Source organism: Lepisosteus oculatus, chromosome 14 (genome assembly GCF_040954835.1).
Source record: "Lepisosteus oculatus isolate fLepOcu1 chromosome 14, fLepOcu1.hap2, whole genome shotgun sequence".
Lineage (NCBI taxonomy): Eukaryota > Metazoa > Chordata > Actinopteri > Semionotiformes > Lepisosteidae > Lepisosteus > Lepisosteus oculatus.
Genome location: NC_090709.1, coordinates 58,916,073 through 58,977,020, shown reverse-complemented (window position 1 = coordinate 58,977,020; position 60,948 = coordinate 58,916,073). Strand labels below are relative to the sequence as shown.

General features: G+C 43.0%; 3 protein-coding genes and 7 non-coding genes across 10 annotated transcripts; 5 read left to right on the top strand and 5 right to left on the bottom strand.

Annotated features, from left to right (window-relative positions):
- The first annotated feature begins 7,574 nt into the window (after nucleotides 1–7,574).
- Nucleotides 7,575–7,630, top strand: LOC138243808 (U7 small nuclear RNA). The gene has a single exon (XR_011192426.1). It is a non-coding gene; the product is annotated as a U7 small nuclear RNA (small nuclear RNA).
- Nucleotides 7,631–7,669: 39 nt separating this feature from the next.
- On the bottom strand, nucleotides 7,670–7,975 carry LOC138242971 (histone H4-like). Its single transcript, XM_069198446.1, has one exon. It carries the CDS (start codon nucleotides 7,973–7,975, stop codon nucleotides 7,670–7,672), a length of 306 nt encoding a protein of 101 aa, XP_069054547.1.
- Nucleotides 7,976–8,730: 755 nt separating this feature from the next.
- Nucleotides 8,731–8,819, top strand: trnay-gua (transfer RNA tyrosine (anticodon GUA)). The gene is given in 2 exon segments: nucleotides 8,731–8,767; nucleotides 8,783–8,819. It is a non-coding gene; the product is annotated as a tRNA-Tyr (tRNA).
- A 3,799-nt stretch (nucleotides 8,820–12,618) lies between these two features.
- On the top strand, nucleotides 12,619–12,700 carry trnal-uag (transfer RNA leucine (anticodon UAG)). Its single transcript has one exon. It is a non-coding gene; the product is annotated as a tRNA-Leu (tRNA).
- Nucleotides 12,701–18,372: 5,672 nt separating this feature from the next.
- trnay-gua (transfer RNA tyrosine (anticodon GUA)) lies at nucleotides 18,373–18,446 on the top strand. The gene has a single exon. It is a non-coding gene; the product is annotated as a tRNA-Tyr (tRNA).
- A 12,205-nt stretch (nucleotides 18,447–30,651) lies between these two features.
- On the top strand, nucleotides 30,652–30,723 carry trnaa-cgc (transfer RNA alanine (anticodon CGC)). The gene has a single exon. It is a non-coding gene; the product is annotated as a tRNA-Ala (tRNA).
- A 6,625-nt stretch (nucleotides 30,724–37,348) lies between these two features.
- On the bottom strand, nucleotides 37,349–37,430 carry trnas-gcu (transfer RNA serine (anticodon GCU)). Its single transcript has one exon. It is a non-coding gene; the product is annotated as a tRNA-Ser (tRNA).
- Nucleotides 37,431–39,993: 2,563 nt separating this feature from the next.
- On the bottom strand, nucleotides 39,994–40,104 carry trnal-caa (transfer RNA leucine (anticodon CAA)). The gene is made up of 2 exons: nucleotides 40,067–40,104; nucleotides 39,994–40,039 (listed from the first exon to the last, which is right to left on the bottom strand). It is a non-coding gene; the product is annotated as a tRNA-Leu (tRNA).
- A 6,970-nt stretch (nucleotides 40,105–47,074) lies between these two features.
- Nucleotides 47,075–48,629, bottom strand: LOC138242970 (zona pellucida sperm-binding protein 3-like). Its single transcript, XM_069198445.1, has 7 exons — nucleotides 48,501–48,629; nucleotides 48,219–48,393; nucleotides 48,024–48,141; nucleotides 47,726–47,826; nucleotides 47,575–47,648; nucleotides 47,242–47,403; nucleotides 47,075–47,166 (listed from the first exon to the last, which is right to left on the bottom strand). Exons 2-7 carry the CDS (start codon nucleotides 48,341–48,343, stop codon nucleotides 47,159–47,161), a joined length of 588 nt encoding a protein of 195 aa, XP_069054546.1. The 5' UTR covers nucleotides 48,344–48,393; nucleotides 48,501–48,629; the 3' UTR covers nucleotides 47,075–47,158.
- Nucleotides 48,630–48,675: 46 nt separating this feature from the next.
- Nucleotides 48,676–49,543, bottom strand: LOC138242972 (zona pellucida sperm-binding protein 3-like). The gene is made up of 2 exons (XM_069198447.1): nucleotides 48,897–49,543; nucleotides 48,676–48,795 (listed from the first exon to the last, which is right to left on the bottom strand). Exons 1-2 carry the CDS (start codon nucleotides 49,038–49,040, stop codon nucleotides 48,676–48,678), a joined length of 264 nt encoding a protein of 87 aa, XP_069054548.1. The 5' UTR covers nucleotides 49,041–49,543.
- Between the last annotated feature and the right edge of the window lie 11,405 nt (nucleotides 49,544–60,948).

Sequence of the window (60,948 nt, the reverse complement as noted above, 5' to 3'; positions counted from 1 at the left end):
GGGTTCCCGAGGAGGATTCCCACTCCGGAAGAGTGGACCCCTCCTACGCTCCAGCATGATTCTCCCTTCGTCCATTCCCTGGTGAATGTCAGCTTGTCGCTTTCACCCTTCAGGTGGACCTCCTGTAAGAAACAAACTGAGAAAGACTTTGAGGCCAGATCATGAAAGACTCCCCGTCTTTTCACTGGGTCTCTCAGCCCTCTCACGTTAGTTGTTAAGAAGGTTAGTTTCACAGTCATGGTTAAACTAGTGAAAGGTAAACCTCCTCTCTGTACTTACAGTAGAAACTTGGGAGTCTACATCTGGGCACTGTTTAGCCTAGATGTAACTCCTCTCGTTCGGGTCCTGGGGGGAATATACTGGGCTCCCTCCAGGTTTAGCTGGGGACTGAAAAGAAAACATGCTGGACAGGTCCAGCCCTACCATCAGTCCGGGCTCCAGGGCGGCTTCAAAATAATCCTCGTCGTCCTCGAGGATACTCTCAGCCACCGCTTTGGGGAGGCTCCTTTCTTCCCTCTCTCGGGGAGTTTCGGGGGCCTCCAGTTTCTCCTGGGCTCCTCGGATGCAGCGGGTACACAGCTTTGCACGGACCTACCTGACACAGGCGGGGGTCCGGCAGAAGCGGCACTACGACCTGCGCTGCAGGGGGCCTGCCTTCCAGCCCAGGGACTCGGTTTGGGTGTACAACCCGCGCCGCCGCAAAGGCCTCAGCCCTAAGCTGGTGCCATCGTGGGAGGGGCCCGCTGAGGTACTCGGGGTGGTGGGCAAGGTCTGCTACCGTGTCCGGTTGCGAACACGGGGGAGAGTGGTGGTCCTGCACCGAGACCGCCTGGCCCCCTACCGGGCCCGGGAGGAGGAGTCGTGTGGGGAGGCTCTAGAGGAGCAGCCGGGGCCGGAGCCGGCTGATAGTGGGGCATCCGTGGGTCGCCAGCCGTCACCGCGGCGCAGTGGCCGCTCACGCAGGGTTCCGCAGCAGTTGGCCGAGTACGAGTACAGCCTGAGGGGGGTTTTCGACGTCGGCGAGATGCCAGACGCTTCAGGTGGGGGCAGTGTAATGCCCTCGCCTGGTGGTAAGGAGGAAGAACCCCCAGGCGCTCGTAGTACCGCTGGGCATGCTGGGAGTGGTAGCCGGGGAGAGTCTGAGGGTCAGCACGATGACCAGCGGCTGACCCTACCTGTGTAAATAATGTCCTAATAGTTCGAGTGCCCTGTGTAGTCTTGTAAAAGTATAGTGTGTTGTTAGGTAATTACCACCCTAACGAAGTGTACGTGTTCCGTCAGTCTCCTCATGTGCGTGTAGATCCTGTGTTTGGTTTTGTGTGGTTGTTAACGAATAAAGCTAATGCTTGTTTGTTAATCGTGTCTCCACTCGTCCTTTGTTCTGAAAAGAACCTATAAATGCTTCAATAATCTTTACTCAGCAGCTTATTAAAAACAGCTCCCGTGATGTTCAAACTGATTTTTTACACAGAACACTGACACAGCTTTGCGTTCTGAATTTCTTTTTCTCTTGTGTTAAATTTAATGTGGCACAATGCACTGGGATAGGGGTATTCTGTTCACAAACCAATAGCATTTAAACCACAGCACCCACAATGCTGCAAGTAAGTGTTTTGTACACTAAGCAGAGAGCGATGTCTTCCTCGTTAGTATAGTGGCGAGTATCCCCACCTGTCACGCGGGAGACCGGGGTACATCAGGACGGCCACAACGCAAAGTACTGACCCCTCTGCGATCACGGCGAGTTACTGATACACACGTGGCAGGGCGGAAAAGGCTGTGCTCTCTTCGTGTGACATAATTCGGGAAAGTCCTGACGTTGCATTTCAACTGAGCCCCAGTATACATCGACCCTTTGACACTGAGTGACAACTCTCTTGCGTGTTTTCTCATATTTATGTAGTTTGCTTGCACGATGCCCGGTTGTGTGCTCCGGTCTAGCGGTTAGGATTCCTGGTTTTCACCCAGGCGGTCCGAGTTCGATTCCCAGTATGGCGACATGTCAGTTTTGCCTCCTGCTTTCCAAAAGATCAGCACCGTGTACGAAGGAGCCGCATTAAAACTACTCGAACGTGCAAAACGTGCGAGAAGAGGGGGCGCTTGTTTCCAGCCGAAACTTCTTGCGCGTGAGACGAGCTGATCACCGCTGCAGGAGGTGGGAGGGTTACTCTGGTAGACAGGGCTGACCTTCGGCAATAGGATTTATAGTCTCCAAGATGATATTTGCACTTTCTGGAGAGGCGTTTTTTTCCAATTCAGTAGCCCGATTTCATTGATTGCATGGAGAGGGCTGCAGAATGTGGCGCCACCTTTCCTGCTCTGTCCATGACAGGCGTGCTGGTCTCTGGAGAGAGAGCACGGTCCATCAGCGCACTCCAATAAAGGCACTGAAAGCAGCTGAATCACGCTTGGCTGCTGGACACATCTTACCACCTTTCCGTAGTGTAGTGGTTTTCACATTCGCCTCACACGTGAAAGGTTCCCGGTTCAAAACCGGGCGGGAACAGGATTCTTTTGTCGCCACGCACAAAAGGGGATTGGGGATTCGCCTAGCGCTGTGATCGAGCAGACCCACTCACCTCTTTGTGTGGCGGGATCTGCACAGTGCATGTCGCAGCGCATCCTGCTTTCAAATGACCAGCTCGGAATGACTTGCCTTTGACGCTTATCAAAGCGTTCTTTGTGCATCGAACAGACCCACTCACCTCTTAGTGTGGTGGGATCTGCACAGTGCATGTCGCAGCGCTCCCTGCTTTCACTTCAATGTGCTTCCTGATGTCGAGTCGTGTGCCGTGCGGAGGCTCTGAAAGCGAGAGCAATGAAAAGGTGCACGACGCTGTGAAAGAAAACAGAGAAGTGAAAGGCAGTCCTTTCTCTAAGGAGGTAAAAGAAAAGCAACTACCCGCCAGGGAATCGAACCCCGGTTTCTCTCCGACCCCCGGCATCATGTCCCGACCCAGCGTGCTGGAAGGCGACGCGTGCTGTGATTCCTTTACGAAGCAGAAATGACAACCGAGGAACCGAGAGATCATTTCAGCATTTCGCGTCTGAACGGAAAACAGAAACGACCAACTCGGAATGACTTGCTTTTGACGCTTTTCAAAGCGTTCTTTGTGCACGACGACTGCGCCGCCTAGCAGATACAAATGGGTTGGACAACTTTGAACTAGCAAATGGAAGAGGGCTAAGCCCCCTCTCTTTTAGCCCAGGTTCGATCTGTCTCCCAGAATCACCAGGGCGCACGCACACACACACACCCGTGCCGTTGAAGTGCTCTGCTTCATTTCTAAGGGCAACTTAACATTCACTCCTACCCCGTGAAAAGAAAAGACAGCGTCCTCAGCAACAACAGCTCAGGTCTCTGCACAGGAGCTAAGCTGCCCCCATCTCCTCTGCTCTGCGGCTCCTGCGGAGCGGAGTCCTGCCTGGAGCCGTGTTTGCAGGCGGCGGCTCCCCGCGCCCTGTCTGTGCGTCGTGTCCAAGAGCTCCTGGGAGCTCCTGCGCAGGTCGTTTGCGCAGGTGGTGGAAGCCGGCTGGCAGAAACCGGTCTCAAGACAAAGGGAGAGAGGTGAGAACAAAGAACCCGCACCTCCCCCGCAGAGAACCTAAACTGCCGAGGCCACACCCCCAGCTGCACCAGTGCCACAAGATGGCCGCCAGGACGACGGACAAAATGGCTGACCGGAGGAAGGGCCCTAGTAACTCCCAGCAAGAAGGGAAAGAGAAAGCGGGAGAAGAGATGGAGGGCGGATCCACCTTCGGAAGGACAAAAGAAAAGAGTGTTAAGGGAGAACCACTTCCTTGTCCTAGAGGAAACGGAACTTTCTTCCCCCGAGGCCCAGGAACAACCGGAGGAGGCAGCCCAGGAAGTGGAGCCCCCCTCCCCCGAGGCCCAGGAACAACAGGAAGAGGCAGCCCAGGAAGTGGAGCCCCCCTCCCCCAAGGCCCAGGAGCAACTGGAGGTCCCCGAAACTCCTGGAGAAAGGGAAGAAAAAAGCCTTCCCGAAGCGGAGGAGGAAGACGAGGATTACTTTGAAGCCGCCCTGGAGCCGGGACTGATGGTAGGGCTGGACCTGTCCAGCATGTTTACCTTTCAGTCCCCAGCGAGACCTGGAGGGAGCCCAGCATATTCCCCCCAGGACCCGAACGAGAGGAGTTACATCTAGGCTAAACAGTGCCCAGATGTAGACTCCCAAGTTTTCCACTGTAAGCACAAAGAGAGGAGGTTCAACTTTCACTTGTTTAATCATGACTGTGAAACTTACCTTTCTAACAACTAACGTGAGAGGGCTAAGAGACCCGGTGAAAAGACGGGGAGTCTTTCATGATCTGGCCTCAAAGTCTTTCTCAGTTTGTTTCTTACAGGAGGTCCACCTGAAGGATGAAAGCGACAAGCTGACATTCACCAGGGAATGGACGAAGGAAGAATCATGCTGGAGCGTAGGAGGGGTCCACTCTTCCAGAAGGAAGTGTTTGCTGACCTGGCCAGCTGCTGCACCACCAACAGACAGGTGGTGCTTGGCGGGGACTTCAACGTCGACCGGGAGAAGGGGAGCGATGCTAGCTCGGCAGAGCTGGAGTCGCTACTCAAGCAGTTCTCCCTGGTAGACGGTTTCAGACGGTGCCGCCCTAACGACGTCAGAACGACATGAAAAAACTCCCGGGGAGTGTGCAGCCGCCTGGACTACATCTTTCTGCACACGACCTGCTCCCTGGAGTCGGCGACGGTGTCCCCGGAGTGGTATTCCAGCCACGAGCGCTTGACGGTGATGGCTAACACCAACCTGCCGGCATTAGGTCGTGGGTACTGGAAGCTGAACCGGGAGATACTGGAGGAAGACGACTTCAAGGCACTGTTCCGTAAAGACTACGCAAGCTGGGTCGATCTGAGAGACGGCTACAGCTCCATGGTGGAATGGTGGGAGTCGGTGAAGGACAGGACCCGAACCCTGGCGCAGATGTACTGCAGACGGAAGGCAGCCAGGGAGAGGAAGGAAGCTGCACGACTCCAGAGACAACTAGAGGAGGAGTACAGCTCGGCTAACGGGGGAGGAGCCTTCAATTCAGCCCAGGCACGGGACCTGAAGGAGAGGCTCCGCAAACTCAATCAGGTCCGAGGAGCCCAGAAAAAGAGGGTGATCCACGGCCTGAGACGAGGAGATGGAGAGGAAGTGCTGGACGAGAGCGACAAGGTAGAAGCGGCCACCGCTTTCTACACGGAGCTCTTTTCAGAAAAGCAGACGGAGGTGGAGGCAGGCGATGCTTTTCTGGAGGAGCTGAAGGCACGAGTACCGGAGGAGGTGAGGGAGGACTTGGAGGGTCCGATCGCGGCCGTGGAGCTGAAGGCGGCGCTCTTGTCCATGGAGAATGGCAAGGTGCCGGGGCCGGACGGACTCCCAAAGGAACTTTACACCTGCTTCTGGGACACACTGGCGGCAGATCTGGTGGAAGTGGCGCAGGAGATCTTCCGCCGGGGGAAACTCGGAGACACCATGAGGGAGGGCATCATCTACCTGCTCTTCAAGAGCCCTTAGCAGAGACGGTGAGATGGGACCCTGTCATCGACGGCCTGGAGATACCGGGAGGCGCGGGGGAAACCCTGAAGATCTCCCAGTACGCCGACGACACGACGCTGTTCCTGAGGTTGGATAGGGGGTTGAGGAGGGCCCTGCAGGTCATGGAGAAATACTTCAGAGCCTCGGGGTCGAAGCTCAACCGCCAAAGAGCAAACTGAAGTTCTTTAAGCCCTGGAAGCACAGGACGACGGCGCCGGAGGGTCTTGAGTTCTGCACGGAGCCCCTCAAAATACTGGGGGTTTCCTTCCAGAGCCAGGACAACGAGACCAACAACTGGACCAAGAGGATCGCCAAGGTGAACGCGAAGCTGGGTCTGTGGAAAACGCAGTCGCTGTCCTACACAGGGAAAGTGATGGTGTTGAAAGCAGACATCCTGCCGGCTTTGGTTTACCTGGCGGTGGTGTACCCGCTGCCGGTCAGACTCAGACGAGCGCTGCAAGGGATGATCTTCGGCTTCGTCTGGGGGGGCAAGTACGAGTACATCACGAGAAACCGGATGTGTCAGCCAGTCGAGGAAGGGGTTCGAGATGTCCCACATTTCCCCCTGAAACTCGACTGCATCTTCTACTGCAACCTCTGTCGGGCGCTGCAGGAGCCCATTGGCCACAAGTACCAGTACTTTGTCAGGCTGTGGCTCTCCATCCCGATGAGGCACTTGGTCCAGTGGTCAAACACTGGGCCCAAGGCAGAGAGGCGACCGAAGTTCTACACCCACGCTGTCAAGTGGAGCAGGAGGTACGAGGCCACGAGACAGCCAGAGCTCTGCACCAACCACAGAGCCCTGTACAAAGAGGTGAGGGGGCATTTGGTCGCTGACGAAAGGCTGCAGGTTCCCAGACAAGTCTGGGAAAGGACACAGCCCAAAGAACTTGACAACCAACTGAAGGACCTCAACTGGATGGCTGTGCACAAGAGACTGGCTACCAGAGAGGTCCTCTACAGACACTCGCTAACCAGGAATCCGCATTGCCCCCGGGACACGTGTTTTGTCGAGGAGACTCAGGGGCACGTGTTCTGGAGCTGCCTCTTCGCCAAGGTGGTGTGGGGCAGAATGGACAACATTATGCAACTCCTGGGAAAGGATGCAGTGCTCAGTTACCAGTACATTCTGCTGGGGGCTGGCACCCACCAGACTGGACAAGGGGACACAGGACCTGTGGGGGCTGCTACTGTCCCTCACAAAACAAGGACTGTGGAAGGCGAGGAACACTCTCATCCGGCACAACATAAAGTGGGGGGCGAGGGAGCTGGAGGAGAGGATCCTGGCAGACCTTAGGAGGAGGACGAAGCACCACGTCGCCAAATGGGGTTTCCCCACGGCGAGGGAGCGCTGGAATGGACTTTGGGCCCTATACAGAGATTAAAGGACAATAGCAAGTGGTAGATTTGGAGGGACTCTCTTAATTGCGCAAATCCGCCCCCACTTGCAAAGATTGATAACGGACAATCAATCTCCGTTCCGCCGTTGTTTTTTATTACATGGAGTGTTAATATGTGTGAGATGTTCCTTTTGAGATGTATTTTTTGCAGAATAAAGTATATTTTGTAGAACAAAAAACATCTTAAGACAAGGTTTACAAGTTATCTGTTGAACTACATTCTCATAGGTGTGGTCACATTCCAGATCATTTGTTTACGTTTTTGTTTCTGGAGCAACTGTAAGATGAAATGTGCTAATATGTAACCTAACTCCAGTGTGAATAACTAGAAGAGGGGAGCAGCTCCATTCCATACCATGGGAGCTTTGAGATTGGCTGGGCCAGATCTCTCATTTGCATATCTGATTTGGAAATATAACACTAAACCCCTTCTTGCATGGATTTAACTTGCACCCAAGAGTCCCATACTGTGTATTGCTACTTATTTTTTTTATGATAAGTGGTGATTAGCAGTTGACAGGTTTTATTTGTTGAATTATAAATGGTTTTGTATTATCACCCTGAATGGCCTGTACTCAAGGTTTGGTAGGGTATGTGTTTTCATTTCATTTACCAAATTGAATTTTTGCTCTTTTAGTATTTGTCTAGAAGGCTTTCTGAAGTCAGGAAGCCCATTTATTTGGTCGGGGTCCGGTAGTGAAGCTCCGCTCCTGTTTAGCCCCCGAAGCCGTACAGGGTGCGGCCCTGGCGCTTCAGCACGTACACCACGTCCATGGCGGTGACGGTCTTCCTCTTGGCGTGCTTGGCGTGCTCGGTGTAGGTGACGTTCTCCAGGAACACCTTCAGCACCCCGCGGGTCTCCTCGTAGTTCAGCCTGGAGATCCGCTTCACTCCCCCACGGCGAGCCAGGCGGCGGATGGCGGGCTTGGTGATTCCCTGGATGTTGTCGCGGAGAACCTTACGGTGACGCTTAGCACCTCCTTTCCCGAGTCCCTTTCCGCCTTTGCCTCTTCCAGACATCTTCTAGTTATCAGCTGTGAACACGACACACACTGCTCATCTTTGATGTATAATAGACATCTTTCTTTGATGTCTATTATACAGTACATCAAAGAAAGATTGTTATAGGTGTAGAAACTAGTAAATAAAGCCAATGATTTGTTTTAGAAATGTATTCTTAAAATATACAATTATTCACACCTGAACAATATGTAGTTCAAATTATACATTATATACAATATTGTATTCAAATGTCTAATCATCATAAAAAACACAACTAGTAAACTTCAGTTACAAATTCTAGTAACATGGCAATATATATAGTAATGACAAACACAAACTAATTAAATGAACACGCTAATACTTAACTCAAAACCACATTTCGATTCAAATATAAATTTTTAAAATTTACAACTTCTTTATTTCCACGAAAATATTATTAATGTAGCACAAACGCTAATTTCTAATAAAGACAGAAAGAAACTGTATGTTTTGTGTCTACTGGTGATCCTCCTCTCGATACTAATGAAATGTTTAATATGATCCCTCGAGAAAAAAAAGGAATCAATTTCCGCCTGGAATGATTGATGCCCCATCAAACATTTTGTAATATCCCTGGAAGTTTATACAGTAGAATCCTGGTTCGTGGCTTAAATTCAAGGTAAATGAGACTAAGGAAACGAGTTGGAAACTTGATGTCGAAGTGGGATTTAAATCACTCATTTCACATTTTACTTCATTGGGCAGTATGTGCCAGAGAGCAATGCTACAGCATCTCTTCGATAGCTCAGTTGGTAGAGCGGAGGACTGTAGTGGAGTCAACAGGGAATCCTTAAGTCGCTGGTTTGATTCCGGCTCGAAGGAAGGTGCTTTTCATGTAATTTAATCAAAGAGTTAAAAAAGCGACTCTGTTTTATTCAGACATTGATCAAAAGCTCAATAATCAACTAAGCAAAGGCTCCTGTTCCGAATTCAGCCCACGTCTGGTTGTCTTTTTTTTGCCAAGATCTGATCTTTGAATTAAGGGACTACACTGTCTGCTTTGTAATTCAAAAATACATACAAATGTCAAGTTTTTTGTAGATATAAAGGTGTTCTCTGTTTTCAAAGGATAGTTACTTAATTGGCATAATGATTTGGTATTGATTTTGTATCGTTGTATTATAAAGTTTGTGCTTTCTGTGTTTTTATCGTATTGTGAACTTATTTTTTAAACAAATGCTTACAAAGGCAAACACGGCACACATCTGTTTATACCAGCGGTGAATTGTACATTTTTATTAAGTAGAAGCTACTGCGCACTTCTGGGAGTATAACAGGTTCGATATAAAGTGGCAAAAATATAAAAGGGGAAAATACCCCAGACTGCGTGTAAAGCCCTCGTTGTGACTGTTTTAGATAAAAATGGCGTACTGTGCACGAAATTTTGCAGAAACACAGTCTGATATTTTGATAATTATTATTTTAATAATTTTATAAGTATGAGGCCCCGGATCCAAATCTTCAGTTCTGATTTTTTTAAGTGATATCTTTCCTTCCTGTCGTGGAAGTCACACGATGTGAGCAATTGTTTTTTTTACGTTACGATCCAAAGAGCCTCAGACTCACTGTAACCAAACCAGGATGGATTCTGCTGGGAGCCGGACTGAGCTCATTCTCACTCCCTGTGCTGAAAACAGAATTAGCTCTTCCCCGAACATCGTCTACAGCTGCTGGATTGTGCTCTGCATCTTACTGCTCCGGCAGTTACTTTGACGAAAGACAAATCACTTGTGCGCTTTTAACCTTCTCGCAGCTACGGGCGAGACTGACGCTCATGATATGAAGGCACCCGCTGGTATACCTTCTCTAACTTTCAGTCGCGACAGACTTCGCTTTTTTAAAAAAAAAGTAGATATAGCCCTGAAAAAAGCATTAGCTTTATCAGTTTTATATTAATCTATTTTGAATCAAAGTTTGATATTTTGTTTTATTTTTTATTGCATTTTACATAATAATAATAATCATTATTGCTTACACTTATATAGCGCTGTTCTGGATACTCCACTCAATGCGCTTTACAGGTAATGGGGACTCCCCGCCACCACCACCATTCTCCTGAATGATCACAGAGAGTCAGGACCTTGGTTTTACGTCTCAGCCAAAGGACGGCACCTGTTTACAGTTTAGCGTCCCCGTCATTGTACTGGGGTATCAGGACCCGCATGGACCGCAGGGTATGCGCCCAGCGACAGAAACCAGACGTGTGTCGGGCTCGGCTGCGAGCAGGACAATGATGTCACGGGGACAAAGTAGAGGAAATCAAAACGGTTCTATAAAAGACCTGTGTCAGCTGTTGGTTTGCAGTCTGGACTCTAAATCCTCCGATCCAATTTTAAATCTCTCTAATACCTGAGCTGCGGCTTCTTCCGAGTATTTATTCGTATACTTATTATGTGTAAGTGTATAGATGAAACCTTTCATAGTGTAACGCTTACGGCCGACAGGCACTGTGTAAGAGCCGGTGTACCAGAGCAGGTGACGTCACTGCCCTTCCCTGTGATAGCAGGACCACAGCCCGTGGGTTGTGGGGAGATCTCTCTTTAGCTCACTGGGCTGGGTTGCTGCAGAGAGACATGGGAGTCCCGGGTTCGAGCCCCCGACGGTGGGGGGCCGACCTAATGCGGCGACGGCGCCCGCCTGAGCCCTTGTTGCGTTACAATATATTGTTCAGTTTAAATCAAAATGCTTTACTAATACAAGAGAGAAGTATAGTATGAAGGATGTGACAAATGTATGATTTCACGGAACAAAACGGTTTTTATTTGCATTCGAAATGAAGCGGAATTTTAGCGCAACATACAAGCCCTTTGTCTTTTTTAGTGATTTTTAAACAGACGTAGAAAACGCGTTTTTTTAACACTATAATAGCAGGGTCAGTGGCGTAATGAATAACGCGTTAGGCCTCGTGTCAGAAAATTATAGGTTCGACTGCCATCTGGCTTGTTGAGTTTATACCACTTACATTCTTTTATATAAATGAACTGCACCTGAAAGCTATAGAAAACACTTTGGGTAAGTTGTCTGCAGCCTCCTGCGTCGACAATTTACCCAAAACACTGTACTGTCTGGAGATCAGCTCCAGCTCTGAACTCAATTGCAATGAAAAACCATGCGTAACAAAACTGGAGAACAGCTGAACTTGTGCTCAGTTCGGTGATGAGGGTTCAGAACTGTCGTTGTTGTAATTAGCACGAACTGCACAGGCTCTGAATCAGACCATGTCAATTAGTCTGATCAGTGTAGGACACGTTAATGTAGAATTATTAATAGGTTTATTAGTTAGTTAGTTCAGGTTTACCCACCTGAACTAATGTAGAATTATTACTTGGTCTGTCTCTTGTTTGTATATAAATGAATGTCTCTGACAACTTAATGTTAGTTTTACGATGTAGGTCAGGCGTTGACATATGCACGAGTATACGAAATGTCTCACTCCTGATTCAACTCATGTTCTATAGGAGATTGGCGATTCCTCCTGTTTCTCATACAACCATATCAGAACAGAAGCCCGTGTCACCCAGCTGTGATTCCAGATTGACTCGCATCTTTATCCCTTTTTTGTTCATGATCATTATTTTCTTTAGTTATGATCAATATTGAACTTTTTTTAAATGAAATGACAATAATCAAACATGCAGGCAGATTTTTGAAAAGTATTCGGAATTCACAGGGTGCCCCTTTGGAACAGTCGTCAGAAAATGTGAGAAAATGAAAGTTATGTAAGCTCTCACACAAAGCATTGAAGATTGGAATCTGAGTGTAAAAAAGCTACCTGTCTCCCAATGATAGGCAGGGATACACACCATGACTCGAATAGACTCAGCGAACTTTAACACCTATGATATTACGAGTGCTTTGCACGTGTCGAATTTCAAGAAGGAACTACTACAACAGTTTGGACATAATTCAATACCACCGGCAAAGTCCAATGCCGGCAACTTCTGAGAAAATAATGTTCACTCATGGAATTTGGTCTTTGAATGGCTGGCGGGAAAATTCATTTATACTCCTTTTGCACCCTCAGCTGAAACATGTTAAAATAACAACGCAGATTTGTTGGAGAACCTGACAAGAATTATTGGGTTAGTACTGTATGTATTCTTGTATATTTACTTTAATTTGAATATAAATGTAAACATGCATGCTGTATAAGCTATTGTAATTTTAAAATATGTTAGCTGAGGATGCGAGGGGGGCTATTATACCTTGTGAAACACGCAAGGAACCGTAAAAAAGGCTGATATTTGAATAAAATTGGCGATCACAAGAAAACCACAATTTATGTGGTATTATCATCAATATCCTTCAAAATCGACGTTCAAATGAAGGATTTGAAGAAACTATGAAAAAAGCAATAATAGTAGGAGAGGATTTTGATTTTTGCTCTTCAAGTCAGTAGATCGACGTAGAGTTGCGCCCCTACAAACAGCACAAAGGATGAAACCCACCTCCTTCGTTATTGCTATGTTTGTGCCGGTGAAAGTAGCGTTTGTGCTATTGAAAGCATCTCGGAAGATGAAGGTGCAGTCACTTCCACATATCATGATATCATTAGATCCGACGACAAGAGCTGAAGCCCCCCAGTCCAAGCCAGCAATGTGAGGAAGACAGACATGGAGGAAGGTAGCGTGGCCGAGCGGTCTAAGGCACTGGATTTAGGCTCCAGTCTCTCTGGGGGCGTGGGTTCGAATCCCACCACTGCCAAATGTTAATGTTTTAAGACCTGCAATACGATCCGTAAAAGTGCTTTTTGTTAGGCTGCAGGAGGTGTTAAGAGATAGACTTTCTAAAAGACAGGCTTAACATCAAGGCAGAAAAAAAATTTTGTTTTCTCAACAGAAATTCTCTTTGGCACGTTCAGCTTTATGTAGGGAACAACATCTGCCAAGATCACTTTTGAGGCAGTGCACATGATAGTGTACCGGCAAGTACAGTACATTCAATATTGGCTGTGGTGGTGAGCTGCTTTTGTCTGTGAAACTTTTAATTCTTCACGCCGAATCGTTGGCAGGGGTAAAGCTTATTAAATCTTTGAACATAGCGCTCCATCAGAAGTACTTTGTTCGTGATCAAAAGAGATCAGAGGATTAACTTCATGAATTCACATAGCATACCTTACAGGAAAGATTTAAAAGGGGAATTGATTGTGCTTCCTGATGTTGTTCCTGTGGTTTCTTTGGATACAAAGGTGAATGTTCTTTGACGTTCTGCTAGAGTATCCACTGGGTGAGCTTTATCAATTAGCTCGGATAGGTCATCAGTGCTCCGTCTCCGGAAAATAATCAGCACTGTCGATCAAGAGTTTACAGATTTCTCCAAATAACAACTATACATTTTAACCCAGCGGTTAGCATTCCTTCAATCCAATAGTTTTACTCTGGGTAAAAAGCAGCGCAATCTACAGAGAGATGATATTCAAATATTTCAACGTTCTTATTGGATTACCTGTATGGAGATATCGCTCAGAATTCCTAATATGATTTTGAGTTCAGTTTTGCTTTACTACTTTCAGAGTCTTTTATTGACCTTGCTGAAGCAGAGAAGTGACATAATCACAAATGCGACCTACCTGTGCTGCTGTTTCTGGTTAATAATTATTATTGCGAGGAAAAAAAAACAGCTCCTTGCATTAAGAGCAAGAGCAACCAACGCGCTCTCTTGTTGAGTTGGGTTTTTTCCGTGGTGCTCTTCCACAGATGCAAAGTTATTTGGCGAGCAAGGACCTCTGAGAAGGAGCCTGAATCCGTCAAGAACTCTGAAATTCTAATATCGCACTACCGTCTTGTGTACAGAGATCTGCTTATTCCTTTTTGAGTGTTTTGGTGTTTAAGAGCACACTTCCTACCTCGAATGTTAGTTTCAGGAGATGTGTTACCAGATCAAAGATCATCTTGAAAAGATTTGGGATGCACTGGCTCAGTTATTTGAAGGAACCTATACCACCAACGCACTTCTGAGAAGCACCAGCACATTTTCGCAATCCTCTCTCTCACCTACAAAGTTATGAAGACACAGACGACCAACAAAAACTAATTTGATTCACTCAATTATTTGTCCATCTCTAAAGCCTGTGTGTATTGACAAGGCAATTCAAAAGCACATATTAAATAAGAACACGATCCTTCTTGTTACCATTCACGTGGTTGGAGCGTTGTTTCGCCCTTTAACATTCTTCTACAATATTTACAAAAGGGCTTTATCACTGGAGTTGTGTGCATCAGTCCATGAACATCAACTGTACTGCTGTTTTTCTATGCGTAATTTAATCGCAAGCACTTAAAAGATGCAAAAAGGTTTCAAAGAAAACATAATTGAAAGACAGTCGAGTAAGGAGGTAGAAAAACGCACTCCCCCATTGAAGAATCAACCACCGTCGCCCATGTGACTGGATATAAAAATAAATTATTCATTTCAATTATTCATGAAGGGTGGATTGTGGTCAGTAAACATATGCACATCTTTAAGGCAGTTCCACCATCTGTGCCATAGGGGATGTAGCTCAGTGGTAGAGTGCATGCTTTTCATGTATGAAGTCCTGAGTTCAATCTCTGGCGTCTCCAGATGTCTTATATTATTGTGCTCACATCGCAATCTTCTGTTGAGTAAGAACTCTTTGCTCGTGTTCATAGAGAGCCAGGTTTACACAATTAAATTCAGTCACACACGAAGTGCTACAGTCTTGCTCTGCTGTTTTAAATGTACCTCCAAAGCATTTCGTTTGGTTAACTACCAAATGATTTGAACTAATTTTACGTCATATTCAGGAAATCCAGAGAAGGTCATCAGACTTTTAGTGGCTGTTGAAGAAAACACCTGTTGAATCTCACCAGGGATTTCTTGAGAGATCATTCAGCGAGCAAGTCCTCCCTCTGGACTCCAAATATTTTGGGTTAAACTGTTATTCACATACTCTAACGAAGAGAAATGTTAGTGTCTTCCGGTGTGTGAGCCCATTTCTAAAAAAAAAAGTTATATAAATTGAATTGTTCAACTTTTTAGGCTTGCATAGTCTTATTAATATTTCAGTTAAATCTTTTTTTCTGTAGTAACATCAGTTGATATTAATATTAGTCCTGATTTATAATTTTTTTGTCATGGTTGATCTTAAATAATTTTGTAATTAGTTTCAGTTTTAAAAAATCATGCAGAGAAGCTACCAAAACTGGTAATGTTCATATAATGTGTAATGCAATAGCAGCATTGTGGGTTGAAAACAAAAAGTATATCATGGTATGAATCCTAACACTTCATAGACAGCGTTCTAGGACTTCTCGCTTCAGATAAAGTTGTCAATACATCATAGATTTCTACTCAATCAATATCAGCAGTGTTATCGCTACCGAACGCTAAATATAGATCCTGGCAATACTTCGTGAGATCTTCGTAAGAAAATCCAAAATACTACGGAAGGAATCAAATTTATATGTTTCTTTGGATCGAGAAGATGATCATTATGAGACTCAAAACATGCCTGTCTTTTCTTTTTTCGAGGACAAATGGATTATTGAGGTGTAAAGATGGGTTCAAAACCAAAATCACCTGCTATCGCTGCTGTTTCTTCAAATCCTTCAACTGATCATCGATATCGAGGAATAATATATAGTTTCTTCAAATCCTTCAACTGATCATCGACATAGAGAAATAATATTATACAATTGTGGTTTTCTGTTAATTGCCAATTTGACTAATTACATCTTCGTTTACAGATGTCTTGCATGTATCACAAGGTATAATAGTCGTCGTGCGTCCTCAGTTAAAATGTACGACAAAAGTACAACATTTATGGTTACATCCATATTAAAATGAAGGTAAATATACCAAGATATTAAAATACAATTGTACAGTCCTAACTTAATAATGCCTGTGAAGTTTTCCAAGAAATCCGAATTGTAATTTTGAAATATTATAGCTGAGAATGAAAAGAGAGTACAAAGATCAAATTCAATGAGTGAAAATGCACCAGTAGTTCTCTAAGCTGAGTTTCTTCCCTGAAATGACTTGCTTGCGAATCACCAAGCAGCCTTGAACGGATCGCGGAAATCAAATATACAGTACAGATGGATTCAGAGTGTGCTTTCCAACTTTTGTGCAACATTTTCCTTTGATAGGGTGGAGTTGTCTTCACAATCTGGGTTAAATAAAAAGGAGTGACGTCAGTGTTAAACAGCTTTCCTTCTTGGAGAACAATGGTTGTGTTCCATATTTCTAATTATTTTGGTTTCAAGATCGCAATTTAGTGTTAAACATAAAAGCCAGCTGGATAAGCTTTATTAATTTCCCTCATGGGATCAATAAAGTATCTACAGCAGTGGTTCTCAATCTTTTTGGACCAAGTACCACCCCTAATCCAACCAAAGCATCCAAGTACCACCTACAAGTCATCATCTCATAGGAACCCCAGAAATTCTCAATGACCAACATGAGTGTACGTGCACATACATATAATAAATATTATAATAATGAACTTTATTTGATATAGCGCCTTTAAAGGTGGCTTCTCAAAGTATTTTACAGAAAAAAAACATTAACAACAACTAATAAAAAAGCACCATTTCAGTGAGAGGGGTGAGCCTATTTAGTTGAGCAAAGGAGATGTGAATTAATTTTTCGAGCCATGATACAATTCACAACAGAGTCTAACAGATATTAAATCGTCAGGCATTTTCTTGACGGCAAAGGTCTCGCGGTGGATGTTGTAATGCGTACATTAATTTCTGGAGCAACCTCTCTAATTCGTGCAACTGCACCGTTATGTCGGCTTGTCATTGCTCTAGCACCGTCTGTACAAACTCAGACACATTTTATCAAGTCGAGGTCATTCTCTTCGATAAATTCATTCAGAAGCTGAAATATGTGCTCTCCTGTAGATCCTGTTGGTAGTGGTTTACAGAACAGAAAGTCTTCATGGGACATACCCTCAAACTCGTATCTAACGTAAACAAGCAAATTGGCCAAATCGACTACAGACTCATCTAATTGCAGTGAAAAACATCTGCTCATCTTAACGCGCTCTATCAGTGTACTTTTGATATAATCCTAAGTACATATAAGATGGATGCAGCCAAATACAGGACCATTCTGGATGAAAACCTGTTGGAGTCTGCAAAAGACCTGAAACTGGGACGGAGATTTATCTTCCAAAAAGACAATGATCCCAAACATACAGCAAAATCTACAAAGGAATGTTTCACAAATAAACGTATCCAGGTGTTTCAATGGCCAAGTCAAAGTCCAGACCTGAATCCAATCGAGAATCTGTGGAAAGAGCTGAAAACTGCTGTTCACAAACGCTCTCCATCCAACCTCACTGAGCTCGAGCTGTTTTGCAAGGAAGAATGGGCAAGAATTTCAGTCTCTCGATGTGCAAAACTGATAGAGACATACCCCAAGCGACTTGCAGCTGTAATCGCAGCAAAAGGTGGCTCTACAAAGTATTAACGCAAGGGGGCCGAATAATTTTGCATGCCCCACTTTTCATTTTTTTATTAGTTAAAAAAGTTTCAAAAGTCCAATAGATTTCGTTCCACTTCACAATTGTGTCCCACTTGTTGGTGATTCTTCACATAAAATAAAAAATTTATATCTTTATGTTTGAAGCCTGAAATGTGGCAAAAGGTTGAAAAGTTCAAGGGGGCCGAATACTTTCGCAAGGCACTGTATCACATCCACCAGACTCTCCAACCTCTCCAGACCTTGCTGGGTGAGCAATTGCTCCGATAAATTAGGTCACGTATCATGTTAAATCATTTCTTCTCAACACATTTCCTGGTGCACGTTTTCTCTATGAAAAAAAGTACATTTTTCCCTTGCACGATTTCTAGTTTTTATCAAAGCGTACAGAAAGAAAAAGAAGAAGAAATAGTGTCGCAAAAGAACTCTGTCGCCCTTGGGAGATGTCAAACGCATTGGACATTAAAAATGCCAGATTAAAGCCAGTTCTCTTCATTTCTCAGTGTCGGGGCTGCTATGTAAAAGAGGCACTTTGCTCCGAGAGCAGGTTCAGTGCTTACTGAACGCAGATGTCTCAGAACGGTGTGTCCAAGTGGCTGTAAAAGGTGGTGGTTGTCCTGTCACCGTAGCTTAAAGCGCCTCTTTATTAAACACAGAAACCGAAATTCAAATCCCAGCTGTGTCTTTCTTCCTTTCTTGTAGTACAGAACGTACCATTTTGGGCAATCACAAAAGGCTTGATTTCGTTAAATGCATGTGTTCATTTCCTTTCTGGAAAACTTATTTTTGATGAAATTCACACAGCTTGCGGAAAATGAAATCTAATTCTTGGTTATCAGTGCAGAAGAAATATTACCGGCTGGCAAAATAAACGGTAAGAGATTTTTTTTTTACCGGAAATTTGTGATTCGAGAGAAGACACGTCAGTGTCTGTGGTGCAATCGGTTAGAACGTTCGGCTGTAAACCGAAAGGTTGGTGGTTCGAATCCACCCAGGGACGGATTTCTTTTGCGATATAAACATTGTCTTCAGTCGATTGGATTTCTCAGCGAAACCATAGCCATTTTAATATTTGCAAGAAATGCGAGTGTTTAACACCTGTCAGGATAACCAGGAAATGTCCAATAATGCCCAACATCGTAACTCTCCAGAAAACCATATTCACCCAAGAAAAATGATCGTCGAATCGTCATTTGTACTCCAGTTGAATCCTCTGCTGAAATATTTTAAAAATACAATGCAGGTTTGTTTGAGAAATTGTTACGATAGCACTGTGCAGTTGGATTTTTTGATATTTTGACATATTTACCTTAATTTTAAGCATAAATACTATTGTAGTTTTAAAATATGTTAGCTGAGGATGCAAAGGGGTGAAAGGGAAAGGTCAGAGGGTATAGTAACAACAAGGTTAGGATTGGTGGAGGTGGTAGGGGTGTTGATGGTGATACACACAAGGAAATTAATGTACATCCCCCCCCCCCAATCAACCAATTTAAAATCAAATACCTCCCTCCTCATCTGCAGGTGCAGAGATTAATGTCAGAAGAAATACAGGTTTAAAAGTCAGGAGCACTGATAGTCCTATTTTAAAATTATGCTAAAATGCTCACAATATATTTAAAAAGTTCTGTAAAATGCAAAAATAATTAAAAAATATTAAAAGAAGGTTAAAAGAAATGATACACAGTTATAAAGCTCAGGAATGATCAATTTGAAGTTACAATCCACTTACAATATGCCAAAATATTGTAAGTGGAAATACAAAAATATGTAAAACAGGTGTATAAAATTAAAAAAGAAGTTAAAAATAAATACTAAATACTTTGAAAATTCAGGAATGTGATTGGTCAGATGCTTACGATGAGTGTTGTTGGTGTTTCGTGTGATTTAGCGAAATTAAAAAAATATTCAATTTAAAAACGGCAAGAGCTCGTATGAAAAAAAAGTTCGTAATGTATCTTTGTTGTAACAGCTGCGCCAGAACTAGTGTATTCATATACATCAGAAAAGTACCTGAACTTGACTGGTTTATATTCAGTTATATGCATTGGGGACGAAAAGGAGACTTACATGGATTTTATTAGGTTTTAGGAATCAGAAAATTTATTTTTATATGTTTATGTCTACGAGCAGAAATAACTTCCTGCTTTCAGCGCTTTTATTGTTTCTGCTTGTAACCTCGAACAGAGAAACCCAGTACTGACTCACAGAAACGCCCCAGAGTTTCTGTGTTTCTGGGATTTAAGAGGGATGTACTGTATGATGACAGTAAAGGGAGTTTTTTTTCCCGCTGTAGAGTATGAAGGCGGTTTGATGAGTCTGGAGGGAGGAGACGCGCATTCCGCACGGGGAGCACAGAACAACGAATTCACCTGCAGCTCGCCGAGTCCTGTCCTATATAACTGCTGAGCCTGGGACACACTGAGTCTCTAACCAGTGTTGGAGATGTAAAGGGTTAAACCCAGAATTCGGGAATGGAGTTTTTGTATAAGTGTAAGATTAAAGGAATAGGGTTTTGGGGGGTTTGGTGCACAGCAGAGGTTTCGGTTTAGGTTTAGTTTGCTTTTGATACATTTGTAACGGCCATGGCGACCTGTAGAGTCGGCATGCGCCGTTACTTTTGCTCACGTTTGGTGTATAAGGGTGGTGAGGGTTGGCTCACTCAGGTGATATTTCACAGTTGGGCTTTTCAAGGAAGGTGTTACAGAAAGGATTAAGGCATTAGATGTCAAATGCTTAATCACTTTGCTGAAGGGAATTGGTTTTGAAATTAGTTTCACTTGGTGAAGTTACTGGAAGAATTTTGGATGAAAATAGAGGAGAAAAAAAGATGTGGGCCTGATTAGAATGTTTGAATGGCAGAAGCTGATGGATCTTTCTAATGTGGTGTGAGCCTGGTCAGTACCTGGATGGGAGACCTCCTGGGAAAAAACAAGGTTGCTGCTGGAAGAGGTGTTAGTTGGGCCAGCAGGGGGCCCTCAACCTGTGGTCTGTGTGGGTCCTAATGCCCCAGTATAGTGACGGTGACACTATACTGTAAACAGGTGCCGTCCTTCGGATGAGATGTAAAACCGAGGTCCTGACTCTCTGTGGTCATTAAAAATCCCAGGGTGTTTCTCGAAAAGAGTAGGGGTGTAACCCCAGCATCCTGACCAAATTTCCCATTGGCCCTTACCAATCATGGCCTCCTAATAATCCCCCTCTATGAATTGGCTACATTACTCTGCTCTCCTCCCCACTGATAGCTGATGTGTGGTGAGCGTTCTGGTGCACTATGGCTGCCGTCGCATCATCCAGGTGGATGCTGCACATTGTTGGTGGTGGTGGAGGGGAGTCCCCATTACCTGTAAAGCACTTTGAGTGGAGTGTCCAGAAAAGTGCTATATATGTGTAAGCAATTATTATTAATTAATAGAACTGTGACTGTTTGCATGTTTAATGAGATGGTGATGAAGGAAGATGTTGTGACATGGTTGTCTAAGTATTGTTTAGTGAAAGGTGAGCTTCAGAAAGTCTTGGATGATGATGGCATCTGGAACTGTGCATGGAGAGTACCTGTTTCATTGCATGAAGACAAAAAATGGTTATGGTGGATTTAAACGCATTCCTTCTTTGATTGAATTAGGTGAAAATAGAGGCCTTGTGTTCTACCAAGGGCAGCCAAAACCGTACAGGAGATGTGGGGAGATGGGTCACTTTGTGGATGCCTGTACAAAGGTGGTGTGTGGTAAGTGCAAGGAAATTGGACATGCATATACTGAATGTACAAGCGCGAGGAAATGTAATCTCTGTGAGTGTGAAGGTCATGTGTTTAAAGACTGTCCAAATTCCTTTGCAAATAGAACAAAACTGGGAAGACCATTGCTCTTCCAATAGCCTGCCACCTGTGGAGACTGAAAGTGCTCAAATGAAATGTACAGAACAGAGGGTGCAGTCTAAAAGAGACATTGGATTTAGAAAATGATTGAACTCCGAGTAGAAGAGTGAGAGAAGATCATTTTCCGAGTCCTCAGGTAGGTTCTCCCATGGGTTTAGATGTCTCCAATATATGTGATCTTACTGACCAAGCTTTAGAACCAAAGACTCAAGGAGGGCAGGTGGTGAAATATCCTATGGATTGTGGGGGTGGTGGAGGAGGAGACAATTAAAGCAAAAGGGGGGGGGAGGCCTGTTGGGTAGGTGTCACCTACTGAATGATTGTAGCCAGAGCTTTTAGTCTCCCCTGGTCCTACTTTAAGTATGGCTCTTAATATTGTGTCAATAAATGTGAGAAGCATTCGCTCCAAGTTAAGGGCAAGGACTATACTATCATTTGTGAGGAAGGTAAATGCTGATATTGTGTTGTTACAGGAGTGTGGGTTACCCTTTAAAAACTGCTATGAGGATATGGAAGAACTGTGGACATTGGGCCCATCAATCTGGAGTGGGTCCAAAGAAAATAAATCTGACGGTATAGCTGTTCTAATTAAAAATAAGATGGTAGAGGTACGTCAGCACCCTGTAATGAAACCAGGGAGAGCACTGGTGGTGTATCTGGGTTTCATGAATGTCTAATTTAAACTCTTAAATATATATTGTCTGAGTTGCTCACATGACAGATATGTCCTAATTCAGGAACTGAGTATATTTATTGGGATGGGAACCAGTGGTTTTAGCTGGGGATTTTAATTCTCTTTTAGAAAGAGAAGGCAGAATGAGGGGCGAGAGACGGGTCCAATTTGATAAATCATCAATATTATTGCAAACATTATGTAAAGATTTTAAACTGAAAGATGGCTTCAAACTTCATAGTCAGGGGAGGGCAGGTTTCACATGGCACTAGTCTAATGGGACCCAAGCCTCACGCATTTTGTTTTGATACGTGATTTTACTTGTAAGACCACAGGCCTAACCCCTGTTTTTTTTCTCTGACCACTGTCTGCTGTCATGTATAATTTTTATTCCAACGGCTGTTACTGTGGGGAAGGGTGTGTGGAAGCTCGATATTTTGCTTCTGGAAGGTGAGGAAGTGACACACAGGTTCAGGGAAAGATATAAGGAATGGCAGTCTTTGTATGACCTGTTTGGCACAAGAGCACAGTGGCCGACCCTGCGCTCTGACCCCCAGCTTCTCTCCCTGTCTGTGTGTCTCATGGAGTTAGAAAGACTACAAGCTGTGCAAACTTCCAAATCTGTAACATCATTTCAAGGGTGTATGATAGATCATTCACAAGATCAAATGGCTGTTTATTATTGTAAGAACTGTAGTTCACTACTGTTCTTTTGACTCTTGAGCTTGCATTATACAGCCGTTGAGTGCATTTTGAACCTAAGAGATATCCAACTGATTCAACCTGTCTGATGAATGTTAAATGGGTTGTGACTTTTGGCAAAGTTTTTTGCAACATTATTTGTTTCATGAATACCATTCATCTCTATAACAACTTTCCTGTACCCTGAACATATGTTTTAAATTGCTTGATCCCATTTGGTGCAACCTTTCCGTTGTACTCGTAATGTGTTGTTTGCATTAGGAGTGTGTTAAATAAGCAGAAAAGAAGCCCGTTTCTTCTACTGCTTCTGATCTTATACAGTGGTCAGAATCTCTCATCCAAAAGCTGATGAGTGGGAGGGGGGGAAATTAGTGCGTAAAAAAACATTAAAGAGCATAAGGGTTTTCATCACATGGACTTGTTTGACTGTTTAGGATTAATGTTTCGGTGCCAGATCAATTAAAGGACAACAACCAGAAACACTGGTTCTCAGAATGAACGCATTCTCCTTCAATAATCTTTTTTACCAACAGGTGAGTGGAGTTGCCATGGGCACCAGAATGGGACCCAGCTATGCCAATATCTTTGTTGGCTGGGTAGAAGAACGCTTCTTCGCTTCCTACACTGGCTATGTCCCTGACCTCTACAAGCGATATATTGATGACTGCGTCAGTGCCGCCACATGCTCCAACGATCAGCTTAAGTGCTTCCTGCACCATTTCACCAACTTCCACCTGTCCCTCAAATATATGGTTAACATATCTTCCACTACTCTTCCGTTTCTGGACATCAACTTCTCCATCAACTACCCCAGACTCTCCACTTCTGTTTATTACAAACCCACGGATTCACACAGCTATCTCTTGTTTTCACCCCAAACATACTAAAAATTCTCTCCCTTTTTCACAGTTCCTTCGGCTACAACAAATATGCAGCAACGACATCGACTTCCAGAATCAAACCCTCAAAATCTACTCCTTTTTCATCAACAGAGGATACCCCAGCAGTGTTATTGACAGGGCCTTTGCCCGAGCCAAAAACACCCCTCGGACCATCAACCCAATCAGGAACTCCCACCATAACAACCGCATTCCTTTGGTGCTTCCCTAACACACTTCCTATCCCCAGGACTGTTAACGACAACTTTTCCATCCTACAGGATGATTCCTCCATTGGGGCCCTCTTTTCTGACCGCCCCATCATCTCATATCGCCAATCACCTAATCTGCGCAACCTTCGTTTTCACAGCTCCCTTGACCGCTCTCAGCAACCATCCACACCAGGTACTTTCCCCTGCAACAGAGCTCGCTGTATCGCCTGCAAGTACACATCCAACACCACACTCATTCAAGGCCCCTCAGGACAATTCTGGATCACCCAGATGGCATCTTGTACCTCCAGCAACCTTATTTACTGTATCTCTTGCAGTAAATGCCCAGTTTCTCTCTATATTGGAGAAACAGGAAGGAGACTTGGAGACCGCTTCAGAGAACATGTCAGGGCTGTGAAGATTGAAGATCTCTCCAAAAACCATTGTTTCTCATTTCACCTCTGATGGCCATGACCACTCTAATCTCTCCGTCTGTGTTCTCAAAGATGGTTTTCTGAACTCATACATTAGAAAGACTACCGAAACCAAACTTATCCTGCAGCTAGGATCACACCTTCCCCCTTCTCTAAACAACAGACTACTATTCTACTAAATTTTCTCCATTCATTGGAAGTTGTATTTCACACCTCTCAACACCTATTCTGACTTCACACCTCTTGATTGCCCTCTCTTTCTGTCCCCTGCTCCCATCTCTCACTCCTCCTCCCTCCCAGCCTTTGTTCTCCCACTACATTACCTTTGCCTACTGCCTTCTCTTTCTCACACCTGAAGAAGGCTCCACAGCCGAAACATTGTTTTCTCTCTTCTTTTTTTTTCAGCATGGAATAAACCTATTACTTGTTCCTAAACAACCAGAAACAATATCTTCGGACTTTCCAGAGCTGTAAGTAGTCATTCCAAGTTTATTAACTTGTCTCTGTGCTTGTATGTACTCTTCAATAGCCACCGATGTTATTTACAGCAACTATTTTTAAAAATAAATTAGCATTTTTTTGGACTTCCTTTAAAGAATTGGCACATTTGGCAGAGCGGTGGCTCTGTGGCTAAGGATCTGCACCTGTGGCTGGAAGGTTGCTGGTTTACATCCCACAGTCGGCAGAGGAATCCTACTGTCACGGACGTCCAAAGGGACTCACCGTGGGGAGCAGGAGAGCGGAAAAAGACCCATATGCGTAGTGGCAAGACGGGAAAAAGGCCCGGGCTCATTAGTGCAAAGAGTTCAGGAATGCCATATAGAAACCTATGCCCTCAGGGAGCGGACGTGGGGCGCCCTGGTGCTAGGCGGGTCTCAGGACATCCGAACGTCAATGCTGAGTGAGGACAGAGTGCAAGACCCAGAATATATAGCCCAAGGGAAAGAGAAAGACCAGAAGGACAGCAGACCGGAAACTAGGGACGGGACAGGGCTGACACCTACTCCGTTGGGCTCCTGAACAAGGCCCTTAACCCCAACTGCTCCAGGGGTGCCGTATAGATGGCTGACCCTGTGCTCTGACCCCCAGCTTCTCTCCCTGTATGTGTGTCTCAAGGAGAGCAAGCTGGGGTATGCAAAATAGGAATTCCTAATGCAAGAAATTGTATATGGTCAATACAGTGATCATATCTTATTGGCACATGGTAATCTCCAAGGAACAAGTAATAGGTTTATTCCATGCTGAAAAGAGAAGAAGAAAACACAATGTTTTGACCATGGAGCTTTCTTCAGTTATGATTTGATTTTTTACAATCATACCCACACAAACTTTGCAATTTTTAAAAATCTTGCAAACACAACCCAGATATGTTGACTTTAAAAAAAACAAAAACAATTTGGGGGGTATTTTTTTTTAAGAAACACATACTTCCTTTCTAGTTTTTTATATGGCTGTGACTGTCAGAAATCCTCAGTGAAAAGGTATGCAGATCCTGTGCTGATGTAAGTAGTTATTGAGACAGGCGAACAATCCAGAACGTCAGGCGAGGTCCAAGGTCGAGAGGCAAAAGAGAGTCCATAACCAGTAAGCGAGATTCAGAGTAAACGCGAGGTAGAGCTCTCAAAGAGAAGACTCAATACCGAGTAGCGGGAAGCGGGTTTGAATGGTTAAAACAGTGCTGCTTGCCGCACAGTAGAGAATGTCCTGGTGGATTAACACATGTTGATCTCCACCAGTTGGCTGGTGGTCTTGACATTGACAGAATGCTGTTTTGTGATTGATGCTATATCAAAATATAGGGTCCCTCAAAAATTAAACACAGAAATAAAAACATTGAATGGATTTGTACATCTGTTGCACTCCTACACTATTAACATCCATTGGGAGTTGAATTTCAATTATGTTTCCACTTCATTCAGATGTGTTCCCTATTTTTCAGATTTTTGGCAATGCCACATGTTAAAGGAGGACAGAGAAGTAGGAGGCCAGACCTGTGGCTTGTGGAGTAGGGATGAGATCAAAGAATTTCTGAAGTTTTTTAAGCTAGAAAAAAAAATTAGGTGGCATGACAATATGTGGTCAACACTGTCAAACAGAGTCCTTGGAGAGGATTGCTCCAGCAACAGGAAATGGTTATCAGTGATTTGGCATGAAGATAGAAAAAAAGTAAGAATCCAAGTGCTTAGGGCTCAGAAGGAGGTGAGTATTGGTAAGGATTCAAAACCAGATGACAGTATACAATCTATAGTCCATATTTCAAGTCAAAGTGAGAGACATAGTTTGGAAGGCAACACAGAGCTCAGAAGTTCATCAGGAGATACAGAAGATGCATGGGCTGCACACGGCAGCACAGACAGTGGTGACATGTTTGAAGGAGAAAAAATCTGTGTAGAATCAGAAAAAAAGCCTGAAGAGCACAGTGAATATTCCCAGGGGGAAAGCTTACCTGGGACATCACCTCAGGATAAAAGGGGATTAAGAAAGATTATGTCTGTGCCTAAAACTTTCCAAGTATGTCTGAAGGCTGAACAATGGAGAATAATACCACTTTTAAAAGGTACATCTAAACTAAGATGATCATGGACCCATATCTTATATAGAGAGTTCAGGAAGATAAATCCTTGCTGCCCAATAGCCTTCAAATACCAATACATCAGGAAAGAGAACAGCAGAAAAAAAACTTTCTTATAATTAAAGCAGTCTGTACTTTCAGTTCCTACCTTCAGTACCTTCAGTTCAGTACTTTCAGTTCCTGTAATGTAAAATACACAATGACAACAAGACAAACCAATGGGCAATGATGACATCACAATTGATGTTGTACTAGTAGGGCAAATACAACACAGTGAAAGGGAAACACAATTTCGACAGGCACGTCAGCCTTATCGTTGAAAGTTTGCCCGTGTCCTCACAAAAGGAATCAGCAATGTGTACTACAGGCAGCTGAGCAGAACTCCGCTTGCTGAAATTGCAGCAGCCAATTTATCTAGGACTCACAAGCAAGTATTAAACTTGCTTGGCAAGTTCGGCATTTAATTTATTCTGCGGAAACATCGTATCGGAATGAACTGCCCGAGATAAAAGAGTAATTGCGGCTTCAGATCGTTTTTACAGAGCATTGCGTTGTTCTGTTCATGCTGACTACACGCTTTAGATTTGTCATTACTGCAAGCGTTGCTTTTCCAGGTTTTTCTGAAATTCCTCGCATTTGAGCCAGCACTAAAATATTTCATTCCCGTCGCTGAATACATCGTGGAAACGGTATTTGCAACGGAATGCTGTCACACATGAAACCTTTTTGTTATTCGGTTCTGAAGTTTGAAAATGAAAATAAAACGGGGGTCACTTCATAGGCTTGAAAGAAGTCCAAGCAGTATAAAAACCCGCGAATTCTCACAAATTGCATTGTGCTGCACCTTTCTTCTGCTGCTGTTATAAATAAACCTTAAACATTTGAATGCATACCTTACTGCTGCTAATCACATTCACGTGTTTACAAAGCTTTTTTCTGTCCGTTATGTTTTTGCTAAGCAGTTTCTCCGTTTCCCTCGTACTGTGATTGTCAGTGAGCACAACAAGACTGAAACAGTGTAAAGGCAGGTAAAAAAGACAGGGTAAAACGCCTGACTGTCGGGAGTGGGATTTGAACAAGTGCCTCTATTTGGAGAGCGAAACACAAAGCTTAAAAGACACAAATCTGTGAATTTGCTGTTTTAAACCGCTCGACTATCCTGAAAAAATGGGTGCTGATTGCACCAGTCGCATCCGATTTTCCGTAACTTTGGAACGATTGATACGACTGGACGAACACAATTTGTGGCGTTTAGCATGACATGGAAAACGGTACCGGAGCATTCGGGTCCGGACTACCAGACTCAGAAACAGTTTTTATCCCCGCACTATCAAACTATTAAACTCCCAGCCTCTCTCACTCTCTCCTCACCTCTCACCTATGATCTGAACCTCACAGTGCCTTCTTTCTTACCAAAAACCCAAACACACATTGAAAATCTACCTCTCCCATACATGTCAAAAGCTCACTCCCCATCATTTCTATCCCTTTATTTCATTCTTTTGATGCATGTTTTTGCACATAACCTGTTACATTTTTGTTGTTTTGCACACTGCCTGTTGTTGTTTTTTGCACATCAGCTGTTGTCTCTGCCTTTCTTTTGTTATACAATTGTATTGTTGTTGTGTTTTTTTCTTTGTACTACTTATGTCCGAGAGCTAGCTAAATAGCATTTCGTTATACCATATACCTGCGTATGAGTATAATGACAATAAACTTCAACTTGAACTTGACTTAGTCTTGCAGGCAGTATATTATTTTATACTATTTTATTTACTCGTTTAAAAAAACACGGTCTTCTCGTTCCTAAGTCAGATTCTTAGTGCTTTAGTTACTTCCAACCTGGACTGACGTCTCACCGGATCTGTTTGTGATCAGACCATGGAGGGGGGGCTGTACCAAGCGCACGTTCCTTCCCAATGCTGAGGCGATCATTCGGAAGATGGGTGTGAAGAGAGACAAGCTTTGTTGACTAAAGATCAAGACAGGATATGCACTAATCACTGGCAACAGTTATGTTCTCTTACTATTGAGACTCCCACATTGCTAGTTTTTTTGAAGACTTTGAAACAGGCACAGGTGGGGTTTGAAACCACACCCTTCGGTTTACGAGACCAACACCTTACCACTTGGCCATGGCACCTTCAAGCAAATATAGGAATAATGTTGTTCAAATTATTTTTTTTCTGAATCTGGTTTACATCGCCTGGAGGTTGCAACAACAATAAAAGGGATACTTAACAAGGAGATACGCTGTAGCAGTGTGACTCCAACAGATGCTCCTGAAGAGGCTCAAGGTTTAAGCCAGCTCCTTAGAGCGCTCGGCTGTGTTTCTTTCAACAGCGGCTGTTCAGCTCTTGTTTGACCTAGTGGTTTTATAACGTGTGGAAACGACCGCAACTTCGTTTTCTGAGATGCTTTCTCTCACGTGGTGAAATCTCGACCTCTTTGGCATCTCTGGCTTTTGTTCTTCTGTAGAGCAGGCTTTTACACCTCTGCTTATAGTGCCCTTGAAGTCATTTTATTTTTACAGGAAGACGCATTCCCTAACGATCTCTCCTGTTTTAGAAATGTTTCATAAGGCGTGTTTGATTCAACGGACAAACAGTATACTAATTGTACAATGCAGATCTATGCGGCATTCGTACTGTCTTTGACTGGGATTCTGAAATACTTCTTGAAAAGGTATTCAGATTTTCTTGAACCTATAATAAAAACACAGACCTGAAACTCCCTAGCTTCCAATCTCTGATGTTGCTGTCCTTAAACTCGGACGTGATGTTCTGCAGACGTGCAGTGTGCCTTTACTCTCGTTGTTTTCAAAACGACCTCCGTTGTCAGGCGCAGTTAAAGTGGAACTGGCCTGACTGCACAGGAAAGTACGGAATGATAAAATGTTTCTACGGCTCAAAATGTCCCCTTAGACCCTCGTCATGTCTCTGTGAGGAACGGGCAGGTAGAGAGGTTTAACAGATGCTCATGATGTTTCACACGGGTGTTACCTGTTGTAGTGTTTCAAAAGATGTGTTAGCGGACCACAGATTATCTTGAAAAGATTTGGGTTTGCACTGGCTGGGATTCAAACCTGACTCAATTATTTGGAAGGCGCCTGTACCACCAACGCACTTCCGAGAAGCACCTGCAAATTATCACACTCCTCTCTCTCACCTACAAAGTTATGGAGACACAGACGTCCAATGAAAGCTCAAGGCTCCATTCACTCAACGCTCCACTCTTTTGTTGTGATGTCATTTTAATTAATATTAGCTTTGATAAGGTGTCATTTTTGCCTCTAAAAAGGTAAAGTCTGCTCCTTTCTTCCTGGTATAGAAAGAACGTGTTCCATCTTTGTTTAAAAACACCACTAAAAGTAAATTATTCAGCTCTACCGCCTGTGTGCATTGACAAGACACCTCAAAAGGACATATTAAATAAGAACACGATCCTTCCTGTTACCATTCCTGTGGTTGGGGCGTCCTTTCACCCTTTTACATTAAATCATCAGCACTGCTGTTTTTCTATGCATAGTTTAATCAAGAGCACTTAAAAGATGCAAAAAGCTTACAAATAAAATAGAATTGAAAGACAGTCGAGTAAGGAGGTAGAAAAAAAGCACTCCCCCGTCTGGGAATCAACCACCGTCGCCCATGTAACTGGATGTAAAAATAACAGATTAATTTGTGCACAGTCTCTTGAAGCTTCGATGCCATTATTTTTCCTTCCTTATTTTTTCATTCCTATGAATTTACTCTGTAGTAGAAGAAACGCGAAAGTGGGAAACTGCAGGCATTCTTCATGAGTGGTGTGATCAGTGAGCATTTGCACATCTCTTAGTCTGTTCCGTAAACTTTTTCATCGGGGATGTATCTCAGTGGTAGAGCGCATGCTTCGCATGTATGAGGTCCCGGGTTCAATCCCTGGCATCTCCAGGTGCTTTATATTACAGTACTCACATCGCAATCTTCTGGTGAGTGAGAACTCTTTGCTTGTGTTCAGAGAGAGCCAGGTTTACACAAATAAATGCAGGCACACTCGACGTGCTGCAGAGTTGCGCTGCTGTTTTAAATGTACCTCTTTTAGTTCTGTTAAATCCTAAATTATTTGAACTAATAATTTAGTTCAAATTCCTGAAATCCTGAGATTGCTTCACACTTGTCATGGCTGTTGCAGAAAACACCTGTTGAATCTCACCCGGGATTTCCTGAGAGATCATTCAGCGAGCGAATCCTCCTTCTGAACTCCGCATTAAACTGAAAGCTTCACGAACTCCTCACTGCGTGTCCTGTACTGTTACAAGTGCTGTCGTGTAGATGTGAAGCACAGCCATAAGCACACTTTGAACTTTTTCCGTTTGTTAAGGAAAATGCAAAAGAGCATGACAAGTATTGAACGTATAAAATATCCATGGCACAACTGGAGAAAGTACTGAAGGACTACACATCGACTTTTGATGATTACAAGAGATTCAAGAAACACAACCGTCCGCACCTGGGTTTGGATCCTGAACCCTAGAGTTAAAAGAACATAAGCGACGGATATGTTAAAATAATATAAAAACGTCTCTTTATTAAGATACACAACATTTATGGCGACGAGAGATGAATGGTTAACGGACTCAAAGCGAGCGGAACACTGCTGATTTTAGTTCTCTTGCTGGTAGAAACGAACTTCTGAATTTTCGGACTTTTCGTTTAGCTTTCGCCATGGAAGATATGGTAGCCGCGCCGAGAAGCTTTGCTTATGCTCAGCTTTTTCCACCATTTCTACTGAACCTCGGACCTCCGTATTTGTATACGGAATACAAGATATGGATGGAGTCGTACAGATTTTTTTAAATAGCCAGTGGATCTACAGAAGCTCAGGATGCCGTGAGACGGGCTACACTACTGCACTGTATCGGGGCTCCCGTGCAGCGGATTTTCGCCAACCTCCCTGGAGAAAAAGGTACATATGAACAGACTGCAGCTGCCTTAGACGCTTACTTTACACCGCGGAGAAATGTGGTTTTGGAACGGCATAAATTTAGGCAGAGAACTTAGTCTCAGGACGAATCTGTTGTTGCTTTTGTGACTGCACTAAGAGAACTGGCTAAATCTTGTGACTTTGGAGTATTGGAAACTGACATGTTAAGATATCAACTTGTGGAAAAATGTGCACATAAGAGACTATAAATTGCTGCAGGAGGAAGGGCTGACTTTAGAAAGAGCTCTTACAGTCGCTAGAATTCATGAAGCAGCTCAAGCAGAATCAAGAATGCTTTCTGACCACAGTGACAAAGTGACACTGAACGGGGCGGTCGCTCAAACTTTACAAACAAAAGCCGAGCAGCCGGACGCAGTCATGCTAGAGATATAGAAGAACAGGGGACGGCTGACATTACATGTTACAGGTGCGGACTAACAGTGCACAAAGCAGATGAATGCGGAGCGTGAACAGCAAAATGTCTACACTGTAAGAAAACAGGACATTATGCACACGTCTGCAGAGCATCACGTCCGAGTTTAAGGACAGCAACATCAGAGATTGGAAGTTAGGGAGTTTCAGGTCTGTTTTTTTTATTATAGGTTCAAGAAAGTCTGAATACCTTTGCAAGAAGTATTTCAGAATCCCACTCAAATCCAGTACGAATGCCGCATAAATCTGCATTGTACAATTAGTATACTGTTTGTCCGTTGAATCAAACACGCCTTATGAAGCATTTCTAAAACAGGAGAGATCGTTAGGGAATGCGTCTTCCTGTAAAAATAAAATGACTTCAAGGGCACTAAAAGCAGAGGTGTGAAAGCCTGCTCTACAGAAGAACTATAGCCAGAGATGCCAAAGAGGTCGAGATTTCACCACGTGAGAGAAAGCATCTCTGAAAACGAAGCTGCGGTCAATTCCACGCGTTATAAAACCACTAGGTCAAACAACAAGAGCTGAAGAGCCGCTGTTGAGAGTAACGTGGCCGAGTGCTCTAAGGAGCTGGCTTAAACCTCCAGCCTCTTCAGGAGCATCTGTTGGAGTCGCACTGCTACAGCGTATCTCCTTGTTAAGTATCCCTTTTATTGTTGTTGCTGCCTCCAGGCGATGTAAACCAGATTCAGAAAAAAATAATTTGAACAACATTATTCCCATATTTCCTCGAAGGTGCGGTGGCCAAGTGGTAAGGCGTCGGTTTTGTAAACCGAAGATCGTGGGTTCACCCCACCCGTGCCTGTTTCATTTGTCTCCACTTTCCTTTAGTTTCAAAGTCTTCAAAAAAACTCGCAATGTAGGAGTCTCAATAGTAAGAGAGCATAACTGTCGCCAGTGATTAGTATTCTTGCATATCCTGCCTTGTTTTTCAGTCGACAAAGCTTGTCTCTCTTCACAACCATCTTCTGAATGATCGCCTCAGCATTGGGAAGGAACGTGCGCTTGGTACAGCCCCCGACTCCATGGTCTGATCACAAACAGATCGGGTGAGCTGTCAGTCCAGGTTGGAAGTAACGTTCGAAAGCACTAAAAATCTGACTTAGGAACAAGAAGACCATGTTTTTTTAAACGAGTAAACGATAAAATAATATACTGCCTGCAAGACTATGTCAAGTTCAAGTTCAAGTCCAAGTTTATTGTCATTATACTCATACACAGGTATATGGTATAACGAAAGGCTATTTAGCTAGCTCTCGGACATAAGTAGTACAAAGAAAAAAACACAACAACAATACAATTGTATAACAAAAGAAAGACAGAGACAACAGCCGATGTGCAAAAAACAACAACAGGCAGTGTGCAAAACAACAAAAAGGTAACAGGTTATGTGCAAAAACATGCATCAAAAGAATGGAATAAAGGGATAGAAATGATGGGGAGTGAGCTTTTGACATGTAAGGTAGAGGTAGATTTTCAATGTGTGTTTAGGTTTTTGGTAAGAAAGAAGGCACTGTGAGGTTCAGGTCATAGGTGAGAGGTGAGGAGAGAGTGAGAGAGGCTGGGAGTTTAATAGTTTGATAGTGCGGGGGTAAAAACTGTTTCTGAGTCTTGTAGTCCGGACCCGAACGCTCCGGTGACGTTTTCCATGTCATGCTAAACGCCACAAATTGTTCGTCCAGTTGTATCAATCGTCCTAAATTTACGGAAAATCGGATGTGACTGATACAATCCGCGCCCATTTCTTCAGGATAGTTGAGCGGTTTAAAACAGCAAATTCACAGATTCGTGTCTTATAAGCTTTGTGTTTCGCTCTCCAAATAGAGGCACGGGTTCAAATCCCACTCCCGACAATCAGGCGTTTTACCCTGACTTTTTTACCTGCCTTTACACTGTTTCAGTCTTGTTGTGCTCGCTGACAATCACAGTACGAGGAAAACTGAGAAACTGCTTAGCAAAAACATAACGGACAGAAAAAAGCTTCGTAAACACGTGAATGTGATTAGCACCGGTAAGGTATGCATTCAAATGTTTAAGGCAGATTTATAAAAGCAGCAGAAGAAAGGTGCAGCCTTTGTAAGAATTCGCGGGGTTTTATGCTGCTTGGACTTCTTTCAAGCCTATGAAGTGACCCCCGTTTTATTTTCATTTTCAAACTTCAGAACCGAATAACGAAAATGTTTCATGTGTGACAGCATTCCGTTGCAAATACCGTTTCCACGATGTATTCAGCGACGGGAATGAAATGTTTTAGTGCTGGCTCAAATGCGAGGAATTTCAGAAAAACCTGGAAAAGCAACGCTTGCAGTAAATGACATATCTAAAGCGTGTAGTCAGCATGAGCAGAACAACGCAATGCTCTGTAAAAACGATCTGAAGCCGCAATTACTCTTTTATCTCAGGCAGTTCATTCCGATAAGATGTTTCCGCAGACTAAATGAAATGCCGAACTCCAAACATGTTTTTGCCATTATTGTACTCCTGCTGAAAGAAGAAAGAAAGAAAGGTGTCGTAAATGAACTTTGTCGCCCGTGGGAGATGTCAAGCGCATTGGACATGAAAAGTGCCGGATAAAACCCATTTCTATACGTTTCTCTTGGTGTCGGGGCTCCTATTGCATGTAAATGAGGCAACGTGCTCAGCCAGCCGACTCAGCGCTTACTGAACGCAGGTGTCTCAGAGCGGTGTGTCCAAGTCGCAGTAAAAGAGGAGCATTCTGCCGGTGCCGTGGCTTAGTTGGTTAAAGCGCCTGTGTAGTAAACAGGGGATCCTGGGTTCAAATCATAGCGGTGCCTTTCTTCCTGTCTTCTCGCACCGTTTATTGTTATAAAGAACATGCTTCTGCATTACCTCAGTCAATATCACCGGGAATGTGAATAGAAATGTAAACATCAATATTTCTGCTGTCTCCTGAGAAACGCAAGTATAGAGTCAAAACACAATAAATAATGCTAAAAAATTATTCAGTTAACACCCAGATGTGACAAAACACATTTAAGACTTACATCCCCTTTAAATATGTATTTCCTTAATATCAGTTCTCTTCCCTCCCCAGGACACCTGCAAATTCACTAGAGCATATTAAAAGCTGTGTGTAAGTCTTACATGTGTTCTGTCACATCTGGGTGTTAAATTAATAGATGTGTTGTGTTATTTAATATGATTTGACTCCACGCTTGTGTTTCTCGGGAGACAGCAGAAATATCGGGGATTTGCGGCTACAGAAAATAATGTGAACTTTACAGGCAAAAGTAAGGTTAAGTTAAAGAAACAAAAACGTATTGTCACCTTTTTCAACGTGATTTTTTAAGACATTTGTTCGGAATAGTATATCTTCTCGTGTCTGTGGCTGTTATCCTACAATAACGGTGGTGAAATAGCAGGAATGTGCGGAAAGAATCGGAGATTGAACAGAAGACTCATCCAGTCGATAGTAAGGTTGTGTAGGACCGCACACCCTACGATGTCAGTGTTGAGCAGTGAGGTTTAAAAGCTTCTTCACGAACCAGGAAGGAGTACAAACCTAAAGTCTTCTGATCCGTAATCAGACACGTTATCCATTGCGCCATTGGCGTTTGTATTGCATTCAGAGCCGCTACTATTCATGTGTCTTGTATGTGTGTCTAGTTACTACGTCTTTCATTATGTCTGGTTTAAAATAATGTATCTTTAAAACAGACAAAGGGTTTATGAGTCTCCCTGAAATTCACACACGAAGAATAAAAAATATCGCGTTTAAAAAGAATACAGAGATGCCGGCGATAGAAAACGGAGCGTCTTAAGTGCGCGCTATCACTGAACTAAACTCCCGATCGATAAGTTTGTCGGCGGCTTTTTAATTGTGTTAGGAAGAGCAAACAGTCCACAGTGTACATTTTAAAGGTCTAAGCAAAACAATCTGACGTGAGGATTAGGATTAGGATCCAGAACAGGAGCCTTTACTTCTTTATATACTGAGCTTTCGGGTGAACGTCAAAGTGAAAGACAAATTCGCAATTTTCACTTTTTGATTAAGGAACAAGAAAACACCATCCTTCGAGCTGGATTCAAACCAGGGACATAAGAAATGCCCACTGTTTTTGTCTATAGTCTTAAGAGCTAGCAATTGAGCTATCGAGAGGTCGGAAAGCAAACGCTTTGTCACACGTGTAGCCCAATGTAGTGTAGTGTTCCTCTATTTAAATCCCAGTTCGACGTCAAAATACTCACTCCCATAGTCTCGTTCAGAAGAAGAAATGGACCAGGCTTCCACTGTATAAACGTCCAGAGTTCTTATAAAACGTTTGAAGGGACATCAGTGCAGGCTGAAATTGACCCTTTTTCTAGTGGGATCAGGATCATATAAAACCTTTCTTTTGGATTGAGAAGAGGATCATGGAGACACTCAAAATACCCCTGTCTTTGCTTCTTTCAAGGATGAATGGAGTATTGAGCTGCAAGCATCGGTTTAAATCAAAACTCTCTGCTACTGCAGTTGCTTGTTTGAGAGTTTCTTCAAATCTTTCAACTGAACGTTGATATCAAGAGATATTGACGGTAATATCATAGGGACTTTGGTTTTCTTTTGATCGAAAATTGTATTAAAATACAAGCCTCTTTCACAGTTGTATAATACTTTCCCTTGCATCCTCAGATAAAATTTCTAAATACCACAAAGTTACAACATATGGAATAGCATTTATTTTAAAATGTATTTTAAAATTTGCATTTATTTAGAGCTATATTTAGAGCTTAGTAAAGATAGCATTGCTAATATTGATGGAGTAGAAATGTAAGATGAATTGATAGCTTTTTCTGAACTAAAAAAGTCCTACAATGCCTCCTGTAACAGGTAAGGACTCATAGCAAGACATTGCTATTGCATTGCGCATTTTGCAGATACGACCAGTTTCTGCTTCTGGTGAGTGCATCTTTTCCAAACTGAAATTAACAAGAACATTTTCAAGATGCGCCATGTCCCTAAATCGTTCATCAGGACTACTATTAATATCAGGTGAAAGCAGTACAAAGCATAAATTTAACCTAAATATTAAGAGACTATATCTGTCAGCTACTGCTGTAAGCCATGTTCAGCCAACGCTAGAAATATTACTGCTCTACTACAGTAGCTAAAGAAAGCAAGTCCGATTTACAAACGGATCACAAGTCAAAAACATAAACCGACGAGAATGGGATTCGAACCCACGCGTGCAAAGCACAATGGACTAGCAGTCCATCGCCTTAACCACTCGGCCACCTCGTCACCAGAGCCAACCCCCTTGGGCAGGATTTTCCTCGGCGACCAGGCTCAGCGCACATCGACCTCAGATGTCTCAGAGCGGTGTGTCCAAGAGGCTGTATAAGAATAGGTAATAGGTTTATTCCATGCTGAAAAAAGAAGAACGAGAACACAACGTTTCGCCCGTGGAGCCTTCTTCAGGTGTGAGAGAGACAGGGCAATAGGCAAAGGTAAAATAGCGAGAGAACAAAGGTTTGAGGGTGGGTACCCACCTGTATGAGAATAGTATTCTGCCAGTGCTGTGGTAAAGCTGGTTAAAAGACCTGTTTCATAAAGAGGAAATCCTGGATCCGAATTCCAGCGGTACCTTTTTTTTCCTGTCTTGTTTTACAGAACATGTAATTTGGGACACTCAAAGAGGTCTTGATTTGGTTTAATGCGTTTATTCATTTCCTTTGCAAAACAACTTGTTTTTTTTTTAAATCATACAGCTTGCGAAAGATGAAATGCGAGCGAATTTTTTTGGTCACCAAAAGTTTGTAAATGAAAAAAAGCAAGGTGTAAGCATTTCTGTGGTGCAATCGGTTAGCGTTTTCGGCTATTAATCCCCAGGTGGGTTTTTGATCCCACCCAGGGACGCACTTCTTCCTATAGTAAACATCATCACCGCAAAAATTTAATTGTTCCGCAAAATCTGAACTATTTTGATATTTGCAGTAGTAAACAATTGAGTACCAGAGTCAACATTACCGGGAATTTCCAATAATTACCGACATTGGCAACTTGCAAGCAGTTAGTATTCACCCATAGAATTATATGTTCCAGTGAGTGAGGGAGAAATCACTTATGCTCCCGTTGCATCTTCAGCTAAAGTAATTTAAAAAACAATGCAAAATTGTTCGAGAACTTGTCAAGCAAAAAGAACAGATCGCCGGAGTTCTATTTTAATATTTTCGTATATTTACCTTAATTTGAATATAAATGTTAACATAAACGCTGTTCAATATAATGTAATGTTGTTGTACTTTTAAAATATTTTAGCTGAGGGTGAGAGGGGGGATATTACGCCTTGCCAAACATCTAAAATAACTGTAAAAGGGGATGGCATTTTAATAAAACTGGCAATCAAAAGAAAGTTACAATTTGTATGGTATTATGCTCAATATCCCTCGATATTGAAGGTCAGATGAGGAATTTGAAGAAATTATCAAAGAAACAACGGCAATAGCAGAGGGTGTTGATTTTGAACCAGTGTTTGCACCTCAATAATCCATCAGTCTTCTCTTGACAGGCTTCCTCAAGATATTCGGTGTTCTATACAAAAAATCGCGCAAATGTGGCAAGAGGCAAAGACTGCGGTAGAGGAGGAATAAACTCCACACGATGACTGTATGTATACGTCTGTCTAATATTCGGCCCCTGCAGGGGCATCATATTCGCTGAACTGCCTGCCAGCGTGTGTACGGTCTTATAATTCAAGAATATCAATGGTCAGACGCTTACAACGGGTGTTTGTGTTTGTATTATTTAGAGAATTGAAAAAACATTTTCAAAACTACAGCTCGAATGAAATTTAAAAAAATTTATTTGTCTCTTTGCTGTAACAACTGTGCCAAAACTATTCAGATACATCAAAATAGCATCAGAATGTAACTAGATTTTATTGGATTTTAGGAAATGTATTTTTGCGCATTTCTCTATACGATCAGAATACCTTCCTGTTTTCACCGTGTTTATTGTTTCTGCGTATGATCTCGGAAAGAAAGATCCAGTATCTGTTCACCGAAATATTCCAGGAGTTTGATATGGTTTGAGAGGAGTGTATGAAGGTAATGAAGGAGGGAGGACACGCGCATTCCGCACGGGGAGCGCAGAGCAATGAGCTGCGCCTGCAGCTCTCCGAGTCTTTTCTTATACAACCTCTGAGTCCGGACACACAGCGTCTCCAGCCAGAGATTTACAGTTCAGAAAACGGCTGTCTCGAGCAGAAACTGATCTTCCTGCTTTAGTTAAGGTTTGGTTATTGTGGGGGTTTAGCGCTTGTATCTCTCTTCTCTTACTAAACACTATCTACTGTAAAGTATATAAATAGAAGCTAAAATGCAGCTAAAATACTTCAGTAAGGCCGAGCAGATAGGAAAGTTTAATAAAAATGTTCTATGATCTATGTTCTAGTTGCCCATATTTTTTTAACTCTCTGTTCGAGCTCTGATTTAATCCTCTCGGCTCCTGCCGCTGTCACCGGGAGAGTGGGCTACAGGCTGATTTCACAATGCCACATTTAATGAAATACAGGGGAAACCGCAAGGAAAACAATATGTTTTAATACATCTTCTTCTGGATTTATATTTCGGTCTTTCACTTTTGAATGCATACCTTGACCGTAAATCTTTACTCGATTACAGGCACCCCAAACAGTTCTTAAGGGAGAAATCGAAGCCTATTTGACTTTCTGCTAATCACATTGAAGTGTTCACGAAGCATTTCCCTGCCCCTCATGTGCCCGCAAGCCGATTTCTCCGTTTTCTTCTTTCTGTCGTTGTCAGCGAGCACAAGAAGACAGGAAAAATGCAAGAGAGGGAAAAGCTGTCAGGAGTGGGATTTGAACCCACGCCTCTATTCAGAGACCAGAACACCCAAGCAATGGAAAGACAGGAGTCCTTGAGTCTGGCGCCTTAGACCACTCGGCCATCCTGACGAGGTGCGTAAGTTGGTGTGTTAAAAGCACCAGTAGTTCACAAAACTGAGAAATGCTTTGCTGGAGAAGCGCCACGTTGCCTAATGTTGCCTAAACGGATCGCGGAAATCAAATATTCGGATCGATTTAGAGTGTGCTTTACAGCCTTTGTGTAATATTTTAAATTGTTTTTAAAAAGTGTCTACTGTGTACTACGTTTAGGACTAGTTAGTGTGGTAGAATATGGAGATCATCTCCAGCTCTGAGCTCAACTGCAACAACAAGTCGTGCTGAACAAAGTCAGAGTTCAGCTGAACCTTTGCTCAGTGTGGTGCTCAGGACTCAGGAGTATTGTTGTGGTTCTAATTAGCACGAACTACAGGGGCTCTGAATCAGAACATTTCAATTTATCTGTTCAGTAAGTTAAAATGCAGGACATGTTAAAATCAGATTATCACTGTGTCTCTGTCCCGTTTGTATATAACCGAATGTTTTAAAGATAGCAGTAAGGACACACAACTACTAATGCGGTACTTATTGGAAATAGTCCCAAAACAAGTACGTCCGGCAGCTGGTAGACCCCTGTAATAATTTTGCAGTGACACTTTGAAGATTTACGCTCTATTTAAATATTAATTTACTAAATGTCAGTTCTCTTTTCTCACACTCCCTGGCATAACTGAACTCTCACTCTCGCATACTAAAGGTTTTACATTCATTAGACAGAATTAAACTGTTTGTTTTGTGTCTCATGGTGATCCTCTTCTCGATCCAAATGAAATGTTTAATATGATCCCTCGAGAAAGAAAAGGAGTCAATTTCCGCCTGTAATGATTGATGCTCCATCAAACATTTTGTAATATCTCCGGAAGTTAATACAGTAGAATCCTGGTATGTGGCTTAAATTCAAGGTAAACAAGACTAAGGAAACGAGTTGGAAACGATGTCGATCTGGGATTTAAATCATCCGGAACATTTCACTACATTGGACAGTATGTGCCAGAGAGCATCTTCTGACAGCTGTTGGTAGCTCAGTTGGTAGAGCGGAGGACTGTAGTTGAAACGAGAGGGAGCCCTTAGGTTGCTGGTTTGACACCGGTTCGAAGGAAGGTGCCCTTTGTGTATTTCATTCAAACAGTTAAAATAGCCGATCTTTTTTCACTCAGACTTTGATCACAAGCTCAATAAACGACGAAGCAGAGGCTCTTGTTCTGAATTCAGCTCACGTCTGATTGTCTTGTTTTGGCCAAGATCTGATCTTTGAATTCAGGGAATACTCTGTCTGCTTTGTACAGTAATTCAAAAGTAGATACAAATGTCACTTTTTTATTGTAGATATAAAGGTGTTCTCTGTTTTCAAAGAATAGGTACTTAATTGGCTTTATGATTTGGTTTTGATTTTGTATCGTTGTATTATTAAGTTTGTGCTTTTTGTGTTTTTAACATATTGTGAACTTATTTTTGAAACAAATGCTTACAAAAGCAGACATGGCACACATCTGTTTATACCAGCGGTGAATTGTATATTTTTATTAAGTAGAAGCTACTGCGCACTTCTGGGAGTATAACAGGTTCGATATAAAGTGGCAAAAATATAAAAGGGGAAAATACCCCAGACTGGGTGTAAAGGCCTCGTTGTGACTGTTGTTTTATTGTTGAATACGGCATACTGTGCACGAAATGTTGCAGAAACACAATCTGATAGTTAAATAATTAGTATGAGGCCCCGGATCCAAATATTAAGTGCTGATTTTTTTAAGTGATATCTTCCCTTCCTCTGGTAGAAGTAACACGATGTGAGCAATTGTTTTTTGTTCTTTTTTTTTCACGTTGCGATCCAAAAAGCCTTAGATGCACAGTCTGACAGCAACCAAACCAGAATGGATTCTGCTGGGAGCCGGACTGAGCTCATTCTTGCTCCCTGTGCTGAAAACAGAATTAGCTCTTCCTCGAACATCGTCTACAGCTGCTGGATGGTGCTCTACGTCCTGCTGCTCCAGCAATTATTTGGACGAAAGACAGATCACTTGTGCGCTTTTAACCTTCTCGCAGCTACAGGCGAGACTGAAGCTGGCGATATAAAGGCACGCGCTGGTACACCTTCTCGAACTTTCACAATCGCGATAAACATTTTTTTAAGACCTTTGAAAAACTAGATATAGATATAGATAAAACTAGATAAAAAACATGAGCTTTATCGGTTTTTACATTAATCGATTTTGAATCAAATTTGATATTTTTACATTGCATTTTACGTTGAAATGTAGCATGCATACCTAATCCACCAACGGACAGAGCAATATTTTACGTTGCCTTCCAGAGCTTCCAACGTGTGATAGATTTGTATGGGTGTCTGTATGATACCACTACAGCACTGGCGCAGGTGCAAACCACTTTCACAAGACTTTTTCAGTCTTCTCTCTCAAATGGACCGAAGCACAGGAGCCAATATAAGAGAAAACGACAGGTGTTTAAACAGAGTATGTCCCAATGTCTGCGACAACGCATTGTGATTTTGTATAAACGCAAATGGTTTATCATTTAAAAGCCAACATCATTCTTTTTATCCCTGGCGCTAATACGCTACCATACATGCGAGCTGTTGTGTGAAAGTAAATTCATATGTGCGTAGGAAGGCAGAATAAAATCCAGAACTGTGTTGGTGACATCGATAAACAGGGCTCATGTTCACAACAAAACTTTACTGTATAAAAGGTTAATATTCGTAAATATATATTTTTTTTAATTATGCAAGGTGTCTGTTAAACCATTCATGAAGGATTTTTAGACAAAAAAACACACCATTATATGAGAACATATATTTACTATATCTGCATTTAACTCACTTTTTAACAATATCAATTTCAAGGCCGATATAAATTGCTGCCCTGCTTTTTTGTCATAAATACACAAGCTTGTTATGTCTTGTGTCAGAAATAAACTGCATGAAATTTGCTAACGCAACAAAGAGTAAGCGCCACAAAGAAGACAGAGATTTGCGTTTATAGTGCAATATTATCTGGAGCCTTTAAAATTACTTTAAATGCAATTTGTTTTTCTCTGTGGCTCTAAGGCTTTGTCATTTACTGTAGTTATTCAGGAGAACATTATGTTAATCGTATGGATGAAACGTTTAATATATTCAGGTGGGTAGCTACGTCAGCATGCGTATCTGCAAAGGAACAAGTACTACTGTAGGTTTATTCCATGCTGAAAAGAGAAGAGAGAAAACAAACCTGAAGAAGGTTTCACAGCTGAAACGTTGTGTTTTCTCTCTTCTCTTTTCAGCATGGAATAAACCTATTACTTGTTCCTTTAATATATTGTTCGGTTTGACTCAAAATGCTTTACTACTACAAGAGAGAATTATAGTATGGAGGATGAGACAAATTTATGATTTCTTGGAAGAAAATGTTTTTTCTTTGCATTCGAAATGATTGCATTGCATTGCTTTTTTAACACGGTATTGTCTGAAGATCAGCTCCTGTTCTGAGCTCAATAGCAATGCAAAACTGTGCGTAACAAAGCTGGCGAGCAGCTGAACTTGTGCTCAGTAGTCAGTACGGTGCTGAGGGTTCAGTACTGGCGGTGTTCTAATTAGCACGAACTGCAATGGCTCTGAATCTGACCATTTCTATGGAAGCCCGTTTCCGCCAGGGAGTAAAAATAAAAACGCGCTATGGTATCTCAGAATTCCGACTAAGTAACTGAGAATTGCGACTTAAACTCAGAACTTTCCGACTTTATATCTCACATTTGGGACTTCGAAATAACCCATATTTCATTGTCTGTCCTTTTGTTATTGTAACGGATTCGGGTTCCAGGGCTTGTGCCCTCGCCGCTCCCACCCTAGTTCGTGCCTCACTGCATTGGCTCGAACCCAGGCCTTGCCAGCTGAGCTAAAGAAGAGTTTCTTTTTTAAGTAAAAAATGACATACAATGGAAATATTTAAAAAGTATAAGTTTCAGCTTTTATAATTGTGAATTCCTCTGGATGTGAAGTGTCTATTTCTGTATCTTATTTCATATTCTTTCTTCGTTTTTGTATTTCTGGTGTTTAAATAAAAAAAGAATTTAAAAGCCCACCATCCACTATTCCATCCGTGTACTATGGAAGCCTCACTACCGGAAATGGGATTCCATAAAAATTAGTGTAATTAATTTGATTTTTATCAGAGCACTGTACAAGACAAGTCTTCAGGCTTATAGATCCTATGATCTTGTACGATTCATCAATATAGTGTAACGGAACGGCCAACATACAATTTGTAGTTCAGGTGGGTAGCTGCGTCAGCATGCGTGGGCTGCAAAGGAACAAGTAATAGGTTTATTCCATGCTGAAAAAAAAAGAAGAAAGAAAATATTTTTTGGCCGAAACGTACCAGTAAACTTTACATTAACAATACCAGCCAACGATACATTATCATTTCACACCGGTTCTACAGGAATCTACAGCAGAGCCCTGAGTTGACTCCCGGAGTCCCACTGAGCCCATAGAATTCCACATCACCCATCACTCCTGCGCACAGTACGCTGAGAGCGCCTGTCCATAAACTACTGGATTAAGAATGGGATCAAATAATTCCCCATTTTCTTAATCCTACATCAAAGGACTGTTAAAGGTCTATTTGAAGGCATCGATTTGTATTCTTAAACCAGATGAACGCCTGGAATAAGTTAATATTACTTTAAAAAATAAACAGTCGTGCTACAGTACTCCAGTTGAAGGCACGCTTCTAGCTTTGCGGTACTCTGGTGCGTCACAAATTTATGTTTGAATTTCTGTGGATGAACTACTATAGGTGTACCCTCGCTCACTTTCTTTAGCGACAGTCGTTGCTCCTCATCTGAGTGATGTATTTGCCTTGTTTACAGTTCACTTCCCTGCAAGGAATATTCACCTCAGAGCTCTCTTTCACAGACTGCAGGCGCTATGTTTGTTAACAGGTATTATAGTGATGACATCTTTCTGTATGATCAGGACAGGAGCTGCAAGTCCACTGTGTTGTGGCTGCAGTACAATTTTAGCTTATTATTATAATACTTTTTAACAGCGACAGATTCTTAAGATCACGAGGTGTTTACGATATTATTTCAGTATTAAGCTGTTACTACATTCGGAACTGTCCCATAGGATTCAGTGTTCCATTAGTTTGGCACTAAACTGCTTAGTCTATTGCAGAAATTGTACTTAGTCCTGTCCTGTAGTGTCCTCTAGAGAGCAGCAGCTGTTTCCTTGGGCTCATTGCAATTGGGAACATTGTGATTACTGAGCAGGGGACTAAAGTCAGCAGACGAGCGAGTTGCAAATCGGTATTAATCTGGCGTACAGAGCTGCATGCTAATCTCTGGATCATCTCCAGTTAATGCGATGCTGTTCTTACCTTGCAATTGACCCAATCTGACTACTGGCACCAACAACCCTGTTATTACAAATAAACTTCTTGTGTACCTACCGTGATACATAAGTTTGCTGGAGAGGTTTGGCAGCCTATATTCAGTCAAAGGTGTGTGTGCAGATCACTGTGATATACAGGCATCAACAAACTGACATACAATATTAAATGTTTAACTGATAAAACCCAAATGAACCAAACCTGAATAAATTAGTGGTGGAAAGGAGTCTTTTTATATAGCAAAACGTCTCTGAGCCTTTGGTAATAACGATGGGTATATAACCCATTGTCCTCAATATTAGAAATTAATCCTTGAGCACTGCTGTTGTACCAACAGTCCTCAAAAGTGCTGCCATTACCCCCGTCCCATAAAAGCCTAACATTACCCTTTCTTGCATAAACTGTAGAACGTGCCTTCACATTTCAGTTGCAGTTTGATCTATTATCACCCTACTCCCCACTTCATAACCTTCACTCTAATTCTGGTCTCCTAACTGTCCCCCAAGCCCGTCTACACTGTATGAGTGACAAGGCCTTCTCCTGTTATGCCCCCAAGCTCTGGAACTCTCTCCCCAAGGATAGCAGAGTCACCTTCCCTAAACTCCTTCAAATTCAGACTCAACACCTTGTTCTGTAGAAGAGCCTTTACTGAACTGGTTCCATTCTTTACCCCTCTGCTTCTACTTTCCTTAGTACCACCATCCATGGTCTCCTCTGTCTATTGGAATTGTTTTATCCTGTGTATTCTTATTGTAATTGTTTCAAGTACTTTGAGAAGCCACCTTCAGAACCATTATATAAAATAGTTTATCCTAAATCCTTGAAGCTTTAATAGGGCACTGCAGTAGGGCTAAGAATTGACAGTGTTAGTGGGCCAGCAGGATTTGTGCAAATTATAGGTAGGCACAAAGGAAGACTAGGATTCACTTGAAATTCATGATATGGGACACTGAAACAGGGGAGAGGCTTTGTGCAGTAAGCATTCAGTCTCAATCTACACAGTCTGTGCTGCTGGTAGAGGTGGTTGTGAACACCCGCCTTCCCAGTCAAGTACTGGGTTCTCCAGTCTCAATCCTAATACTTCCCCATGACTGTCCAATATCACTACTGTGAAACCAACACCCATAAGACAAGACCACAGAGATTCTAACTGCACAATTATTCACTGATGTTTGTGCACCAGTGTTGTTCCTCTGCTAAGGCCTACTTTACACCAAGCCCCTGTTGACAATTCCTTCCTTGTGTTTCTTTTAGTCAGTTTATGCAGCCTAGAATAGGACACCAGATCTCACTCTTACTGGCACTACAGTAGCAATTCACACTCCATAAGGACTACCCATCTCAGAAACAGGAGGATTTCCAGTATATTGAACACCTCCGTCTCTCTCACAGTAAAAAAAGTCACACTGCCCTGCCCAAGGAATAGTGCGGCCATCTTCCCCCACTACAACGTTTTATTACTCCAGCCATTTTCAGTCCTCATTGGCAGCAATACGGGAAGCATTCTTGAAAGGGGAACCCCCACAAATACTTCCCTTGAATTCCTCCACCCCATTCAAACCTATAAACCATAAAGAAACAAGGGCAGGCAGAAGGGTCTTTCACAGCTTTATTGAGATGTTGCCATTACAAGGCAAGTGGAGGCAGGAGAGTCACAAGGGCCAGGCTGGAGCCTTCATTCAGGCACCTGTGGAGGAAGGAGAACAATCCAGCTACACTGCAGGACACCACCCCTACAGGAGCGCCTCCTGCCAGACCCTACCTGTCCACTGGCCAACATCTCCAAAGTCCTCTGCTCCCTCCACATCCTCACTGGAGCTCTGAGGGTCTCCCTCCTCATCCTCAGTCCAGTCAGCTCCCACATCCAGAGGAGCTTCTACTGGTGCCACAGCCACCCGACTGCTGGTCACCAGGCTCCTGGTACCTGTGGACAAGCAACACCCAGGAGTGAGGGATCCGCTATCCCCAGAGTCCCACAGTGATGCTACTCATCTAAACAGCCCCTTTGTCCAGCATGGGATCATTCCTCAGTTGTCCAAGCATGGTTGTCTCTTGAGCAGAGATGCATCCACAAGGGATAGAGAACCAGACCCACCTTCATTCCAACTGCCAGCACACCTGGACTCACAGCAGGCACAGACCTCATGGTCACCATACAGCTCCTCCCACCTGGAGGAGAGGAGGACAGGTGAGGCCTCCACCTGGCATGTCCCAGAGCACCCTCAGCAGGCTCCTCGCAGAAGTACCTCTTCGCCTCCCTGTTGTAGGTGCAGGACTTGGTCCCTGGTGTTGCTTTAGCAGGAGCCACAGCCATGACACAGTGCATGTACAGCTCAGTCACTTCATGCTGCAAGAGGGAAGGTCACAGCATTAAGGGATCAAGGCCAATAGAGGACAGAGAAGGACCTTCTGCCATCAGTGAAGGCAAGCTGGCAGCTCTAGGCACTACAGCTGCCACAGTCTGGTTCACATCTAGATCATGGATGTGAAAGCAGACCATGGATCAGTAGAGCAAGAAGGCTGAGCAGCCTTTGAGAGCAGTACCTTCCTGGACAGCTTCTTCTGGAAGAGGAAGGCATCAATTGTGAAGCGGAGCACATCCTTCTGCTTGGAGGGGACAAACCTGGACAGGCAGCCATCTGCCTTGCTGTCCACCATGCACCTGGGGACAAGGACAAGGATGAACCCCTGCAGGCTCTCGGGGCTCCTGCCCACCTCTCCTCCCAGAAGGGGCCGTACCCCAAGTTGTCGATCACAGGGAAACGAGGCTGGGAGTGCTGGTCTGGTTTCTCCGTTACGTAACACGAGTGGATGTACAGCCTCTGCTCTGCTGTGGCAAAGTAGGCAGTGGCCTGGAAGTACATGGGCTGACCCAGGAAGTACTCATCCTTAGGAGAGAGCCGGACCCAGCGGGCTGGAAAGAAAGAAAGAGAGAGAGAGAGAGAGAGAGAGAGAGGCAGCATTACACCTGCACACAGCACCCCCTGCAGGCAGGAGGAGCCACTCACTCAAGGAGCTTACAGTTGGTGGTGAGCAGCACAAAGCTGTGTTTGTTCTTCAGGTCCTTGAAGAAGGTCCTTCTCCTGGCCCACGTGGGGACATAGCCAACCTTGTAGGAGTAGTGGAACCTGCAGGACAGAGGGGATGAGGGGCATCTGGACACTTTCCTAGCGGCTTCTCAGCAGCAGAGCCCTGCCTACCTGTTGTAGGAGCACTTGACAGGCACAGAGAAGGGAATGAAGCGATGCACAGGTGCACTGGAGGAGGGCGGGGCATAGCGGAGAGTGTTGGAGTACACCAGGCGGCCCTGGACAACCTGCAGGGTCACAGAGGAAGGGATATTCCCAGGAAAGGCAACCCCGACACTGGCCCTACAGCTCACGTCGATACACTGCCTGTAGATGAAGACCTGCTTACCGATCGCTCGGTGCCGCACTCGTGAAGCCCGTAGATGAAGTAGAAGTAACTGCGTGTGGTTCGGCTGACGCTGCAGTTGCCCAAGGTCACCTCCGATGGCCGACAGCTGAAGCCGAACAGGAGCCGACTGACCCTCACATACATCCTGCTGGAGTCACACCACACAGCCACTCCTCGGGTGCCCCCGATGGCCGGGCGAGCCGGCTGCCGCCCTCGCTGGGGAGGAAACAGGACGCTCTTGATGTAGGCGGGTAAGGGGCGGCTGCCGGCTTCATCTTCTCCTTGTCGAAGTAGGGCGAGTACGCGTCTCTGGACACGGGAAGGCGGCGAAAGTCGGGAGCCAAGGACTGCGAGTCGTTCTCGCTTGCAGACAGGTCTTCGGAGGGCGCATCTGCCAGGTTCAAGTCCTCCAACTGGGCTGCGTCTTCAGGAGCCGGGAGGTCGGCCTGGAGCGCCAATTCCCGAGAGTCCCAGCCAGCCGGCCCGGCGGAAACCAGTGCGGGGAGCCCGGCCCCTGTGCACAGGCACAGCATAAAGAGAAACGAGCGCATCGCCAAATTAACGTCCCGCTCAATTGCTACAGGAGTAAAATAAGTAAACCACAAAACTGTGTTGAAGCAAGAAAGCATAAAGTGTGAACGCGGTGACTAGGTTTTTATACTGGCAGGACCTGTTACCGCACACCTGGTCACACAATCAACACAATCAATTACATACAGAGATCCGGATTGTTCTCGGCGTCTAATTAGAACCTGATTTCAGTCTGAGGCGGGACTCCGTGAAGCCGCCTGAACATTTTCCCGTGTGTATCTGACCTCAGCGGAGGAGTTCCACGCAATTTCGACAGAATGAAATCACCCACACGTGTAAAATTTGATCAGATTAATTTATTGTTCAATTAGTTTCTAATTTCCGTGGAAAGTGTGTTAAACTCGCTGTCAGACAGAGTACGGAACATGCGACACGTCCGTCCACACTTTCTTTTATCGAGGGGGCTGTTCTATCAACACGTACCGCAATGAAAATAATTTTACTATTTTTCATGTGTAATTGCATGTCATATTAAAATGTGTAATACAAGCATTTCTTTGCTTCCCAGTAAAGAAATACTGATCAGCTTTTGACATTATCTGATAATTTGTCTGATTTTCCAGAGATTGCTTTTGCTTCGCAGCACCGAGAACCTATGGAAGCCCGTTTCCGCCAGGGAGTAAAAAAAACGCACTATGGTATCTCAGAATTGTGACTTAGAATCATAGAATTGCGACCTAAAAACTCAGAATTTTGACTTTATCTCTCACATTTGCGACTTCGAAAAGCCCATATTTCATTGTCTGACCTTTTGTTATTGTAACGAATTCGGGTTCTAGGGCTTGTGCCCTCGCCGCTCCCACCCTACTTCGTGCCTCACTCTATTGGCTCAAACCCAGGTCTTGCTAGCTAGAACCCGAATCCGTTACAATAACAAAAGGACAGACAATGAAATATGGGCTATTTCGAAGTTGCAAATGTGAGATATAAAGTCGGAGTTGTGAGTTACTAAGTCGCAATTCTGAGTTACTTAGTCGGAATTCTGCGATACCATAGCGCGTTGTTTTGTAACTCCCTGGCGGAAACGGGCTTTCATACATTTCAATTAGTCTGATCAGTGCAGGACAAGTTAATGTAGAATCATTACTATGTCTGTCTCTTGTTTGTATATAAATGAATGTCTTTGACAACTTAATGTTAGTTTTTAATTTAGTTTTACGATGTAGGTCATGTGTTAACATATGCACGAGCATACGAAATGTCTCACTCCTGATTCAGCTCATGCTCCATAGGAGAGAAGAGATTCCTCCTGCTTCTCGTACAATCATATCAGAACAGAAGCCCGTGTCGCCCAGCTCTGATTCAAGAGCGACTCGCATCTTCAGCCCTTTTTTTATTCGTGATCCTAATTTTCTTTAGTTATGATCAATATTGAACTTTTTCTAAATAAAACGACAATAATCAAACATGCAGGCAGACTTTTAAAAAGTATTAGGAGCTGACAGGGTGCCCCATTGGAATAGTTGTCAGAAAATGTGAGAAAAGGAAAGGTACGTAAGCTCTCACACACAGCATTAGAGATTGGCATCTGATGGAAAAAAAAACTACCTGTCTCCCCAGCATTTAACGGTGCTGTTGTTTTGATTTTACATATTGTTAGCATTTTAATGAATTGTTAAAAGATTGATACACAAATCGCTAAATAAGAAAACGTAAAAACCCTAGCAGTAAGCAATTGGCCATTCAAATTCCTGAATTTTAAATCCCTGTGTTTTTCTGTATCCGAATGCCTGGTGCAGCTAATTTGAAAGCAGAGTCTACCATTTACAGAAGCGTATTGTTGCCACCAAGGAAAAAAAATCCTGAGTTTACAGGAGGAAACAAATGCAAACACCGTTTAGAAAAAACACACACGTCTCAGGCCTTAACCATGACAAGGATAGGATTTGAACCTAGACGAGCAGAGCACAATGAATTAGCAATCCAAAAAGTGACTCCTGTTTAACTTTCTTTTCGCTTGCTCGATTTATAGTACGCTCCTAAATCCTTACAACCGATAAACAAAACGGCTTCATGTGCCACAGCATTCTGCTGTAGGTACGGTTTGCACCGTGTATTAGGCGAACCCGAATTAAATATTTCAAATATGTGAAGAATTTCATGAAACCTGAAAAAAGATCACAGCCAATGTCAGCAATTCAGACCCTGTAGGCAGCTTCAACAGAACAAAACGATCTGAAGCCGCAATAATTTCATAGAGTGTATTATAACACTCTAACCACGTTGTTGCTATTACTGCTACTTCTGCTACCGTTGCTTTAAACTCTACTCAGCGGGCAAGTAAAGTTGTACATGAAATAGACTACTTTGAGCCGTCCAAATTCCATTATGTGAATTTAAGCTTTTTTTTTATTAATAACAGCATTAGTAATACAATGCGTGCTCAGAAACCTTACTTATTAGCTTATGAAGCAATAGTGTTTCGACAATTTGCGGTCTTCAAAAAGTAAACGCTGAAGTTTTTATACTTCCTTGTGAGCAGATCACCTTTGATTTAGAAAAGGAAAACTTACTCCTCTGTTGCTTTCATTGCAATATCTGAATCGAGACCCAAGCGCTAAGAAAGCTGAAAAACGCAGAAGTCTAAACCCCGATTTTAATTTAGACACACATTTTCTAATGCAGCCTTCATTACAAGACAGTCTATTTCTCGAAAGCGTGTTATGTAAAAAAGAGAAAAACGAAAATATATGGATGACAATATTTAAAAGCTTAAGATTTTACTTTTGAGAAACTGTCATTTTATGTATCTAGACGCTTTTCAACCACTGCTTTTTGAACTTTGCTGTGCTTCCTGAATCATTTTCAGCGTTATAAACTGGGTGTGGAAGTAGCGATCACTTTGTAGAGCAGTTGATAGACTGGAGCTGTTCAGACTACTCTTGTTATTTCTCAAATGCTTCCATCATTTTTCTTTCAGGCTAGGACGCGAGTGTGTACATGTGTTTGGTTTTCGTTTCACTGATTCCCATTGAAGATTTGTGAATTAACAAGGAAAGAATCAGTTGCCTCGGAAAGCAGAAGGTTTGGTTCTCAACGATCTTGAAGACACGCCCATGTAGAGCAGCGTGTGATGATTCGTACTATAAAAGACCAAGTGCTCAAAGTGACGTCTGTGTTTGCCGTTGAAACTTTTCATCTCGGGCGCACTTTTAGAAAGCAAAGATAGAGCAGTTGTGTTGAATCACACTACGACAGCTGTCAGCAGAGTGGCGCAGCAGAAGCGTGCTGGGCCCATAACCCAGAGGTCGATGTATTGGAACCATCCATTGCTATACACACCGTCAGTCTAATGAAGTGAATTTAAACTGATCTTTTTCTTTCGTGTATGTGCAAGCTTCACACTTACTGTATTCGTTAATCTTTACCAATAGCAGATGCCCAAATGTATCTTTGGTTGTTCTGCGATCCTTCATAGTTTCCTCAATTCCTTCAAATGAACATCCATATCAAAGCAATTATATATATATATTACAATTAAGGTACATATTAAAAATATCAACGCACATTTCTATAATGCTCATTTAATAATGATTGTCAAGGATTGTCAAGTTCTCCAACAAATCTGTGTTCTAATTTTAAAATATTTTTGCTAAGGATACAACGGGTGTATAAATGAATTCTCCCAACAGCCAGTTAAAGAAAAATTCCACATGTGAGGATGGTTTTCTTGGACATTGACTTAGGTACTGAATTGTTTACTTGTTTTAGTTGCACACGAGTAAAACACGAAGATTTCCTGCAACATTCAAGAGGGTTTGCGAAGAAACCCCTTCAATTTTTAGCGGAGATTATGTTTACATCATCACAATCTGAAGCACGTCCCTGAGTGCGTTTGACCCACCAGCCCTTTGTTTAACAGCTGCAGAGGGACACATTCCCGTTGCTTTTCACAAATCACTGGCATTTTTTTGCAGCATTTCTTCTGTCCTGAGAAGCAAGATTTGTATTTTATCTTTCAGAAGTTGTATGAATTTCTTGAAGTTCAAAAACAACTTGTTCCTGAAAAGAAATGAACACTTGCTTCAAAGTAAATCAAGACGTATGTGTCTCTTGCTGTGTGTGCTCTTATCTGTCCATCTCTCTCTCCTCTTCTCTCTGGCAGTCTGTGTAGAGTATCTGAAGGGGATGTAACACCACTTGGAAAAGAAGAAAAATTATCAGGAAAAATTCTCAGGAAAATTCTCAGGCAGAATAAAAAATCATTATTCTTTTCTCAGTCAGATTCATTGCTCAGACTCACACTCAGACAGGATCTCAACTCCGTACTGCTCTCTATCCTCACAATCCAGAACCAGAAGATATTCAGACAATCAGTGCTGCTACATGAACAATATCAGACAGAACAGCCTGGACTCATGTCACATTTCCCCCTTTTATCCTTCCTCCCAGCCCTCTTAGAGACATAGAAAAGCCCCTGGTTCTCCTCTCTGTGAACTGGGCTCAGGGGTCACTGATCTGGCAGTTGTGGGCTCTGTTCCAGGTCGAAAGCAAGAAGGTTCTATTAACGCTTTCCAGGACTTCCAGCCCTTCAGTATTACTTTCTTTACTGTATGTCAGCCTCCCAAAATGTTTATAAATGTTTTATAACACACATGAGTGTGGAATTATCTTATTATTTATATATAGTATTTATGTAATAAACACCAGTAGTGACAATATGATCAGTATATTGATTATTTGTAGCCGATGGTCCGATGGTCGTGTCTACAATAGTGACCATTTGACCAGTCTGTAGCTCTGGGCAGTGGGATTCAGATCACACAGAAGACCTGTCTGTGTGTGATTCCACACCAGCCCTGGGATTCAGTTACTCTCACAAATGTCTCACAGACTGTCTTATAAATTTACAATTAGATGAAGTCATGTAACAGTTTTACAGATAATTTAAATAATCAGACAGCAGTTTTGGCAGTGGATACATCTCCACATGGGGGAAAGGGACAGTAAAATAGTAAGGAAAATACAAAAGAAGAAACTGAAATATATGCGCTCACTGTAAAGTACGAAGAGGTGGTCAGACAAGCAAAACAGCTTTGCGGATAATGTGAAGTGACATTGTTTTGTGTCAATCAGCTCATGGATTCAGCTTCATGTGCCTTAAGCTGTGCATGCCTTCATGAAGACTCTCTTTAAGATGATTGCACCTTTCATTGTCAAATCGCCTTCTTTGGATACAAAAGTTGCACCAATACTAAGAGAAAGGATGAGGAATGGCTTTTATCAAGCGATTGCAGTGTTTGTTTGACTGAGGATCCTTGTGTGCTGAACTGGCCTCTGGAGAAGTGTAGTGCAGTAAAACAGAAGGTTTGTGTCACTCAAGATTGTTACAGAACAGAACAATACAATTACAATACTTTTGTGAGAGTAAATATTACTGGTGCATCACAGTTCTTATAATGGTGAAAACAGGAGCACCTTCTCTACATTTTTGACTGAAGTATTTAAACGGAAAGAAATACTATCACTATGCAATTCATAAATGCAATTGAGCTCCTATAAAAGTTCTAGTCTGATGAAACAATGTATAGAATTAGGTGACAATATCGGAATTAATTCAAATGCACAAGATTAATTTTCAGCAACAAAAAAAGTGCTCGGAAATATTTTACAAGAATGAAACCTTACATTCACCCTCTACATTAGCAGAGAACAGTAGGACAGAAGGTTAGTGTCACTGGACACTGCATCAGAGAGGCCGATCTCTTCTCCCTCATTATGCAGGCTTACCCACTCATGATGAACTGTCCTCCAGCTATACTCAGCTGCCATCATCGACTCAGACATGACGTTCATGTACATATTATACCTTAATATGGCACTTCGTTACAATAATTTGATCAAAACAACTGGTGAATAAATAATAATCAAATATTTTTTCCTTTCTTTTAGTAGCTAAAGACCAAAAAAGAAGCATTTATTCTTTTCCTCTCCTACCAGCCCTTACAAGTCACCCAGTTTTTAGTTTAGAGCTGGATTAAAGCTCCAGTCTCTTTGAGGGTTGAGTTGGAATCCCACAGCTGCCAAATATCTCCAACTATCTCAGTGTTAAGAAGCAAAAAAACTCACATTTGCTGCAGAAGGAACAGGAGAATTCATGCCATTCAGCCTTATAGCGTGATGTCATTTTCTCATTCTCGTTTTTAGATGCTTGTGATCGAATCTATGATCCTTATGAGTGTGGTCACCCTCCATAAAGATAGCACAGATACAACGTGCCACGTTTTCAGAGAATCACATTAATTACAGGTCAGAAGAAGGCAACAAAGTGTCCGCTAGGCAGTCCAGCGATTTCAATGGTGTTCTCTGTTGTTTAGGTCCAGAATGACACCCGTTACAACCAGGAAACACACAGTGTCAGGCATCAAAAAGACTTCCCAAAACCCTGATTCTCTCCTTGATCCGGTGATGGCATCCAGACATTTCCTGCAACACAGCCAGGATACGGTCTTCAACAACACGAGTGAAAAGCTAATTCCCAACCTTTGCAATCCTTTGCAAAGAAGGACCACATGTGCTCAGTGTTAAATGCACTGTTCATTATTAATAATAATAATCTTTACATTATATAGCGCTTTTAAAGGTGGCTTTTCAAAGCACTTTACAGAATGACAACAATAAAGTTAAAAAAATACACAAGATAAGCAGGATGAGAATACACAGTTAGAGGAGACAATAGATGGTGGTATTAAATACAGTAGGAACAGAGGGGTAAAGAATAGTGCATTAAAAGCTCTTCTAAAGAAGAGGGTTTTGAGTCTGGATTTGAAGGAGTTTAGAGAAGGTGACTGATATCCTTGGGGATAAAGATCCAGAGCTTTGGGGCAAAACAGGAGAAGGCCCTGTCACCCATAGAGTGTAGTCCAGATGGACTGGGGGACAGATAGGAAAACACAATTAGAAGAGCGAAGGTTGTGAGGTGGGGAGTAGGGCGATAACCCAGACAGGTACTGAGATGCCAAGCCATGGAGAGCCTTATAGCTGAGCTTGAGGATTTTGAAGTTGACAGGAAGCCAGTGCAAGGACTCCAGGACAGGAGTGATGTGATCACAGTCCAGTGCTAATTTCTTTCTTGTGGCTGCTGGTTCATTTTCAACTGTGGACTCTTAAGAAGTCCTGTATTTGACTTGATCAACACCAATCCCTAGAGGATTTAGAAAGGTTCAATAAAAATGATACATGACTCTGGTAGGACTCGAACCCACAACCATTGAATGACTTCATTCTATCAAGGCCTAGAAGTCCAACGCGCTCTCTATTGCACCACAGAGCCAGCTGTATGAACAAGTGTTTGCCCCCTTCCTGATTTCTTATTTTTTTGCATGTTTGTCACACTGAAAGTTTTAGATCATCAAACAAATTGAAATATTAGACAAAGATAACACAAGTAAACACAAAATGCAGTTTTTAAATGAAGGTTTTTATTATTAAGGGAAAAATTAAACCTACATGGCCCTGTCTGAAAAAGTGATTGAGATTTATCAGTCTGGAAAAGTTTATAAAGCCAGTTCTAAAGACCAAAATTACCCCAAGAGCACAGCGAAGACTCATCCAAGAGGTCACAAAAAACCCCACAACAACATCCAAAGAACTGCAGGCTTCACTTGCCTCAGTTAAGGTCAGTGTTCATGACTCCACCATAAGAAAGAGACTGGGCAAAAATGGCCTGCATGGCAGAATTCCAAGACGAAAACCACTGATGAGCCAGAAAACATCTTGATGACCCCCAAGACTTTTGGGAAAATACTCTGTGGACTGACGAGATAAAAGTTGAACTTTTTGGAAGGTGTGTGTCCCATTACATCTGGCGTAAAAGTAACACAGCATTTCAGAAAAGGAACATCATACCAACAGTAAAATATGGTGGTGGTAGTGTGATGGTCTGGGGCTGTTTTGCTGCTTCAAGACCTGGAAGACTTGCTGTGGTAAATGGAACCATGAATTCTGCCGTCTACCAAAAAATCCTGAAGGAGAATGTCCGGCCATCTGTTCGTGACCTCAAGCTGAAGCGCACTTGGGTTCTGCAGCAGAACAATGATCCAAAGCGCGCAAACTTCTATGCCCACTTTGATGCTCTGAACACGGGCAATGCTGAGAAGACCCCAAGTGTGCAGGGTGAGTTTGTTCTGAAACTCTCAGAGCAGGACGTGCAGAAGACTCTGAGCAGGGTGAAAATCCGTAAGGCTGCAGGGCCTGATGGGATACCACCTCACGTCCTGAGGACATGTGCAGCCCAGCTGACCACTGTGTTTACGGACATCTTTAACTCCTCCCTGTCACAGTCCATGGTCCCCACCTGCTTTAAAAAAACACTATTGTTCCAAACCCCCAAAAAGACAAAAGTGACATGCCTGAATGATTACTGCCCAGTAGCATTAACATCTGTGGTGATGAAATGCCTGGAGAAGCTGGTGTTGTCACACATCAACTCCTCCATCACAGAGTCCCTGGACCCCTTGCAGTTCGCCTACCAGAACAACAGATCAGTGGATGATGCTGTCTCCCTGGCTCTGCATACAACCTTGGAACACCTGGACACTAAGAACTCGTATGTGAGAATGCTGTTTGTGGACTTCGGTTCAGCATTCAATTCCATCATACCCAGTCAACTGGTGACAAAGCTCAGGGGATTAGGTCTGTGCAACTCTGTCTGCAACTGGCTGCTGGACTTTCTTATTGAGAGACCACAGGTGGTGCGGATAGGCAATAAAACATCAACACCACTCACCCTGAGCACTGGAACCCCACAAGGCTGCTGTCTGAGTCCAAGGTTGTACTCCCTATTTACTCACGACTGCACAGCAAGACACAGCAACAACCGCATCATTAAGTTTGCCGATGACACCACTATAATAGGACTGATCAGTGATGATGACAAGTCCACTTACAGGGATGAAGTTGTACAGCTGCTTAGGTGGTGTCAACGAAAGAGCTAATAGTGGACTTTCGGAGACACAGGCCATACACTCACAGCCCACTCAGTATTGATGGAACGGAAGTGGAAACAGTCACCAGCTTTAGGTTTTTGGGAATTCACATCTCTGAAGATCTAACCTGGACTGTGAACACTGACTCTATCATGAAGAAGGCTCAGCAGCGCCTTTATTTCTTGAGGTGCCTCAAGTGATGGGGGATGCCTATACATGTGTTGGTGAACTTCTATTGCTGCACCATCGAGAGCATCCTCACCAACGGGATCACTGTGTGGTATGGTAACACCTCTTCGCGAGAAAGAAAGGCACTACAGAGAATGGTCAATATGGCCCAGAAGATCATCGGCTGCGGTCTCACCGAGATTAAACAGCTCTATGAGGACCGCTGCTGTGGTAGAATTCTGGCCATCACAGAGGACAGTCACCACCGCGGGCATGAGCTCTTCACCCCACTGCCCTCAGGCAAGAGATATAAGAGCATACGGACATTTAACACTAGATTCTTCAATAGCTTCTATCCACAAGCAGTGAGACTGGCGAACAAATTTAGCCATCCCCCTCGGACCACACCTACACCATCACCATCTACCTCTTTATGATTTCTTATCTATTGCACATCTCCAGTCATTGTTTACACGTCTGTATTGTTTACATTCAAACTGTCTACATGTTTACTTGCACATTGTCTATTGTTTGTTTGTACATTGTCTTGATGCACTGTTTGCACTTTGTCTTGTTTTTTACACTTGTTTTACAATCGAGAGACTTTCTGTAAGTAAGAATTCCATTGTACCAGTACCGGTTACATATGGCAATAAAGTTCAAGTTCAAGTTCAAAACACACCAGCAAGTCCACCTCTGAATGGCTTAAGAAAAACAAAATGAAGACTTTGGAGTGGCCTAGTCAAAGTCCTGACCTGAATCCGATTGAGATGTTGTGGCATGACCTTAAAAAAGCGGTTAAGGCTCGAAAACCCTCCATAGTGGCTGAATTACAACAATTCTGCAAAGATGAGTGGGCCAAATTTCCTCCACAGCATTGTAAAAGACTCATTGCCAGTTATCGCAAACGCTTGATTGCAGTTGTTGCTTCTAAGGGTGGCCCAACCAGTTATTAGGTTTAACTAAATGTTATCCACAACTTCAAACACCTGTGAGAAATGGGCAACTGCAGTGTTACGCCTGCTGGCTCCACAGATAATCCTTTTTTGAAGTTTAAGGAGAGGATTTCTTTGTCAATTCAATTAAACGTTTCAGAAATGCTGAACTATTGATGTGTTTCACACGCAGCACGGGCTCTCCTTTGCTTACAAATATTTTTTTTACACCAATTTACTCAACTACGATTTTGCTGAGCATTTTGTTTGCTTCATTCCTATTGTATACTGCTCTGATCTCTGTATTGTTCAATTTCCCTGTTGATTTTAATTTCTTGTTTTCTAAGACAATCAGACCAGCTGTTCTGACCTTACCCTGCACTGGAGCCACTCTTTTCTTTCCAAAGGCGTGGAGAGAGATACTACTGCAGGTAACACCCCATGAGAAACATCATGAGTTTCTGGAAAAGCTCTCTACCTGCCCGCTCCCCACACCGACGTGTGTGAGCAGGGATTTAAAGAGACATTCTGAAGTGTAGAAACATTTTATCGTTACATACTTTTTCTGTGCAGTTAGTTCTCCTTCAACTCCGCCCGACAACAGAGGTCGTTTTTAATACAGGAGTAAAGGCACACTGCACATCTGCAAAACATCACGTTAAGGTTTAGGGAGCGCGACATCAGTGATTGGAAGGTACAGATGCAGCCATTCAAAGTGCGCAGTACAGACACATACCGGAGGTAATTGGCTACGGCGTCGCGCATTGTGACGCGCGATGACGCAAAATACCGCGGTACGTGATTGGTTGACCGACAGGGGCACTCGTAGTCCGTTGGTCGGTCGTAGAAAGATTTACAGTAAATGTCTTTACTGTGCCCATTTTAGCATTGAATATTCATATGGAATTTTACCACTGAAGGGAAATCTTAGTACCTGAGCATAAAAAGAATAGGAGCATACTGTAACGCGTGTGAAGGCCATAAACGATATTAATTTAGGAACATAAACATACAGTATATGGCTGGTCTCTGTACTTTAAATAAAAAATACACACCAGTATTCCATTTGTCCCTTAACATTTTAAGCTTCGAAGTCTTTAACTAATGTGATACTGGAGTCAACAAGCATACTTTTAGAATTTGATTAAAAGGGAATATAATATGGAATTGCGTATCTAAAGAAATGAATAACGATATAATTATACTCATGTACCGCAACACAAGAATAGTACATGCTGTACATTGTCTGTTGATAATGTTTCTGTAGTGCTTTTTCAGCACTCTGCATGTGACCTTGCTGGTGGCACTGTGGGTTAGGCTCCTGACTCCTACCTCACATGCTGTGTGTTTGAATCCTGCTGGAGTCATGACTTTTTTTTCAACAAACATTTCTTTGAAAAAATAAAACATTTCCCTGGGTCAGAGATTAAA

Bases quoted from the DNA above. Each gene is read 5' to 3' on its own strand.
- LOC138242971 (XM_069198446.1), bottom strand. From the start codon at position 7,975: ATGTCTGGAAGAGGCAAAGGCGGAAAGGGACTCGGGAAAGGAGGTGCT.
- LOC138242972 (XM_069198447.1), bottom strand. From the start codon at position 49,040: ATGTATGTGAGGGTCAGTCGGCTCCTGTTCGGCTTCAGCTGTCGGCCA. The intron at 48,796-48,896 runs GTAAGCAGGTCT...GTGACCCTGCAG, and splicing joins AGTGCGGCACCGAGCGATCG to GTTGTCCAGGGCCGCCTGGT.
- LOC138242970 (XM_069198445.1), bottom strand. From the start codon at position 48,343: ATGTACTTCCAGGCCACTGCCTACTTTGCCACAGCAGAGCAGAGGCTG. The intron at 47,827-48,023 runs GTACTGCTCTCA...TCCCTCTTGCAG, and splicing joins AGAAGAAGCTGTCCAGGAAG to CATGAAGTGACTGAGCTGTA. The intron at 47,404-47,574 runs GTGGGTCTGGTT...GCTTGTCCACAG, and splicing joins TGCTGGCAGTTGGAATGAAG to GTACCAGGAGCCTGGTGACC.